Source organism: Pteronotus mesoamericanus, unplaced genomic scaffold, assembly GCF_021234165.1.
Source record: "Pteronotus mesoamericanus isolate MK-2021 breed Mesoamerican mustached bat unplaced genomic scaffold, CSHL_Meso_final contig_105, whole genome shotgun sequence".
NCBI lineage: Eukaryota > Metazoa > Chordata > Mammalia > Chiroptera > Mormoopidae > Pteronotus > Pteronotus mesoamericanus.
Genome location: NW_026555006.1, coordinates 3,293,056 through 3,354,003, shown reverse-complemented (window position 1 = coordinate 3,354,003; position 60,948 = coordinate 3,293,056). Strand labels below are relative to the sequence as shown.

Sequence of the window (60,948 nt, the reverse complement as noted above, 5' to 3'; positions counted from 1 at the left end):
ACACCAAACTGTACACATTTCTGATTTATGCCAAAGAAACTTACCTTCTATTTTACTGTTATTCCTTTTTAAAAATGCATGCTTCCTTACGAAGAAGCTTTGTACGTAGAGAATCTGCTACTTCAATGTTCATTGTATTCTGTAAAATCATACTGTTTTAATATCACAAGGTATACTTATAGTAGGGAGAGTCTTATAATATCTGATTTAAGAGGTTCTCTAGAAAGAGCACTCATTGAATTGAAAAGGTTTGTGTGAACCAAACTACAAGTATCTGAAAGTATTTCAATTTGTTGGGTTTATACTGAAAAGAATAAGATTCTTTTGTTTTTTCCCCATTAGGCTTTTCAGGCATTTAAAATGCTACAGCGAAGCACGAACACATCTTGTTCAAATATAAATATGCTGAGTCTATGCATATCATCTGGCTTTAGAAAACTGAAGTTATCAAGCTTCTAAATTTATCATTAGATGGTATTAAATGCCAAGCCACAAAAAATACTTTCCCAAAAATATATATACCTGGAGATTTAAAAGTAATTAATTAAATCCATACATAAGTATTTTAAAAAGAGGATTAGACAACTTGTGGAATATTGTCATGCAATCAACTCTAACTTTAGCCCTTTACAACTGTATTGTAACTTTATTTAACTTAGCAAAAGCCAAAATTGATGGTTCTTAACATGGTATGTGAAGATCAAAATCAAAGAATACAAAGTACCTTAAAAAAAAAAAGCATTCAGCTCAATACTGGTTCCTTCAATATTACTGCCAAACTTCTGTGAAGGAAGCCTTGTATAAAGACAAGACTAACAGCAACATAGAAAATGATTTTTTTTAAAAAAGTTCATTTACCAAATTTAACGATCTAGGAAAGAAAAGTCTATTATACCTGATGACACAGACATCATATTTAAGCAGAAAATACAAGGATAAAAAAGGAATGTCACTAAAAATACTACACAATTTTGGGTGTTTCCTCCAAATTTGCTTTATGTAATTGGGTGGATATAAGTTAATGAACAAAAACTTTAAGCAAGATACATGTAACAATTTAACAGAATCTGACAATCTAAATTTCTTTCATTTTTTTCCCTCAAATTCGTCTTGAACTCTTTCCATCATGGGGCTCATAAGAAAACAAACCAATACAGGGATACTAGTGTCAAATGTCAAATCTTTAAGAAGTACTTATGACATACTAAATTCCTCTATAATGCAGTTATGAAGAACCTTTAAGATACTTGTGTTTTGTATGTAGAAAAGTGTTAGAATCAAATATTCAACACAATATAAAATAATAAGAAACATTTCTGATTTGTTAGGTTGAAATTGCTTCTCATTTTTCTAATGATTTTTTTTTTTTAGCTGTAATATCACTGAGCTGAACAAATAAATCACCTTTGAGTACATAAGGGAAAATAAACACATGCTAAGTGGATAAAACATTACAACTACATCTTTACTAGACCATCTCTACCTCTAACACTTCAGAAGCTTAGAGATTCAGTGTTCTTACATTAACTGCAAGAAAAAGATAAAGGAGAAATTCCTTCTTTTTTCATATCACAACTGTGAAGTCATGTAGTTATACAAATTCTGCATTTGTGTGCAAAACATGAAATACATTTATCTTAATTCTCCTTGCTTACTAGACTTGTCAGTCAGCTAGCAGGACTTTCCAAGAAACAGAGACTGAGATGCGTTTTTATAACTTCAATAACCTCAGCACTACAATAATAAGAGATGCAGTATCCTTTTGCTATGGTTCAAGACAACAGGGAGGGAGGTCACAAGAAAGAACAAATCAAAATTGCTAAAACCGAGAAACTTTTCTCAGTTTCACCATGGTGCCACTTTCATTTTTACATAAGCATCATGGCATAATTCAAGTTCAATAAATCAAAAATCTTAATATTTAAAATTTACCTTGACTTTTATCACCATATTAACTAAAATAATTAGACAAAACACATAGGAAAGGGTAATTATTAAACCCCACTTAATTAGAGTTGGTTTCTTGACACATTAACTCATTTTTTTAATAGAAAAGGGATAGTGCATCTCAGTTTGCTTACAAGCTAGGAGATCACTTTGAATTCTGCATTTCCTAACTGCAAACAGATATAGCACATAACAGGTTATAAATAAACTGGTTTTCAAGCATAGAGCCAGCCCCAACGATAATAATACACTATTAAAAAAGACCTAAGGCAATGGATTCCATTTCCAATGGAAAAAAAGAACTGTGCAAACAAGCTTAAAACTACTTTTTTTTTTTTTTTGTGCCAGTGTTATAAAATGTAGCTTTTAATAAAACCTTGACCCAAATGCCAGCAATCTGAGAAAAGAATTTGGGTGGGGGGAAGAAGAAAGTTATTTCATTTAGGAAAAACAATCACTATCTTTTTCCTAATCTTCAACACACACAATTTAAACATATACAGCTGCTGTAACACTTTACACAATTCCTATGTACTGGAGCAATAACAAGATCTAAATACAATTATATTTTTTTAAACACTGGGTCAAGGCTTTACATAAAAATACCATCCTACTTTTCCCCCTAAGTTTCTAAAATATGACATACTTTTCCCCAACATCTGCAGCCATTCAGAAATCTTTAGGAAACTTTTGTGCATGATCTTAATTCCTAATCCCTGGCTCTTTGGGCTCAGTGACAAAAGATCAAAACCACCAAAAATGATGGTTCACTTGAAGTCAGATGAGAGATCCTGGCTCAATTTGTCTCATAGGACGAAAGCAGTGCTGCATCAACTGGCTCCATGCAGGAGGGGCACGTGAAGGATCTCATCAACCAGTCATCTATACAGTCCAGATGATAGATATGCATGCACGGCAGAAATCGAATTGGGTCACCATAAACAAAGTCCATCATACAGATCACACACCTGTTGGGAGTGAGGGAGAGAAATCAGAAGGCATTTTTAGGGAAGTGATCTATTTAGAATGCTGTTTAAAATCCCATTACAAAGACAGTGTTAATCTGAACATATAAAAATGGTCATCCTACCACCAAAGCAAATTGAAATTTTTTCCTGTAAGTGTTAAACCATTCACAATCTTTTATTTCACTTCCCATGGAAATATGTAGAGTTTGAGAGCAAACAACAGAAAAAAGAGAAATGGACCACATGGGGATCAAGCTCATTGCTGAACTGTGCTTGCAGAATAGCAACATGTAGAAGACAGAGAAAGGAGAATGTGATGCTTTAGGCAGGAAACTACTAGCTAATAAATAAACTTTGTTTACTTGAACTCAGTTTTTAGTGTAAGTCCAGGAGTAAGATAGTTTTCATTTTAATAACTATATATAAAGACAGAACACTAATTTCAGCCTATTTATTGGGCTGCTGTAGCTGGAATTCTCTTCATTAACCCCAGTTTCAAGTTGACCGCACTTTTCTTCAGATTCAAGAAGCAACCCAATTCTGCAGCATTTCAAAAGTCAGTACTCTAGATAGGCTATGATCTTAAGTGCTAGCACCAAACGGTATTATGGATCAAACAAACATTAACACAGTAAACTACATTATGCCTGAACTGGCAAGACCACTCTCAACCTAAAAGGAGACTAGCTGTCTTCATTAGGGACTCTCACACAATAACTCTGAGGACAAAACTCCCCAGAAGTAAAAGTTTACATTCAACTCATCAGGCTTAATAAAATTATTCCACAAGTTAAGAAACTGATACAAGATTTTCCTCATGTCACCAAAAACCCTCAGTGAACAATTTACTTTATTTCTTCAGTCTGTTGTTTGTTTATTTATTTGAATAAGCCAGTTAATTATGGCTACATAACCTACCAAAGTATTCCTATACCACAATTTACTACTTAAGTATACCTCTACTGTTGCTTTTCACTAAATAAAACTATGGTGAATATCTGTATGCATAAAGCTATAGGAACTGGAGTGAAGTACACATTATAGGATCAATCTCTAGAATTAACCGTCTCAAAGAGTATAGACCTGAAGGTCCTTGACACATTGCCAAATTGCTTTCCCAGCTGACAAGGCAATGTTGGTACTAGTTCATACAAAAGTGGATCATTTTTAACTGACATCAACTTTCATCCAAATGGACACAAGCAACATATAAAATAGTCAGAATACATGCCCTCATTTAAAGCTATTTTTATATAAAAATTTTTCTTAAATTGCTACATCTAAATATTCTCTTGTATTAACTGATTATAAATGCAGGACAATATTTTTCAAAAGAAAATCTCTTAAGATAGACGTTTGAAACATGTATAAATTTATTAAAACTTACTCTCGGATCTTTTTTTCTGATCCATCTCTTCCAGGGTCATAAACTCCTTTAGGCAGATGTTGTATAAGGCCTATTCTTTGAGCTATCCTAATCTGTTCCTCTTCAGTCAGCTGAGTTGCTAGGCGAGTCTGGCTAGGTGTTGGATGATAGACTGGAACTGGAACTTGTTCCTAAATTTTAAGAAATGGAGAAAAGGATTATTTCACTAAAAACCTGTTTTCTGGGTTTTTATTTTCCCTGTTTCTTTTCTTTTTTTTTTTTGCCTGGAGGGAGGATGGGAGTTTGGGGGAGAGGTTGCCTGAGCTAGCGTGCAGTAGTATGAGATTCCGTTTTATTCTGCTTTAACTTTAGCATATCTGACCTACTTTGAAGGATATAAACACAAGCTTCCCTGAAAAACCAGCATGAAACGTTATGTGAAGTATTTCTCCATGAAGACCATAAAACCCAGATATATTCATTACTGATACACAAGTAGATAAATCAATATAATTAATTCGTCTAATAAATTGTATGCAATATTTGGAAAGTCACAATGGAGTTTTAAGGCCTCAGTATACCATTGCATTATTTACAGTAGAATTGGCCAGGGCTTCCAGTCACGATGGAGATGTAGGTAAACACAGCTCGTCTCCTTGCACAACCACATTAAAATTACAGCTAAAATATGGAATAACCATCACTCAGAACTGTCAGAAATTGAGTTGAATGGAAGCATGACCACTACAAAACTAAAACCACATCCATCCAGACTGGTAGGAGGGCCGGAGACAAGAAGCACCCTCGTCTCACATCCACATGTGGTGGATAAAAATTCAGGAGGGATATCTTCGGAGCGAGGAGTCCCAGCCCAGCACCAGGGTTCCAGTGCCAGGAATATAGGACCCCATAACTTCTAGCTACAAAAACCAGTGGGGATTGAGTCAGTAGAAGAAACTTCTAGAGACCTAAGCAGTTCCCCTTACAGAACACACACAAAAACTTATTCAGGCTCACTCCTTCTGACCTCCAGCGCTGGGGTGGCATTTTGAAAGGCACCAGTGGCATACGGGGAGGCAATGAGGTGCTGGGCATCAAGGCGAGAGCTGGGGGACAGCTTTCTCCCAGTCAGAAAGATGGGCAGAGGCCACTGTCCCTTTGATGAACCCTCCCCTTACAAAGCCACACAGCCCACAATCAGGCAGCATATCTGAGACTCCATCAACCTGGCTAACACTGTTTGCCCCACTGTGGAGCTCCCCTGAGGCTCTGGGTTGTACAATGTACTGGCCAACCCAAGCTGTTAACAGAGGTTTTTCCATGTGAATGGCTGGACTTGGTTCACCCTTCACAACTTCCTAAATCTTTTCAAACAAGCAACAACCAGCTTCAGTTAACCCCCAACTCCCACAATTCTTGCTAACTGGCCCCAGGCCTGGCATGAGCAACAGCCAGCTTAGGATCACCGCTTGAATTTGGCTGGGGATCTCCAAGCCCAGCACAAGTTGGCAGCCATTTCAGGCTGCTTTATAGCTCAGGCAGGGTGGCCCCAGGCAAAACACAGGTTGAGGCTGACCTTGGCCTGTGCTACACAGGAAACCCCAGAACCTGTGCACCAAGTGGGCAGACCATGTTGGAGCACCACCATCCTGCCCCTGCACAGCTGATCCTCAGAGGGCAGAGATTGGTGGTCAGGGCCAGTCCTTACAGCTGACTGGCCTACGTAAATCCCTCCCATTGACCTGTTAACAGCAATCAAGACTCAACTACAAAATAAGGGTATACTAAGCCCACATGAAGGGTGCACCTTGGGTACCCAGCTTGGGTGACAGGGGAGGCTGTGCCATTGGACCCCATAAAACACCTACTATATTAGGCCATGCTACCAAGACAGGGAGTCATAGCAGCCCTACCTAATACATAGAAACAAACACAGGGAGGCCGCCAAAATGAGGAGACAAAGAGACATGGCCCAAATGAAAGAACAAATCAAAACTCCTGAAAAAGAACTAAACAAAATGGAGATAAGCAATCTATCAGATGCAGAATTCAAAACATTGGTTATAAGGATGCTCAAGGAACTTAGTGAGGCCATCAACAGCATAAAAAAGATCCCGTCAGAAACAGAGGATACACTAATTAAAATAAAGAACAATTTACAGGGAAACAGTAGAGTGGATGAAGCTGAGAATCAGATCAATGATTTGGAATATAAGGAAACAAGAGACAACCAATCAGAACAACAAGAAGAAAAGAAAATCCAAAGAAAACCTGAGGATAGTGTAAACAGCTTCTGGGACTTTAAGTGTTTCAATATTGGAATCATAGGGGAGCCAGAAGGAGAAGAGAAAGAACAAGAAATTGGACCTCTATTTGAAAAACTAATGAAAGAAAGCTTCCCTAATGTGGTGAAGGAAATAGACAAGCAAGTCCAGGAAATAGAGTCCTAAACAAGATGGATGCAAAGAGGCCCACTCCAAGACACATGCCAAAGATGAAAGACAAGGAGAGAATCTTAAAAGCAGCAAGAGAAAAGCAACTAGTTACTTACATGGGAGTTCCCATAAGACTGTCAGCTGATTTCTCAAAAGAAACTTTGCAGGCCAGAAGAGATTGGCAAGAAATATTCAAAGTCATGAAAAGCAGGGACTTACAGCCAAGATTGCTCTACCCAGCAAAGATACCATTTAGAATGGAAGGGCAGATAAAGGGCTTCCATTCTAGACAAGAAAAAACTAAAGGAGTTCATCACCATCAAACTATTATTATATGAAATGTTAAAGGGACTTAAATTTAAGAAAAAGAACAATATTTAAAGCATGAACAATAAAATGTCAATAAATACATATCTGCCAACAGTTGAACCTAAAAAACAAACTAAGCAAACAAGAAGAGCAGAGACAGAATCATGGATATGCAGAGCATTTTGATGGTTGACAGATGCGAGGGCAGCTGTGGAGAATGGGTGAAGAGGTGAGGGGTAGTAACAAATAAGTAGTTACAGAATAGCCATGGGGATGTAAAGTACAGAATAGGAAATGGAGTAGCTAAAGAATTTACGTGCATGATTCATGGACATCAACAATGGTGTGGGGATTTCCAGAGGGAGTGTGGGGTGCTGGGTGTAGGTGGGCAAAGGGAGAAAAACTAGGACAACTGTAATAGTATAATCAATAACATATAATTAAAAAAATAAAAGACATGGAAAATGGAGGGGGAAAAATGCACTGGCCATTATAGACTCTTATTAGCAATCTTATTTTTTCTTTCCATATAGACAACAACCTTAAAATTAATTTATTCTTTACCTGAAAAGATTGGAATTTGTTGCAATAAACTTTTATAAAATTCCCTTTAGGTTTTTGGATATATATTTGGATATGATAACTGAGTGAGCCAAAATGAGACCACCTTTCTTCCCAAATGTAATATATAGCTTTTAGCGATGTAAATTAAATAGCCAAATATCTGCTTATAATATTTATTTACATGCATATATTACTACTTAAAATGAATTAATTTAGACATATTGCCATGTTGCTTTTTTTCTACTCACATCTGTAAAATAATTTTATTCATACATTCTTTCAAAAGATATTCACTGAGTATCTATTATGTGTCAGGTGATGGGGATTTGAGAATAAACAAAAATAAAGTTCCTAGGATGGTAGAAGTTGCTACTTTATATAGAATGCTCAGGGAAAAACCTCTCTGATGAGACAGACATTTTGAGAAGACACCTCAATGAGGTACGAGTAAGATAGTGCCTCTCTGACCTTCATTGTGGCTAGATTTGAGCTGCTTAATATATTTGCCAAAGAACATCTCTATTGAATAAACTGAGACATAACACATTGCATCCATGTATGACACTGTCACAGGAAATATGATGTCAAATCACAACTACTTACTCATATTACATTAGAAAATGCTATTTCCATTCATCTTGTAGTATCACTCATGATCTCTACAATTTAAGCACTTGTTTAAAATGACAGGCAACATTTGCAACTATAAGATTTTGCTTCCAGGAATACCTGCTAAATTTGTGTTAAGCTTTAAAAAAAATTCTGTGAAATGACCTCCATAATCATCCAGAGCTAGCATCAATTGAGGTTTGTCTTGAGCTAATGGCTTCTGTGGTTCAAAATAAAATAACTGAGAGAGTACCCACAATGAGAATTTATAAAGGTCCAAGTATACAATATAAATATCCTTTCCAGAGAGCAATTTTAGGGGAAAGTCTCAGGCAGATATAAATTAGGAGAAAAAAACTTTACCACGTCTCCTAAAGATACCGTTATGTCCCTTTAAATTAGACTTATCCTTATTAACCCCATTTCTGACAGTAGTTACTGAGTTTCTTGTTAAAGACAGTTCAACATAAGACTTTATTCCTTTTTTCTGAGATTCAGAACAAATGTAAATCTGTTATCAAACAATTAAGAGTGTATTGCTTGGTACAAGTAAAATACCAGTAGTTCAAAGTTTCATGTTTTATAAATTTCCATATAAATTCATTAATAGTTTCATACTTTAAGTACTTTCATACTTTTATCATTTAGGAAATAATAATCAAACATGTGGATGCTTATCAAAACTATTTTCTTTATCCAAATATTTATTTCATGCATATTACATGCAAAGAAGACATCATACTGTTAAGTATGGCTCTTAGATCCTGATAACCTTGGGCTTAAACTACTTCTCTGCAAATGAGCACAGTGACCACGTTTAAGCTACTTAACCTATCTGGATTAGATCCTACCTTCCTTCTAGGGTTGTTATAAGCCTTAAAGGAGAAAGCTGGTGACCCTTGGATTGCAGAAATTCAATAAATGGTAGTTATTACAACCATTAATACTGCATTCAAAGAGCAATATCTATTATTGTAGCCAAATTAGCTGTTTTCTGTAAGTTCCATGCTTCTCCACCTTACTGTCTTTGCTCTTGTTATTTCCTTTACTGTTCCCTACATGTCTATTGATACAACTTCTACCCTGTCCAGTAGGTTGTTGACATGAATGAAGCTTTCCCCAATCCTCCTCCCTGACACCCAATATTGATAGACTCTTCCTCTAGCCTCAGCTTAATTACATAGGTGTTGTCTACCTAGAAGAGAATTAGGAAGATTATACAGAATACAGGGAACTTCAGTTACATTTACAGTCATCAAGCAAGAAAATTGTCAATTGTTCCAGCTTTCACAGAGGAAGATAAGTACCAAAATGACTGCATTCCTCTGGTAGAGCTTGAAAACTTTCAGCCCTGTATATCTACAACACTATGACTACAAGTAATATTTTGCTTTATAAACAGGTATTTTTTAAAAAAGTGAGTATTTTCTTTTAGATGAGGTTTGTACATACATAAAATTTTTCAGTTTGTAGCTTGAACTCAAAGAACATTTTATATGCAACACGTACATTAAAGCCCTATGTTATGCACTAGAAAAACAACTGTTAACTAGGCCTCACAGTATATACAAAAGTGATTTTAGTTATTAATGATCATAAATATGGCCATTGCATCTCTGGTTTAGCTAGTCACCCTTTTAAGGCTTTATACCTGGTAAGCAAACTTTCAATGAAGAAAAGTTTCACGATTCAGAGTCAAAAAGACTGACCTTGCTCTGCAGCTTAACTAGCTTTAAGACCCTGACCAAGATTAACCTCTATAAGCCTTAGTTTCTTCATATATAAAGTACTAAGACCACTGTAAGAATTGAAAGAGAAACACGAGTGTCTCTGGTACAACACGAGACAAAGATATAAAACGGCTCTTTAAATAGCTATTATTATCGCAGTTCTAATATTAAATGACTATAGAGCAGTGCTCCAATATTTACTTTAAGAAATGAACTGGATTTATAATTTTTTATGTCAATCATACCTCAATGAAGCTGAAAGTCAAATAAATAAAATTTAATTTAAAAAAAGAAATGGGGCCTGGCTGGGTAGCTAAGTTGGTTAGAGCAATGTCCGGATACTCAAAGGTTGTGGGTTCAATTCCTGGTCAGGGCACATACAAGAATCAACCAATGAATGCATAAATAAGTGAAACAACAGATCGATTCCCTCTCTCTCTCTCCCCCCTAACCTCCTTTTATAAATAAGTAAATAAATAAATTGACAGAGGTAAGCAAGACTTTTCAAAAAAGAATCTTAGAGTTCATCTAAGACCAAGTCTTCCATTTTATCGACTCAAATTTGCCCACCTAGAGTCACACAATTACCGACAATGTTGGAATTAAAATTCTGATCTCCCTTTAAGCCAGTGATCTCTACTACACTATGCCTGGCTGCTGGATAGCAAGAAGATTCATAAGTTAAATGATGTGGATTTTGTCCATTAACATCACTTTGAAGAACAATGTATTGAAATGACGTTTCAAGAAAGCCATCAAAATAAGGTATTTCTAATAAATGGTTCTATAAAGGTTTTTCACCTGCAATAAAGGGTTTATAATTTCAATAACATCTAGAATTTAAGAATTTCAAAGAACATCAAATCCATCTATAAACTGCCCTTGTAAAAACAGATTCTATTACTGGTAGAAAAATAAACTCTAAAGTCTAGTCATTCATACCTTCTCTGTCTGTCCTTCGATTACAACTCCTGTGGGCTGCTTCAGATAGTTCTTACTGTAAGGTTGGGGGAAGGCCAAAACCTGCTCCTACCTAATCAAGAAAGTTGTTTCAAGACACTAGAGGACAGTGCTCTCACTTTGGGAATTTCTATTCTCCAGTGTCACTCTCATAAATTACCTGGTCTGAAAAGGTAACATAGCCTACTCATTCATTGGGTTTTTTAAGCATCAAAACTATTTTTTTCAAATGAATCCTCTTTATAATCACAGTATTTAAAACTGAGCTACTCTGGTAGAATGGGACTGGGATGGAACATCACCCAGATGGGTTGAGCATCCCCATCCCCACCCCACCCCTTACCTGAGATACCTTGGCAGAATCCTAGGACTCAAAAGAACACAATTTTATTTTATCTAAGAATACAGGATTTTCACTCTGAAAAATTAAGAATGGAATCTCTGCTATTTACTGTGGTGACTTGAGCCAAGTGGCTTCATATCTTTGAATATTAGAAATATTAGCAGCTTTTAGAGGGTGATGATATACTTGTATATAAGGTTAATGTCAGAGCTTTGTAAATATCAGCACTTGCAAGTTATTCTAACCCTTAGTTTTCTCCCCATCATCAAATGACTCTGGTTTGCAAACTTGAAGCTAACTGCTCTTGTCCCTGGCTTTGGTCCTGGCTTTTGGGCCTGTCCCTGAATATGAGAAACATTTTGGCCTCTGTTATGACCTCTGCCAGCTGTGAGTTTTGCAACCCTTGGATTACGATTTCTAGTCTAAACTACCTTCCTGACTCAGTCCCAGTCAAGCTGACCAGTCTTGATGAGCTGCCATCTGCACCAAGATATGACACATGTGAAGTCACACTGGAACAACTGGTATAGATAAGACTGGTAATAAGGGACTCCTAAATTCTTGAACACACTCACTACAAACAAAAATGCTAAACTGCTTACAAGTAGTATCTCTACGCATGTGTTTTTTAAGAGGCTAGATTTCTTTGGTCTTATGGTTCACTTTGTGTAAAGAGAACACAGAAAGCACAACAGAAAAGGAAAGCTCTAATTTATAAAGAAACATACTAATAGATATTAAAATTAAAACCCTATCTTTTAATTATTCACATTATGAATGTATTTTCTTTTTTGGTATTGTTTGTTAAACCACAGAAACCCTCTAAGTACCACTGAGATATTTTAAATGACTTAACGTTCTAATTTCAATTTACTTGCAACTTTTCAGAAAGCCATTGGGGGAAGAAAATGACTAAGAACTGATATTTTAAAGATCAATGTGGCCTCACACTTCTTACCACATATATCTCATTTTAATTGCCAGCATATGTCAAAAATGGCTTGATATATGAGTTATTTAGTAACTAGAGATCCAATGGTATTTTCTAGGTGGCAAAATGGAATCTTAGGGATATAAAAACCACAATTTTTTAAGATTTAGATTCTAGGACAGGTCTCATTATTCCCTAACTGATGGCTCACTGTGCCTAAACTCTTTGTGTAAATATGATTTATGCTGAATACCTGCTTTCCTTCTGGGAGTCGAGAATTTTGGTATGTGCTAAGCAGAGAGTGCCTAGTCACGACCTTGGGCTTCTCTGGTAGACAACTGTTCACACATATTTGGTACCATTCAATGTTGGAGGAATTAAGTGCATTCTGCTGGTTACCACTAGGAGAGGACTCTTAGAAGCCTGTGCCTGTTTCCTATGAGCACATGTACCTTTTCCCTTTGCAGATTTTGATTTGTATTATTTGCTATAATAAATCATAGCTATGATTACAATTATAGTCAAACCTCAGTTCTTGAACGCATCCCATCTCAAACAATTCAATTCTCGAACAGTCTTCTGGAACAAATTAAGTTAAAGAACTGAGGTCCGCTGTATATGCTAACTCCCACGAGTCCTTCTATGGAACTGAACATTCTAGATAATGTTCATAATGAGGAATACTGCCTGCACTGACTCCTTTGTTTTCAAATAGTTTATGTGGAGACGTTAATTAGAAATGCTCCTTTGGAAAAAGGAGTACTGCAACAACAGTAGTTACACAGAACTTGTCCTTTATTCCTTTTCTTAAAATAAATTTAAAAAGACCCTTGAAGAAACTAATATTTTGAACATTTATTATTTAGCATACAGAAAAACACTTTGGATACAGACATTTTTATGGGCTAAGTTGTCTCCCAAAATCTGAATGTTGAAGCCCTAATCCCCCTACTTCAGAATGTGACTATGTGGAGTCACAAATGTGACTGGTTTTGTCCTGGCTTCTTCTGCCTGCTATTCTTCCATGTCCATAACTATGTCCATGTTAACACCTAAAATTACCAACTAGATATAAATGATTCACAAATATGTATTCCAGTCTAAATCTCCCTTTTAAAACTCCAGGCTCTACTTGACAGTTACAATTCAGTGTCCCAAAAGTACCTAAAAAATGAACTTCCCTCCAAAATCCAGTCCTTTTTAAGGCTTCACTGTCTCAGTGAATGACAGACACTTTCTTTCTAGTTCTGTAATATGGAGACATCCTTGGCACCTCCATCTCCCTTACCCTCCCACATTCAACACACCACCAAATTCTAGTGAATTTATTTTCTATTGAAATACTGGCAGAATCAATTCTTTTCTTTCCATGTCTATTGCCAATACTCTAGTCTAAGCTCCATTTCTTCCCTAGTGTACAATATTAGCTACAAAATCTTAATTTGTTCTCTACCTAGAAGTTAGAGCAATCCTTTCAAAACAAATCCAACCCTATGCCTTTGTCACACACATGTTAAAACTCTTTCAAATAGCTTCCCATGCTGTTAGGATAGAGGCCAAAGTCCTTAACAAACCTCCACAAATCTGGTAACCTACCTGTTTACTTCTCCTTCCTCATCTAGCAATTCATTCACTGCCTGCTGTCTAGCCCCAGTGGCCTTCTTTCAGATCCTTTCAAGAACCATGGTCTTTCCTATATGAAGTGACAGCATCTGCTGTACTCTGCATGAAACACTCTCCTCGATCACCACTCTGCTTAAAGACTTCCTTTTCTTCCTTCAGAGCTCAGCTGAACAATTTTTACTTTCTCGGAAATCTTTCCTAACTAACCATTCTTCTCTATTATCGGTTCTTACACACCCAGTTAACTGTCCTTTACAGCTTTTGTCATGGATGTAATTTTATGTTTACATAGTTATAACTTGAATGTTTGTCTTCCCTACCAGGCTGTTACAATCCATGATAAGAATTGTTTGTTTTTGCTCCTTACTCAATGGATAGATGAATAAATGGTCTACTAAAAATGTCTTCTAAAAATACTAAATAGTCACCCATTAATTTACTCTAGTGTCTCTTCATTTCAGGGTTTCTTTATGCTTCCTGGAACCCCTTGGTAATTGTTAATTACTTCATAAAGTTAGTGCATACATCATAACACTGGGGTTATAGAGTTGTTTTTGTTTTGCTATTTCTATAAGAATGACTGAAAATAATGATCTCTACCTCCACCACTGCCCCCCAAACAAGAACCCTAAATACGATTTCGAAGACCTGTGCAAAATAATGTTTTGCTTTGTTTTTTTAATCCTCACCTGAGGACTTTTGTTTTCCATGGCTTTCACAGAATGAGGAAGGGATAGAGGAAGGAAGGGAGAGTGACATCAGCTGGTTGCCTCCTGTGTTGCACAGACTGGGGATCGGACATGCAACCTAGGTATGTGCCCTGACACGGAATCAAACCTGAAACACTTTGGTTATGGGAAAATGTTCCAACTGAATCACAAGGGCCAAGTCAAAATAATGTTTAAAAACTAATCATTTCCAATGTACAAGGGTACTTAGTACAAAAAGGAATACTATAAATCAGTTTATAAATGCTGAAACCTTAAAGGGTAGTTCAATTGGTTGCCCTCATCACTATGTCTATGAATATAATTCATGAGGTATTTTGTGTTTGGGTTAAAAAGGTGTGTGATTATCTGTGCAATTATTTGATTAAAGTATTTCCTTACCAGTAGACTAAAAGCTTGATAAAGGTAGGGACTATGTCTGTTTGCTTACCAATGTATACTATATACTCAGCACAGTATCTGACACATAGTAGGGACTCCATAAACATTACTGGATAACTAAATAACTTAAAGCATAGCATTTAGCATGTTCCTGTAACTCATGTCATATAGTCATATCAGGATTTTATAAATATGCTATGGAAAACTTGCTTATGTTTTGGATTAAGCCTCAATAAAACAAAGAAGGAAAACTTGATATAAATTATAACCAACATTCTGCCTCTTTCAAATTTCTGCCTATCTATCCCACAGGACCTTTAAGATGCCTAAAACCAAACTAATTACCTATTTCTACTTTCACAATCCTTCCCAAACTCAGAATATCTATGCCCACTATTTAGGTTAACGATAGAGACATTCAGTGGAAAGAGCAGAGACATTTCATGTAATTTCAGCTCTGGCATTTACCAGGTATGCAACCATAATCCTCTACACCTAAGATTCCTCATCAGAAAAATAAACAGAATACCATTCTTCAAAGAGTGTTATAATGAATAACTAAAAATATGTAAGTAAAGTACCTACCAAGATGGGGGCTCAATATCTGCACCTTCCTTTAATGACATCATTAGTCATCCAAGGTAGACATTTCATCCTTCCTGATTTCTCTTTCTTCTCCCCTTTCTTTTATTCCTAGTAACTACTTAAATGTTTTATAATCTTACCTATCATTTCCTCAGTGTTGATACAAAACACACATGAATTTGATCTGTGAATTTAAATTTTGAGAAGGGGAATTTATAATAAGAGAAATTAAATGTTTCAAATAAATTTAACATTTTTTCCTTCTTAATCCTTTAATTCTCCATGCAAACAGCAGCAAAACAAGAGAATCCATCTACCTTAAATAAAAAAACTTTAAAACTATTATAAAACATGTGTTAGGCAAAGAAATGCAGCATCACAGAAGGGAGCAGAACAATAAAGGAGCAAAGGATTACAAAATAGGCTGAGGCAAAGCAAAGGAAAAAGATAGGGTCAGTCATACAAACAAGCAAGATGTGACCTCATGAGAAAGATCTCTGAAGCATTTTAGTTGCTTGTTAATATATAACAAAGCACCTATAAAATGATGAATGTTGTGAAAAATATAATAAGCCCCAATCTTAGGGAGTTTTGAAGCTGAGAAAGAAAGATCAAAGTGTATATGTGTCTATCTGAAAGGTACTGCATTCAAAGTTGGATCAAATTTAGGGAATGAGACACAATTTCAGAAACTAAAACAATAAATTGCAGTGGGGAAGTGCCTAAATAATGTGCTGAGGCTAGAAACAGTACAAGTCTGGTTTGTGGTGAAGGAAAAATAAAGTCACTGCTAAAGAATGCAGCTTGTCACCGAAAGCTGTATCCTTTTCTCCAGTAGGAAATAAGAGTCAGCTCTTCTGATTTTCTCCTTACAGACTTACAAGCTGCTGCTGGCACCACCTCCTCCCCAGCTGCAGTCTCCCACTGGGAATGTTTTCTCTGAATTTTGCCAAACTGAAACTCAAGGCCATAAAATGGAGGAATTGGAATAGATGGTTTCAGTGCATATTCTAACTGTGGCTCAATGAATCTTGACCAAAAACCCCGCAAACCAACTAACCAAAAAAACCCAAAGATTATCATTAACGCACTTCCTGAATCATAAAGGATAACTTCTACATAAATTATACAATTGTACATACAGGAGAAAAAGTCAGCATTCCTATCTATGATAGTGATAAATGAGAGGATGTTATAATGAGAAAATGCACAAACCAGAGTGATCTGCATTGAAATAAACACTGCTTCCAGGGTGGTGGTTTGGCACTTGCTCGTTTTTTAATGAAATGAAAAAATTGGTTTCTTTCATTCATTACATAAATATTCACTGACCACTTATACAGGGTTATAAACAGTATCCTAATTGGAGGAGTCTTGGTAGGCATTATCACCACAGGCATTCGGCATTAAGCAAATCACTGGATTAGCTTATTTATCCATCTAAATCTCAAGGCTACTGAAATAAAGATCACATTTTGAGTCCAGGCACCCCAATCACATTTCAGATGCTGTTTTAGGCAAAGGAGAGAGGTGCTGACCAAAATACATAAGATCTCTGTCTTTATGAAGCCTGAATTCCCTATAGGGAAGGGATATTAAGGGATAGTACCTAAGGAGAAGGTAACTACCTCGCCCTCAGCTGCTACTATCCCTAAATTACCCATTGTTTGGCAACTTCTGGGACAGGCATACATTCTAGCTGACCCATAGGCTAGCCAACATTTGATGATTCGCACCTCCTGACTGGTGAGGAGAGGCTGAACCAATCAGATTCTTTTATAATTAGTATTGGAAAACTAAATCAACTGACCTGGAAGGTCATCAGGTAGCAAATAAGAGGCATGTGTAAATTGAGGCTATGAGGAAACTAAAAGTATTAAAAATATATTAAAAATGTTGAGTGAAGCAGACATTTGGGACCCACAAATGAAAAACCAACTCTTAAGCCCCTAAGTATGAGAGATGGATCTTCGTTCCTTGAAAGGTTTCTGATTCTAATCCTTTTGTACCAAGAAAATAAAGCACCTGGGAGTTAATTTAGTCTAAGACATGAGTCTCCTAAGCACTACTACCATTTTCTTTCTTAAGTTACACTACCTTTTCCTTCTCAGCAAGCGAGCTGGTTTCCAGATGGGAAATAGAACCTACTCAATCAAGAACTGCTTACCAGTAGGGCAGATCTCCAGGATAGTTGTAAACCAAGAGATATTCCTCTGACTTAGTGCATTAATTATGGTTGGAACTACTAATTTGCTACTTTTGGAAATTTGCTAAAATTCAAAAAAACACTGGAATTTTACTCACTTAAGCCTCCTATCTTTGAATTTTACCAGCTAAAAGAATAAGAATATGGATTTCAATCATTTGTCTTTCATCCTTAAATGGAAAATGCAAATATAATATTCTTATTTTAAAGCCAAGAGTAATAAGCCCACGAATTCTTTGCAAAACCAACCAGAGTCAGACTATGTGTAGCCTTTAAGGAGTTAAAAGATGTAAGCTTAAAAGGGGGCATTAATTCCAAAAAGAATATGGCTGTAGCAGCCAAGGGTTGGCTTTGGAGGTCAGGAAGTCTGGTATTACATTTACTGCACTAAGTTCTCTAACAGATACGACCCCTGCCTTTTAACTTATTTTTTAAAGGTGAGGGCTAACATCACCAATAAAAATTAATTTCCTCCAAAGGCCGCTGAACTTAGTTTGAAAGAATTTTGCAAAATAATGCTGTAGGAAGTATATTTCTTGGATTCTAACAGTTTTTGAGGCTAAATGGAAAATGATTTCAATCCATTAATTGTACATAGCAATTAAAACACACATCCTGATTTCAAAAAGCATTGAAAAGTTAACAAAAGTATATCTCAGCATTGAAGAAATATGATACTAAGTAAATATAAGGTAAAAGGCCTTTATTTAATATAATACCTTTATTGACATATATTTCACACAATATAATTAACACTCAATGATTTTTAGTATGTTAAAAATTATGTAACACACCAGCATACCCTGGCTGGTATGGCTCAGTGAGCTGAGCACCAGCATGAGAACTTAAAGGTTGCCAGTTTGATTCCCAGTCAAGGCACATGCCTAGGTTGCAGGCCAGGTCTCTAGTTGGGGCCATGTGAGAGGCAACCAATCAAAGTTTCTCCTGCACTATGATGTTTCTCTCCCTTTTTCTCCCTTCCTTCCTCTTTTAAAAAATAAATAAAAATAGGACTCTGACTTCAAGATGGCGGAGAGTGAGTGGAAGTCACACTGACCTCCTCCCAGGACCAATCTGGAATTACAACTAAACTGTGGAGAAATCACCTGGAAAACAACTGAACAATAGCGAGAGAGGAGCCTTAAAACCTTGACAGACAGAGAAATCAGATTTAGCGCAACCTACCTGGTAAGGAGTGTGGTAGAGGCTCGAGAAGATGGACTAGGCACCCACGGGCAGCAGCGCCAGAGGGATATTGAAACGACCAGTTGGATCTCCCTGAGAAAAGCAGGGTCTAAACCATAAACAGGGATCTCCAGCCTATAGCACCAGAGTCCAAGAAGCACACAGATTAACAGCCAGCTGTGAAAAGTAGCAGGATGCTCTAGGCCAAAGATAGGCAGCTAGAGATACAAAGAGCTGTTTATAGGGCCAATGCAAAAATCTGTAGTAGCAGCCACTTACCCTGGGCTCCAGCAAAGGCTGGTGCAGAGTGAGCTGGAGCTGTCTGAGGAGAGACTGGGGAGGGAGGTTTTGGGGAAAGAACTGAGAAAGTGGACATTGGGGTCTCGGTGCTAACTCACTCCCCATTCCGCAGCTGCCAATTCTCTGAGCCGCAGCAGTGTGAAAGGACACACGAGCCCTGCCCCCAGGAGGTTCTGCCCGGGCCCAGTGTTGGGCAAGCCTGACTGCTGAGTACTCAGAGTGGCAGTCACAGAGAGTAGATCCCTGATTAAAGGGGACACAGAGTGGTCTAAAGTCGCTTGAGGAGAGTCTGGATACAGAGGCTTGGGAGAGAACTGAGGGAGTAGCTGGGGGATCCAGGTGCTGACTCCTCTCCCATACGGCAACAGCCATCTTGCTCAGGAAGACTACTCTCCTGAATGGCAGCAGCATGAAAGGACACAATAGCCACATCCACAAGAGGGACTCTGCCCGTCCCTGACTGCTGAGGGCAGAGTGATTAGATTAACAACTGGAGGAGACAGACACAGACAGTAGATTCCTGGAAGGCTCTTAAAGACTGCCTAAGGTCAGACATGGTCAACAGCTGACATCATCAGAGGCAGATCCAGAAACAAAGGAAAAAAAAAAGCGGTCTCCTACCATAGAATTTCACACCACAAAATGAGGAAGTCAAGACAGATGAATTTAAGAAGCAGAAGCAAAAAAGAAGAGTCTCGCAAATAATGGGAAGATAAAGAAACACCCCCCAATAGAAAGAAAAGAAGAAATCCCCATAAAGAGAACTAAATGAAATAGAGGCAAGTAAACTATCAGATACTGAGTTCAAAACAATGGTTCTAAGGAAGCTCAGTGAGCTCAAAGACAATTACCAAAAACTACAGGGAAACTATGAGGAACTTATTGCAAACCACATCAGTATGAAAAATGGCATAGGAACTATCAATAAGGGGCAAAAGGAAATGAAGAATACAACTTCTGAATTGAAGAACACAGTACAAGGCATCAAAAACAGGCTAGATGAAGCAGAGAATGGAATCGGTGAGCTGGAGGATAAGCTAGAAAAAAGCTCCCAGAAAGAGCAAGAAAATGAAAAAAGCCTCAAAAAGAATGAAGAGGTGTTTAGGGAAATGCAGGGCAACCTGAAATGTAATAATATCTGTATAATAGGGATTTCAGAAGAAAAAGAAGAGGAGCACCCTTGCTCCTGTAGAGAACCTGTTAGAAAAACTCATGATGGAAAACTTCCCTAATTGGAGGAGACAAAAAAGTCACACAAGTCCAGGAAGCACAGTGTCCCACTAGTAGTAGTTTTTTACTACTCAACCTAATAAGTGAATTTGGCAAAACAGCAGGATACAAAGTCAATATTGAGAAATCAAAGGCATTTTTGTATACCAAAAATGAAATATCAGAATCAGAAATCAGGGAAAAAATCCCCTTTAGTATAGCAACAAGAAAAGTAAAGTACCTAGGAATAAACTTAACTAAGGAGGTAAAAGACCTGTACACAGAAAACTATACAACACTGAAGAAAGAAATTAAGGAAAACACAAATAAATGGAAGTATATACTGTGTTCATGAGTTGGAAAAATTAACATCATCAGAATGTCCATACTACCCAAAGCAATTTACAGATTCATGGCAATCCCTATTAAAATACCAATGATGTATTTCACAGATATAGAACAAACATTTAAAAAATTTACATGGAACCATAAACGACCCTGAATATCTGCAGCACTTTTAAGAAAGAAAAACAAAGTAGGAGGGATCACAATACCTGATATCAAACTATATTACAAGCCCACGGTAATCAAAACAGTCTGGTACTGGCGTAAGAACAGGCACATAGAGCAATGGAACAGAATAGAGAGCCCAGAAATAAACCCGTGTCTCCATGGTCAATTAATATTTGACAAAGGGTGCAGAAGCATAAAATGGAGTAAAAACAGCCTCTTCAACAAATGTTATTGGGAGAGCTAGACAGCTACTTGCAAAAAATTGAAATTTGACCACCAACTTACTCCATACACAAAAATAAACTCAAGATGGATAAAAGACTTAAATATAAGTCACGACACCATAAAAGTCCTATAGGAGAACATAAGCAGGAAACTGTTAGATATCCCACGCAGCAATATTTTCACCAATATGTCCTCTAGAGCAAGGGACATAAAGGAAAAAATTAACAAATGGGAACTTATCAAAATAAGAAGCTTCTGTACGGCTAAAGAAAACATCAACAAAATGAAAAGGGAACCAACTGTATGGGAAAATATATTGCCAATGATACCTCAGAAAGGGGTTTGATCTCCAAAATATATAAGGAACTCACACAACTCCACTCCAGGAAAACAATCTAATTAAAAAATGGGCAAAGGACCTGAACAGACACTTTTCCAAGGAGGACATACACAGGGCCCAGAGACATATGAAAGGTTGCTCATCATCACTAAAGAAATGCAAATTAAAACCGCAATGAAATACCACTTCACACCAGTCAGAATGGCCATCATAAATAAATCAACAACCAACAAGTGCTGGCGAGATTGTGGAGAAAAGGGAACCCTAGTACACTGTTGGTGGGAATACAGACTGGTGCAGCCACTGTGGAAAACAGTTTGGAATTGCCTCAAAAAGCTAAAAATGGAAATGCCTTTTGACCCAGCGATTCCACTGCTGGGATTATACCCTAAGAATCCCAAACACCAATTCAAAAGAACTCCAATGTTCATTGCAGCACAATTTACAATAGCCAAGTGCTGGAAGCAACCTCAGTGCCCATCAGTAAAATGAGTGGATCAAAAAACTATGGTACATTCACACAGTGGAATGCTATGCAGCAGAAAGAAAGAGCTACTACCCTTCGCTACAGCATGGATGGAACTAGAGAGCATTATGCTAAGTAAAATAACCCAGGCAGTGAAAGACAAATACCATGTCATCTCTCCTATAAGTGGAACCTAATCAGCAAAGCAAGCAGGCAAAAAAAATATGACCAGCAACATTGAAAGAAAGAAGAAATTGACAGGGATGAGAGGGAAGGAGGAGAGTAGTGGAGAGGGAAGAGGAAGGGTCAGATTAAGGAACATGTATGAAGGACACATGGACAAAGCCAAGATGGGGAAGGATTGAGGAGGGGATGTGGGGGTGGGTGGGGCATGGTAAAGTTGTGGTGGGTAAATGGAGACAAATGTATTTGAAAAATTAAAAAATGATAAATTAAAAAAAAAAAATCTTTAAAAAAAATTATGTACCCATTATCACAATTTCAAAACATTCTCATCATCCCCCAAAAGAAACCCCATATACCTATTAGCAGTCATTCCCCAATTCCTCCCAAATTCCCCACCCTTAAGCAACCATTAATTTGCTGTCTGTATAGATTTGTCTATTTTTGATACTTCATATAAATGGAATCATGTTTTCAAACTTCACCCATGTTGTAGCATGTATCAGAATTTCATTCCTTTTTATTGCTGAATAATATTGTGTTGTGTGTATATACCATACTTTGTTTAACCATTCGTCAGTTGATGGACACGTGGATTGTTCCTACTTTATGGCTATTATGAATATACTCCTATAAACATTAATGGACACATTTCTGTGTGGATATGTATTCGTTTCTCTTGGATATATAGCTAGGAGCAGAACTGCAAGGTCATACGGTAACTATATTCAATCTTTTGAAGAACTAACAAAATTTTTCCAAAGCACATTCCTACCAACAGTGAACAAGGGTTCCTTCCAATTTCTCTAAATCCCTGCCAAATCCCAATGGTTTTGATCTACATTTCCTGAAAACAAATGATGTTAGGCATCTTTTCACAGGCTGATTGGCCATTTATATCTTCTTTGCAGAAATATCTATTTATATCATCTTACCCTTTTTAAAAATTGGGTTTTGTCTTTATTGAGTTTTAAGAGTTATTTATAAATTCTAGACATCAGTCCCTTATCAGATAAATGATTTGCAATTATTTTCTTGCATTCCATGAGGCATCTTTTCACTCTCTTGACAAAGCACTCTTCTACTGAAGCACGAATTTTTAATTCTGATGATGTCCACTCTTATTTATTTTTTAGTTACCTGTGCTTTTGGCATCATCTCTAAGAAGGCATTGCCTAATCTAAGGTCATAAAAACTCACTCCTGTATATCGTAAGAGTTTTAGCTCTTACATTTAGGGATATAAAACCACTTGAGTTAATTTTTGTATGTGGTGTGAAAAAGGGGTCTTTGTACTATGTGGATAGTAGGTGTTCCAGTACCATTTGTTGAAAAGTGTTTTGCAAAAGCCTACACTTTAACATGAGATTTTTCATAGAAGCCTAATGAAATACACCTATTTTAGTTGGAGGTGAAAGGAGTAAGGATCTTGTAAGATTGGTTCTCTGAAACAAGCAGGGTCTTTTGAGGAGGCCTAAAATTAGTATGACCAAGTAAGTTTTCTACATCCTCTAGTCAGATCAGTTGTTGCAGTTTCTACATAGGTGGTTCCCTTTTTGTTTTTAATGCACTATTCCTTTAATATCATATCCCTAATACTTGCCTTCTAATTGTTCATGTTGTTTCATGTGACATATCCTAACACAGGTTAGAAAACAGTTATTTCATGATGATGCTCTTTAAGACAGATACCAAGAATGCCCTGTACTAAATAAATGGTGAGATGTTGATATTCGTCTACTAGACTACTCAGTTGTGTCGCGTATCAGTATCTATACGCCTGGAAGTAGAAAATCAGGTTTAGTCTTTAGATTATTCCTCAAGCTCAATTCCAGGGCCAGGTGGTCAGGAAACTGTTTAGTAAGAGAAATGGAAACTACAGAAAAGGGAATACAGTGTGCTTAAGTCCTTTTGCTAATGCACTTTAAAAAGAAAAAAAAAAAGCTTCCTAAACTGACCTCAAAAGTACAAACGTAAGTAAAGCAAAAGGTAAAATGACTAGAGAGTAATTAACCTTAGAACCCACATATAAAGTTGTTCTATACAAGGCTATCTACCCATCAGCCTAGCTATTTACAAGTTATTTTTAAACTGAAACTGTGAGCACACTACTTTTTCATAAAATGGCCCCTGGCACAATTTCTAGATGATAAATACATTGCACTATCTGCTCTACCTCTACCACTATCAGGAATCAAGAAATTTACCTTGGATTACTAAAAAATACCCTAAATAGAAATACAGGAGAATAATACAGCCTTAATGGGATATTTACAGCTTTTAAAAATTAAGAGCTCTAAAGACTGCAGTAACACAGGAAAATACTTATAACATGACATTAAATGACAATTAAAAGGATGCAAAATATTATAGAGTACTACTGCACACATATTTAAAAGTATTTACATTTGGGTCTAAAATCCACCTCAAGAGATCCAAGATGGCTGCAAAGTAGCTGGCAGCTTCATATATCTGCTCTCAGACACAGACAGGACTTCGAGTAAGAACAAAGAGAGGAGAATGAGCGAAAGCGTATGTGAGTGAACACATACGTGACATGGATGAGAACATGAGGATTACGAAAAGAGTATGCAGGAATGGGCCCACCTGTGGGGTGCCCTGGAGTCAATGGTCAGGGCTTTCTAGGTGGACCACCACTGCTGCCCTGCCCAGCCTAGCATTCCTGGCTGCAGAGCTGAGGTGGCTATAGATGGGCTCAGGACCTGTGAGCTACTGGGGCGGCGAAAGAAGGCCTGGGAGGTGCGGGCCCCAGAAACAGCATGGCCGGAGCAGCCCTTCCCTTCTCAAGGCTGACGATCTCTGGAGAGAGCAGGGTCAGCATGACGCCACTGCCCTCTGTTATAGCATAGCTGTGGGGCTGTTTCCAACACCAACCAGGAAAGATTCAGAGAGAAACTTTACCTAAAAAACTGTTGGAGTCTCTGAAAGGTGGCGTCCAGCCTTGATCATGAGACTGTTTTTTGGGGAGAGGGGCATGTGGAGAGCAGGACCCCAGGGACCGATGCTACAGTGTGGGGGACATACAGAAACTTTTAAAAGGGGAGCTGAGGCAAGACTCGAGGCCCAGCAGGGACTGGGGGCTCGCACCCTTGTGCATGCAGGCAGCTTTCCTAACCAAAAACTCAGAGGCAGAGAATACGTGGGAGAAACAGGAGGACCCAACCCAGCAGAGTTCACAAGCAGAAGGCAGCTCAGAGTGGAGAATTTGGCCAAACCTCCTGTGAGAGAGCAGCATGCTCTGGTCTGAAGGCAGGAGCCTAATGCCTGAGATTTGCTGCTGTCAGCCAGAGCCTTTGACAGACAGGCAACCCCAATCCCCACCTGCGGGATTACAGGCTCTGCAGATCCATCAGACCAGGCTCAGGAGTTTCCTGCTGCATACATTTTCTCAGCAGAAAGAAGAAAAAGCACAGATAGGGACCTTTGCCAGACACCATGTGCTACACAGCTCCTCGGGCCCCCATCTACTAAACCCAGATGAGCAGAGAAAATAGAGACAGGTGCAACAAAGCACTATCTTCTCTCCTGCACAGCTGTTTAACATTCACTTCATATCCTTCAAGTTTGGGTATAATATGGCACCAGGTTTCATAATATAGTTTATTTTAAATCTCGTATTTGCTCTTCCCTTCTCTTATCCCATCCTACCTCCTTCCTCCCTCTTCATATTTTTGTTTTAAGCTCTATTTTCTCTTGCTATGACTTTTTTTTTTGTTCCACACTCTTAATATTGCTCCCCATTCCAGCCTCTCAAAACCATTTGTGATTGTCATTAGTTATCTCACATTCCTTTTCTCATTCTTAAAATATCCTTACTCTCTCCCTATCTTTATCAATCTTTCTTTGTAGGAAGAGGATAAGGTGGTTGTTGCAGTTCTTCAATCTTATTTCTAGATAGTCACTATCTGTGTATTTCAAACCTCAGATTTTACCATTCTCCTCGCCAATTCCATTTTGCTTTCCTCCTGCCCTTTCCTATTTTTGTTTTAAACGTTAATCTTTCCCTGTCTTAGCAGGGTTTTCATTCTGCACTCTTAGTAGTCTTTCTCCCTCTATTCTCTCAAAATAACTTCTCTTTCCTCTAGATATCTCTTAAACTCGTCTTTCTTTCCCTTTTCCCTCTTATTCTCATCCCACCTATATAAATCTTAGCTCACTGGTTGCTGATATTGCTGTGGTGGAGCTTTTTCTACAGTTAGGTCCATATAATTTTATATGTATGTATTTTTTTTTGAGGTTGTCTGTTTTTTCCCTCACTAGATACACACACATACACACACACACACACACACATATTTTCTTTATATTTTGGTTTTAACCTAATACTATATGCTTCCCTTCTGTTACTCCACTCTACCTTCCTTCTTCCTTTTGTTATTTATGAAGTAAATTTTATTTTCCTTCCCTTGTCTCTATTCTCTACTCTTAGTAGTGCCCCTCCCTCTACCCTCGCAAAATTCCTTTTCTTTCAGTTAGTCACTTCATATTCGTTTTCCTTTTTTATAAGTCTTAATCTCTTTATACCTTTTAAAAATTGGCTCATTTGCTGTTGATAGTGCGATTGGGGGTGGCAGTTATTTTTGTGGGTATGGGTCTGTTTCCTAGGCTGTTTGGTTTTTGTTCTGGCAACACCTGTACAATAGTATACAAGATGTGGTGGGCACAATAACTCTCTGTCAGTCAGCTGGAGGGAAGAACCCACCAAAGAATGACCCAACTACAACCAAACAGCCCACATGAACAGCATAAAGGACAGCCCAAGAGCATTAAGCTCAGGTGATCAAGGAGACTGCACCACCAAGTCCCACGGGTCTCCTACCAAAGAAGATCATATCACGAAGAAAGGGAGTCAAAGCAGATCAATCTAAAGCACAGAAACAAACAAGAGTCACCTAAAATGGGGAAACACAGAAACAACCCACAGTTCAAAGGAAAGGAGGAATCCCCAGAAAGACTGTTAAATGAAATTGAGACAACCAAACTATCAGATACTGAGTTCAAAATAATGGTAATAAGAACGCTCAAGGAGCTCAATGAGAACTTCAAAGAACTCCTGGGAGGCTTCAAGAAACTTACTGCAAACTACACCACCACGAAAAAGGACACAGAAACTATCGGTAAGAGCCAGGAGGAAATTAAAAATACAGTATCCAGAAATGAAGAACACAATAGAAGGAATTAAGAGCAGGTTAGATGACAGCAGAAGATCAAACCAGAGAACTGGATGACAAAGTAGAAAAAAATTCCCAGAGCATCAAAACAAAAAAAGGACTCCAAAAAAAAAAAAAAAAAATCAAGAGGAGTTAGGGGAGCTACAGGACAACATGAAACAAAATAATATCCATGTAAAGCAATACTAGAAAAAGAAGACCAAGGGATAGAAAACCTGTTTGAATGAGTAATGAGAGAAAACTTCCTTAACCTGATGGGAGAAAAAGTCACACAAGTCCAGGGAGCACAGAGGGTACCATTCAAGAGGAACCCAATGAGGCCCACTCCAAGACACATCATCATTACAATAGCAAAATTCAAAGACAAAGAGAGAATCTGAAAGCAAGCAAGAGAGAAACAGCTACTAACAAACAAGGGAGCTCCAATAAAGCTAGCAGCTGATTTTTCAATAGAAACACTACAAGCCAGAAGGGAATGGCAAGAAATATTCCAAAAATGAAAAGCAAAGGCCTGCAACCAAGGCTACTCTACCCAGCAAGGCTGTCATTTAAAATGGAAGGTGAAGTAAGGAGTTTCCCAGACAAAAGAAGGCTAAAAGAATACACCTCCACCAAACCAGCACTGCCAGACATGCTAAAGGGACTGCTTTAAGAAGATCAAGGAAAAGAGTGAGAAAGAGGAACACAGGTACAAAAGGTAAAAAATGGCAATGAATAAGTACCTATTAATAACAACCTTAAATATAAACAGATTAAATGCTCCAATCAAAAGACATAGGGTGAAAAGATAAGAAAACATGACTTGCACATATGCTGCCTCCAAGAGACCCACCTGAGAACAAAAGACCTAAACAGACTGAAAGGGTTGGAAAAAATATTATAAGTAAATGGACAGGAAAAAGAAGCTGGGGTAGTAATACTTATATCAGACAAAATAGATTTCAAAACAAAGGTCATAAAATGAGATAAAGAAGGACACTTCATAATACTTAAGGGTAGAATCCATCAGGCAGATATAAACATTGTAAACATATATGCACCCAACATAGATCCATATATATGAGGAAAATCTTGCAGGACCTCAAGAAAGATATAGATAGTGACATACGTATAGTAGGGGATTTTTAACACCTCACTGTCAACAATGGATAGATCTACCAAACAAAATATCAACAAGGATATTGTGGCACTGAATAACACTCTGAATCAAATGGACTTAACTGATATACACAGACCCTTTCACCCCGAAGCAGCAAAATATACATTATTTTCAAATCCACATGGAACACTTTCAGAGATAGGCCACAAAACAAGCCTCGAAAAATTCAAGAAAACTGAAATCATATCAGTCATTTTGTCGGATCACGATGGCTTCAAACTAGAAATCAATCTCAAGGGGAAAAACTCAAAAACAGTCAAATTCATGGAGAATAAACATATTATTAAACAATGAACGGGTTAACAACAAGATCAAGGAAGAAATCAACAAGTTTCTGGAAACAAATGGAAATGAACACACAACAGCCCAGAACCTATGGGACACAGTGAAGGCAGTCCTGAGAGGGAAGTCATAGCAACATAGGCCAACCTAAAATACATAGAAAAATGTCAAATAAACAACCTAACCCTACATCTACAAGAACTAGAGGAACAACAAACAACAAAGCCTAGAATGAGTTAAAGGGAGGAAATAATTAAGATGAGAGCAGAATTAAATGACATAGAGACTAAAAGAACCATTCAGAGAATCAATAAATCCAGGAGCTGGTTCCTTGAAAAGATAAACAAATTGGACAAGCCTTTAATAAGACTTATCAAGACAAAAAAGAGAGGAGTTTCCCAGACAAAACAAGGCTAAATAAGTAAAATCAGAAATGTAAGAGGAGAAATGACAACCAATTCTACAGAAACACAAAGGACTGTAAGAAATCACTACGAACAAGTATATGCCACGAAATCTGAAAACCTCGATGAAATGGACAAATTTCTAGAAACATATAATCCTCCAAAACTGAGTCAAGAAGAAACAAAAAGCCTGAATAGACCAATAACAGCTAATGAAATTGAAGCAGTGATCAAAAAACTTCCGGCACACAAAAGCCCTGGATTGGACAGCTTCACAGGAGAATTTTACCAAACAATTAGGGAAGAGTTAAGCCCTGTCCTTTGCAAACTATTTCAAAAATTCAATAAGAGGGAAGACTCCCAAACTCTTTTTTATGAGGCCAGCATTATCCTAATTCCAAAACCAGATATAGACACAAGAAAGAAAGAAAACTACGGGCCAGTATCTCTGATAAACACAGATGCTAAAATCCTCAAAAAATATATTGGCAAACTGAATCCTGCAATATATTAAAAAGATCATCCACCATGATCAAGTGGGACTGACCCCAGGGATGGAAGGATGGTACAATATTTGCAAATCAATAAATGTAATACATCACATAAACAAAATGAAAGATAAAAATCACAAGATCATATCAGTAGGTGGTGAAAAAGCATTTGATAAAGTACAGCACTCATTTATGATAAAAACACCCACCAAAGTGGGAGGAGAGGGAGCATACCTCAATGTAATAAAGGCCATATACGAGAAACCTACAGCCAACATCATACTCAATGGGCCAAAACTAAAAGCTTTCCCCTTAATATCAGGAACCAGACAAGGGTGTCCACTTTCACCATTTCTATTCAACATAGTACTGGGAGTTCTAGCCACAGCGATCAAACATGAAAAAGAAATAAAAGGCATCCAAATTGGAAAGGAGGAAGTAAAACTGTCATTGTTTGCAGATGACATGATAGTGTACACAGAAAACCCTCCAGTCTCCACAAAAAAACTACTCGACTTAATAAGTGAATTTGGCAAGCCAGTGGGATACAAAATCAACATTTAAAAACCGAAGGCATTTTTGTACACCAATAATGAAATATCAGAAACAGAAATTAGGAGAAAAAAATCCCATTTACTATAGCAGGAAAAAAAACAACAACCTAGTAATAAACTTAACCAAGAAGATAAAAGATCTGTACTCAGAAAACTACAGAACACTGAAGAAGACAAAAATAAATAGAGTAAATACTGTGTTCATGGATTGGAAGAATTTACAGATATAGAACAAATATTTCAAAAATTTATATGAAACCATAAATGACACTGAATAAGACTCTATTTTGAGAAAGAACAACAAAGTAGGAGGGATTACAATACCTGATATCAAACTATATTACAAGGCCACTGTAATCAAAACAATCTGGTACTGGCATAAGAAGACACAGATCAATGGAACAGAATAGAGAGCCCAGAAATAAACCCATGACTCTATGGTCAATTAGTTTGACAAAGGGGGTTAAAAATAGTCTTTGCAATAAATGGTGTTGGGAGATCTGAAAAGGTACATACAAAAAAATGATACTGAACCACCAACTTACACCACATATCAAAATAAACTCAAGATGGATAAAAGACTTAAATAGAAATCATGACACCATAAAATTTCTAGAAGAGAACTTAGGCAGGAAACTGTCAGATATCCCACGTGGCAATATTTTCACCAATATGTCTCCTAAGGCAAAATATATAAAGGAAAAAATAAACAAATGGGGCTACATCAAATTAAAAAGCTTCTGCACGGCTAAAGAAAACATCAACAAAATGAAAAAATAACCTACTATATGGAGAAACACATTTGCAGCAGAAAGAAAGAACTCCTACCCTTCCCAACAGCATAAATGTAACTGGAGAGTATTATGCTAAGTGAAATAAGCCAGGCAGTAAAAGACAAATACTATACAATCTCATCTATAAATGGAACCTAATCAACAAAACAAATGAGCAAAACAGAACCAGAGATATGGAAATAAAGAACTGACAGTGACCAGAGGGGATGGGCAGGGGGATAACAGGGGAAAGAATGGGAAGGGTCAAGTTAAGGAACATGTATAAAGGACCCAAGGACATGGACAATGGGGTGGGGACTGACTGTAGGCGTGGGGGGGCAGGGGAGGGTGTTAGCTTGGGCAGGGGAGAGCAACAGGGGAAAAATATTGGGGTAACTGTAGTTGAGCAACAATAAAATTTTTAAATAAAAGCATTTGCATCTGGGGAAAAAAATGAAATGTTAACTCTAGTTGCATTAGTGCATTGAGAAGATGAGTTATAGTTATTTCCATGCAATTGTATTTAATTTGCAACTTATAAAAAAAGAGAGCCTTGTAAAGTTGGTGTCACTAAGTAAAATAAATATATAAAAATTAAAAAAATTAAAAAAATCCAATTTCTAAGCTGAACAGAAAATGAAAGCAAAATAGAGGCAAGTCACATTGTATATTTAATTCAGCCAAGAATATGACTTTTACTGCTGACATTAACTCCACCCTTTCAATTGAGATGAAATTCACATAATATAAAATTAACCTATTTAAAAAAGAACAATTCAGTGCACTTTAGTACATTCATAATGTTGACAACCTCAATCTCTATCTACTTCCAAACACTTTCAACACTCCCAAATAAAATTCTGTACCTATTAGTTGAAACTAATATAATGTATGTTAACTGTAACTGAAAAATTTAAAAATGATTAAAAAAAGAAAAATATGAAAATGCTACATGCCTGTCACAACAAAACATTCTTAGAAGGTTAAAAAAAAAATCTGTAGCCATTAGGTAGTTACCACCCATTTCCCCATTTCCCCATTCCCCCAGCCACTGGCCACCAATCTGTTCTTATTCTGGATATTTCACATAAATCAAATCATTTTGTTTCTGGCTTCTTCCATTTAGCCTAATGTATTCAAGGTTCATCCACACTGTAGCATGTATTAACTCCATGTTTAAGATATAGAGAATCAGTCATACATATATGGGGCAAAAATAGGTTTAAACTTGTAATACAAATAAATAATATAATTAATAAACAATAATACATGAATAAATGGTGCTTTGTGTACTCACAACTATAAACCTATTTTTGCTCACTCTTGTGTTTTATATACACACGCGCACACATTTTAGTCCAATGTTCTTTTACAAAAGATATTTATTTATTTACTTATTTTTAAAAAGAGAGGAAGGGAAGGAGAAAGAGATGGAAAGAAACATTGATGTGACAGAGGAACATCAATGGTTGTGCCCAGATAGGACTGAACCCATAACCCAGGCATGTGCTCTGACCAGGAGTCAAACCAGCAACCTTTCACTTTGCAGCATGACACACAACCAACTGAACCACACCAGTCAGGGCTGTTCAATATTCTTTTGAGAGGTCCTTGCGTGTAGGGTACTACTTATTAGCTAAGCAATATATTTGGTTTCAACAACGAAATCTGGAGTGAAAAGTTATACAAATCAGTAAATAATTAACTTTGTCTTTATACTTCAATGTTTATAACTACAAAAAAAAGAGACAGACTGTTAATAAATATCTTCTGTTTAATTGATTTTAGAGAGTAAAGGAAGGGAGAAAGAGAAAGATCAATTTGTTATTCCATTTATTTATGCATTCATTGGTTGATTCTTCTATGTGCCCTGACTGGGGATCAAACTGGCAACCTTGGCATATTGCAATGATGCTCTAACCAACTGAACTATCCAGCTCGGGCCATCAAAATATCTTTTTAAAGACCACAAATTACTCTTGATTTAGAAATATGTAATGCAATCCAATGGTCAAACATGCTATGAACCATAAGCCAGGAGTATTTGGTTCAGTCTGGTGTTACAAAACAGCTGTGTGACCTTGTCACATCCATTCAGTCAAATTTCCAAGAGTAGAGGGCATCAAATGTTCTTAAATATTTGGCCTTTATATTAAGTAGCAGGCACTGAGGAACCATTGAAGTGTTGTAACATAAAGGCTGTATTTTAACAGGTTACCTGGCAGTGGCAGACAAGATATATTGAAGAAGACAATGAAAGATGGTAGAAACAAGTTTGATATAAAAAACCAGGGATTGTTAACCTGAGGTCCAGGGCTTAAGGGAGTACATGAATTTTTTAAAATTCCATGCAAAATTCTGTATATCTCTCTAGAAGAGAATTTATGGTTTTCATCTTCTCAAGAGTTAAATTTTAAAAAAAATGTTAAGAGACACTTATGTGAACCTAGATGGTTGTCAGAGAAACAGAAAAACCATCTGAAGGAATATATGGAAAAAGTTCAAACAAGGTGACAAAGGAAGCCTTGTTTTTTTTGATACTCAAAAAGCCCTCTCAAACAACTCTAATAAAAAATTAGCTCTCCCACCTCAAGCTTCCTCTAGCACCTGTACACTGTTTCATAATTTGTATCTTATACTTGGCCCACAGTACCCAGCAGTGTGAGCAACAAAACACACTAAAGTTGTTGAAAAAAATTATAACCACTAGAAAGTGCCTTAAGTCACTCTGCAGACAGATTTATAACTTAACTAATTTTTCTATTTTAAATTAAAATGACAAGTTCTACAACTGAAAAACAATGGTAGAAAACAGAAATCCTTTGGAAATTAGGCAGTAATGTCTTCTTACAGAGTTTCTGAACCTAAACAGTCTTTTCCCTTAAAAAGGGCTTCTTGCCCTCCAGATCGACTAGATCCACTTAACCTTGAATGAAGGGTCCCAATTTGAGGCTACCAAAAATAGTCCTAATTCTTCTGTATTAAAAGGGTCTTCTGAAAGTGACTTTCAAATGACAAAAACATGTAGTTTCAGGAATTTTCCTGGCTGTTGTCTCTGACTCTGGTTCACTGACTCCTCTTCTCCATCTGTTTAGTGCCTGGCCTGACTTCCTTAGGTGAAGTATAATTACTGTTCATTTTGATAGGAGCACTCAAGAGTTAAAGATTTTAGCCTTAGTTGATACGCTTAAGTGACTAATGCAAATGGAAAGCTGTTATTCCAGGAACTGGAATGTATCACCGTGTGACTCCAGGAGCAATTCAACCTTCGTTCCTGAAGGGGTCTGCAAGCCAAGAGACTGTATGTGAGCCATTGTGTTCCAGGGAGTCATCGCTGGTGCTGCAGATAAAGAACTGTTGATCAACAGATAAACAAGTACTAAGAAAATCACTGCTGGACTGCAGCTGTTGTCCAATTAACCTTTCTTTCCAAACCTCTCACCTACCCTTCTATCCAGTCAACCTTTTAACAAACCCCTCACCCACCCTTTCTTCTCCTTATAAAAAGTTCAGGTTGAAAAGAGATGTTAAGATGGTTTTTGAGGGTACATAAACTGCTGTCATCTCAGACCACCGGCCATCTGAAGAAAGTGCCCACCAAGATTCAATCCTTGTCTCTACTTACTCGTCTGGTAGTGACAGACAGCACAAATGCCAACTGTTGTGGTTTCAATTTGATCAATCACGTTTCCACATATCAACTCTTTTAACCTAAATATTCAGGTTGATTGTTCTGTATTTTAGTTGTAATTCCAGTTTGGTCCTGGGAGAAGGTCTAACCTAAATATTCAATTTCCATTGGCTGGTCCCCATATGGGCCATCTAGCTTTCTAAACCCAGATCATCTGGGCACCTTAACTTCCTCTACTGTCAAACATACAGCCTTACCTACCTTTCTCTAGTTAGTTTTTCATCTTATTAAGATATAGGCACTATCAAGAGAATGGTAACAGCCTAAGTGTCCATCAAATAGGGAACTGGTTAAATAAAACTGGTACATACAAGAAATACTATGTACAGCCCTAGAGAGGAATTAAGCTTTTTTGTGCTGTTTGGGAAACAACTTCAAAATATAGTAAGTGGGGGAAAAAAAGGTCCAGAATTGTGGATATAATGGGCTGTTTTGTGTAAAGGGGTATTTTGTTTGCATGTGTGTACAAATCTCTTGAAGGATCCACAAATACATTAACATTAGTTGTCTATGGGATATGGAACTCAGTGGCTGGGGAACAGAAGATGCCTCATCCTGTGCTCTTGTAGAATCTGATAATATGAATGTACTATTACTTAATACTTAATTATTAAAAAATAATTTTAAAGATTTTGTTTTCTTTTATGTAGGCCAATCTTACTAAGTCTGGATACCATCAGTTGCCACCTTTTCGGAAGTCTTATACTGTAGAGTTTTGCTGCTGGCCCATTCGACCTCTTCTTATCACTGGATCCTTCCCATCCGTTTATAAATGTGATCAAGTTTTTTTTTTTCATTAAAACAAACTAACCCACTTTCAATTCCACATCCTGTTACTGACCTTATTCTTATACCCCTTCACAGCCAGCCAATCTCCTCCCCAAACAATCTGTCCTTGAGGTTTTCGTATCCTAATCTCCTGGACACCTTCTTTCTATATAACCCATTACTACATTCTGCTGTTTTTCTCTCTTAAATATCAACAGAATTCATCCATAACTCTTACTCTCTATTGCCAACAACACCCTAGCTAACATGTTATAGCTAATGTGGTGTCTTTCTAACTAGTCTTACCATAACCACTATTCCCTTCCAATCTGTTCTAAAGTATCTCTTTTTAAAATGCAAATCTAATTTATATAACTACTCCTTGCCCCCCAATCCTTTAAGAGCTAGCTTTGTACTGCTCTAGGATAAAGTCCAAAATCCTTAATAAACAAATGTAAAGGACCTGGCATAAGCATCTTAATGACTATCCTCCGGGTAAAAGAACATACCCATTTCTCTAAAATGTTTTTATAAAGTGGCAAACTTGGATTCCTGAGAGACCTTGCTTGAAGTGAGGGACATACAACTCTTTTAAATATATTTTACAATCTTATCTTTCTGGCTCTGTATCATGAAGTGTTTTCTAAGCTGCAAGCAATGAACCTACTACTGTGGGTTGTGAAATCACTTTTAGAAGGTCACAGCTAGGAACTTTTAAAAAATAAAATAGAATATACAGACTACATAATAAAGGTCAATACTGTTATATGAAACTTTTTCCATTTTTATAGACTGAAGCATGGGTAAATGTATTTTTTATTTTGAGTTTCAAAAAATGTTTGAAAGTCTTAGCAACTTTTTTGAGAATGTGATACAAAATTTTTCAACTCTAACTAAGAAATTATACTTCAAATTTATTTTCTCAATAGATTTCAGAATTTCAGCCACTTAAAAATGACCCCATTTCATGCTACCTAATCTTAAATGAGGTCTGACAATTTACCTAATAGTGTTGCAACAGCAAAATTTAACTGAATTCTTGTACCACACACCTTCATCAGAACTCTGTGGCTCAAACCCCAAAGGCTTTGTGGTTTCTGGCAGCAATGATATTAGCTCATGACCTGCAACTCAGAGACTGCCTCTGAGGGATTCTTAACCTTCACTGTGGCACAGAAACCTTTGGCAATCTGATGAAAGTTATGGACCCCTTCTTGGATATTGTTTTTGAATGAATACATAAGATTACCAAGGAAATTGGTTATATTGAAATTTAGTTCCACCCCCGACCCTATAAGGATCTGTGGACCCAAAGGTTAAGTATTCATCAACCTAAAGATTACATTGAACTTAAGAACTTAGATCTTTATAAGGAGTCCTAGCTAATTAAAGCATGTTTTAAGGAATAAATAAAAGGCTTCTTGAGCCTTTTGCAGGTCAGTGAGTTGGGTGTTGTCCTACAAACCTAAAGGTCACTGGTTCATTCCCTGGTCACGGTACATGCCTGGGTTTGGGGTGTCTAAGAGGCAACCAATCAGTGTTTCTCTCACACATTGATGTTTCTCTCCCTTTCTTTCTTCCTCCCTTCCCCTATGAATGAATGAATGAATGAATGAATGAATAAATAAATCCAGATAAGGAAACACAGTGGGGGAGGGGAGGGGTATGTGAAAAATGAAGCACCGATAACCTTACCTCCATGTTAGAGAGGGTTCCTTTCCTTTATCTTTTTCTACTCTCACATGCATGTGGATTTCCTGCTAAGACTGACTTTGTTTACTTAAGCAAATCTGTGCCAAGGAAACTTTAAAAATAATTTTTTTAGACTTAAAAAGTAAATCAAGATGTCCGTGTATGAAATCCCAAAATAGTTTACTCACAAATAAAAGTATTTCTTTACTCACAGGTATTGCCTTTGGGATCTCTATTGGCAGCTGGTAGAATATATTATGACAGGCTTCATTATTTGACTGTCCAATATGCAGAATTTTAGAAGAGGTACTGCAAAGGCAGACACATTAATAGCAGATGAAGAACCATCTGACAGTGAGAAAAGACAATGAGTAAGATTGAAACCAGGTACAAGAATTAAAAGCATAAAAGACTTCTCCCAATACCACAAAGAGTCCTACATAATCCAAGACTCTATTACTTCCACAGCATAATTTTGAAACAATAAAACTGGATAAAAATATGCTCAGTAGTCAATATTTCACTGATTTACAGGAGAAGTGAGAATAAAGAGTGTTTTGAAGTTTGAAAAAGGGTCCAGTTAAGAATTAGTCTTAGTGTAAGACACTGTTACCAAAAGTAGCATATTGGAACCAAAAATGTTGTCAAAGGTGTCAAAATTTAGATTTTAGATTTTTAATCCTTCAACTGGAAATTTTCACTTAAGTCTAATTATAGTTGTACTTTCTATAATTAGATCCATTAGATTCTCTGTGATTTTAATACCCCTTCCTCCTTTTTTATCTTTACTTAAGAGTCCTGATTTTTTTGGACATTCTTGCTCCTCCATTACCCTGAGTGGACTACTTATCAGTATCTATGGCTTCAGGGATCTCTTAGCTCTAAATCTACTGATGTTACTTTCTACCTTTTAAAAAGTATCACAGTAAGAGGCAAGAAATCAGGATACAAATGACCAGTGGCAATAATGCAAAATAAAATACATGCACACCATGATGTTGCCAACAGGTTCTGGGAAACTGCAACTTCAAATGAAAGTAGTATAAAAAAAAAACAATTTTACCATAGTCAAATTGATATAAACAAGAATTAAGTTCCTACGGCATATTTTTGGTCACAAAAACATTCCCACACTTCTAAATAAAGACCCAAAACACCTCTAATATTAAACATTGAATAAATGTGAGCTATCCATACATTTAAAAAAGATTAATTAAAACAAGTAAGATCATTCTTTTCCAATCCACTTATTCTGGTTCCAGGTCGAGGGTGGACAGAGCCCATCTCAGCAGTTCAGGACATAAGGAGGGAACCTACCCTGGGCCAGATGCCCTTTCATCACAGGGCACATTCACACTCACTCACACTCACTCAGGCTGGGACAACTGAGACACAGCAATTCATCCAACGTGCACATCTTTGGTTTTGGGAGGAAACTGGAGTACCTGGAGAAAACCACATGGAAGTGAGAAGATTCCAACTCTACACAGACAGTGGCTCCAGCCAGGGATCCTTTTTCCTCCCTCATTAATGATATTATGAAACCACGTTGAAGGAAACAATGTTATTCAAGGACCTGCTGTACCACAATTAACCTTAATTAATAGACAGAAATTAGGACCTTAATGATAAATATACCATATTTTATTTTTATTTGGGAGAAAAAGGTTAGACAGGGAGCCCTGCTAACAAAAGGGAGGAAAAAAAAGGTGTAAGGGGAATGAATCACCAACTGAGAACAGAAGGAAGGACACAGGAACACCAAAAACACACTTTGCTAACTTCAGCATTTTGTTGAGTGGCAGCTCTGTTTATCTTCAAACGACAAAATAGATGTTATATACAGGAGTATTTTTGTCAGTTTAGCAGAACATTGTTGTGTAATATGAAACCTATGATTATATGATGTATGAATTTTTTAGACGATGTACTTCATTATAAAGGAGTCTCATTACCTCAATTAGCACTGTATAAACCACTTAATTCCAATACCCAATATTTTTATTATTTATTTATTTATTTTTACAGATTCACTCTACTAGAAATGGACTCCCAGGTTCCCATGACTGCCTTTGAGCCAAACCTAGTGTATCATATCTACTTTCATTTTTCTACAATTCCTCTGCCACACTGTACAATTACCTTTACTGTGTTAAACTCAATTCTCATAAGATGCACAATTCTACCGCAAAGCCTATTTCTCCATCTATGAGTAGAAATAACAATAAGTACTTTCACAGAATTATTATGAAAATTAAGAACTAGTTTCTGATCTGACCCATAAGGAATTTGTAAGTCACCATTTCACCACAAACATTTTTTTAAAAGCTGAACAAACTGAAAAATCAACTCTTCTTAGATAAGTCAGAAGTGAGGTCAAAATGCAGACTACTGATCCAAAAATTAAAGAGAAAGACAGGTGGATAAAGAAAATCACAACTTACCAGAGCAGAAACCATGAGCAGACCCAGTGCTAGGGTAGGAAAGCTTGAACAGTAATTGATGGACTGCTAGGGGCTCAGAGAGGACAAATCTGAGTTAAAAACTCCAGGGGGACCTTACACTTTTGTAAATTTTATCTCTAAGAGCTTTACCAGGATCTCAGTGAATTCCAGTGAAAAATCCCCTTGTGCTTCCAAAGTCGAGGGAAGAGAAAAGGAACCATTTTGATACATACCAAGAGCATTCTGTTCTAATAAGGCCTGCCCTCATGAGAAACTATTTTACCAGAGCTAGCCAGCTGTGGTTTTATCAGCCCCTAACCTGAGGAAAGGGTTACACTCAAATCCAGCTGGCTCTAGCCTTCTATGTTGGGGGAATGGAAATGTCCAACCCCATTCACCTCTTGCCATTCTGTCCCACCAAAAGGAGGGGGAGTGGTTGTCACACTTAGAAACACTGGGAATTATAAATTAAAACAAACATAAAAATATACCACTCTATACACCTACTGGAAAGGCAAAAAATCCAAAACACTGACAACATCAAATTCTACTTAGGATGTGGGAACAACAGGAACTCTCACTCCCTGCCTTTGGGAATGCAAAATGACACAGCCACTGTGGAAGACAGTTTGGTGGTTTCTTACAGAACTAAACATACTCTTACCAAATATGGTTCAGCAACTGTGTTCTTGCTATATACCCAAAGTAGTTAACAACTTATGTCGACCCAAAAGCCTGCACATGGATGTTTTCAGCAGCTTTGTAATTGTCAAAATGTTCTCTATTAGGTGAATAGATAAATAAACTGTGGTATAGCCAGACAAAGAAATACTATTTGGTGCTAAAAAAGAAATGAGCTATTAAGCCATGAAAACACATGCAGTAAACTCAAGTACATATTACTAAAGGAAATTTAAATGCACATAATTGTACTAAGTCAAAGAGGCCATCTGAAAAAACTACATACTGTATGATTCTATATGACATTCTGATAGAGGCAAAATTATGGAGGCTGTAAAAGGATCATTGGCTGCCAGGGATGAGAGGGAAGAATAAATAGGGAATTTTCAGGGCAGGGAAACTGTTCTATATACTATTATGGTGGAACCATGTCATTATACATTGTCCAAACTCACAGAGTATATACAATACCAAGAGTAAACTGTAATGTAAACTATCAACTTTGGATGATAATGATGTTTCAATGTGGGTTGATTAAAAAAATTCAAGCCCTAACTGGTGTGGCTCAGTAGGCTGGGTGTCGTCCCGCAAACTGAAAGATCGCTGGTTCAATTCCTGCTCAGGGCACATGCCTGGGTTAAGGGCTAGGCCCACAGTTGGGGTATACAAAAGGCAGCCAACTGATGTTTCTCAACCTTTCTTTCTCCCTCCCTTCTCCTTGCTCTAAAAATAAATAAATAAAACCTTTAAGAAATAAAACATTAAAAAATTCAATTATGACCCTATCAAAATCCCAGCTGGCTTATTTACATAAATTGACAACTGATCCTAAAATTCATTTGGAATTACAAAAAACTAAGAGTAGTGGAAACAATGTTGAATAATAAGAACAAAGTTGGGAATTCACACTGTATACAAAACTTACTACAAAGATAGTATAGTGCTAGCATTAAGGATAAATATACAGATCAATGGAACATAACTGAAGTGTCCAGAAATAAACCCTTACGCTAACAGGCAATTGATTTTTGGCAGGAATGCCAACACAATGGGGAAAGAATACCCTCTGCAGAATATGGTGCTGTAAGGACTTCTGGTCAAAATGGCAGCATAGGTAAACATGGCTTGCCTCTTTGTACAACCACATCAAAATTACAAGACTATAGAACCATCACTCAGAACTGTCAGAAATCAAGCTGAATGGAAATCTGTCAACTATGGAATTAAAAGAATCTATATCCATCCAGACTGGTAGGAGGGGCAGAGACACAGAATGGGCTGGTCTCACAACCACATGTGGTGGATAAAAATTCGGGAGGTGTATCTCAGGAGCAAGAAGTCTCAGCCCCATACGAGGCCCCCCAGCCTAAGGTCCCAGTTGTAGGAAGATAAGTCTCAATAACTCTGGCTGCAAAATGAGCAGGGAATGAGTCGGTACAAGAAACTTCTGGAGCCCCAAGCAGTTCCTCTTAAAGAACACACATAAAAACTTACTCAGACTCACTCTTTCTGACCTCTAGCACCAGGTGGCAGCTTGAAAGGCTCCAGTAGCATATAGGGAAGAAAGGAACTATATGGCATCAAGGCGAGTGTAGGAACAGCTTTCTCCCAAATAGAAAGGCAGGCAGAGGCCATTTGTCCCTTTTCTGATCCTTCCCCCATACAGAGCCACAGAGCCAGAGATAGGTGCCATACCTGAGATTCCATCAACCTGGCTAACACAGTTTGTCCCACCCAGGAGATCCCCTCAGACTCCCTCCCACCCAATTTACAGGCCTACCCAAGCTGTAAATAATTAATTTCCATATGAATGGCTGGTCTGGGCTCAAACTTCACAACTCTCTAAATCCTCACCAACAAACAATAGCCAGCATCAGCCATACCTCTTGCTAACTGGCCCCAGGCCCAGTACTAGCAGCAGCCAGCCTAGGTTCACAGCTTGGCTTCACCTGGGAATTTCCAAGCTGAACACAAGTAGCAGCCATCTCAGATTGCTTTACAGCTCAGGCAGGGTGGCCCCAGGCATAGCACTGGTATGAACTAACCTTGGCCTGCACCACCAGGGAAACCCCAGTGTCTGCGCACCTAGTGGACAGTTATAGACCACATCAGAGCACCACCACCTTGTTCCTGCACAGCTTATCCTCCACAGAGGGTAGAGGTTGGTGGTCGGTGGTCAGAGTCAGTCCTAGCAGCTGACGGGCCTGGCTAAATCCTTCCCGTTGACCTGTTAACAGCTATCAAGGCTCAACTACTGGAGGAGGATATACTCAAAACATGTGAAGGGTGCACCCTGAGTACCCAGCTTGGGTGATAGGGGAGGCTGTGCTACTGGACCCCACAATACACCTATTATATTAGGCCATGCTACCAAGAAAGGGAGTCATAGCAGCTCTACCTAATATATAGAAACAAACACAGGGAGGCTGCCAAAATGAGGAGAAAAACATGACCCAAATGAAAGAACAGATCAAAACTCCAAAAAATGAGCTAAACGAAATGGAGGTAGGCAATCTATCAGATGCAGAGTTGAAAACACTGGTTATAAGGATGCTCAAGGAACTTAATGAGGACCTCAACAGCATAAAAAAGATTCCATCAGAAATGAAGGATGTATTAAGTGAAATAATAAACAATTTACAGGGAAACAGTAGAGTGGATGAAGCTGAGAATCAAACTAATGATTTGGAACATAAGGAAGCAAAAAACAACCAATCAGAACAACAAGAAGAATAAAAATTAAAAAAATGAGGCTAGCATAAGCAGCCTCTGGGACAAGTTCAAATGTTCCATCCAACATTTGCATCATAGTGGTCGAGATATAGAAGAGGACAGAACAATAAACTGGAACTCTATTTGAAAAAATAATGAAAGAAAACTAGGAAATACACATGCAAGTCCAGGAAGCACCGAGAATCTCAAACAAGATGGATACAAAGAGACCCACTCCAAGACACATCATAATTAAAATGACGAAGGCTAATGATAAAGAGAGAATCTTAAAAGCAGCAAGAGAAAAGCAGTTAGTTACCTACAGGGGAGTTCCTATAAGACTGTCAGCTGACTTCTCAAAAGGAACTTTGCAGGTTACAAGGGATTGGCAAAAAATATCCAAATCATGAAAAGCAAGGATCTAGAGCCAAGATTACTCTACCCAGCAAAGATATCATTTAGAACTGAAGGGCAGATGAAGAGCTTCCCATAGAAGAAAAAAACTGAAGGAGTCCATCATCACCAAGCCATTATTATAAGAAATGTTAAAGGGACTTATTTAAGAAAAAGAAGATCAAAACTATGAACAATAAAATAGAAAAATATCGCCAATCTATCAATAATTGAATCTACAAAACAAATTAAGCAAACAAGAAGAACAGAGATAGAATCATGGATACAGTGAGTGTTTTGATGGTTGCCAGATGGTTGGATGTGGGGAATGGCTGAGGAGGTGAGGGGATTAAGAAGTAAAAATTGGTAGTTAAAGAACAGCCATGGGAATGTAAAGTATAGTACAGGAAATGAAATAGCCAAAGAATTTATAGGCATGACCCATGGAATGAATAATGGTGTGGGAATTGCCTGAGAGTGTGGGGCACTGGGTGGAGGGGGCCAAAGGTGGAAAAAATGGGACAACTGTAATAGCATAATCAATAAAATACAATCGAAAGCTATTTTAACAAAGAAAAAAACAAATGGTGCTGTAACAACAGGATAGGCACACACAAAAGATTAAATTTGAGGCTTCCCACAGTATACACAAAAATTAACTCCAAATGGATCATATACCTAACTGTACAAGCTAAAAATAACTTAGAAACAAAATAGGAGTAAATCTGTGTGTGATCTTAGGCAAAACTTAGACTCTACACCAAAAGCTAAAGCAGCAAAAAGAGGATGTAAGGGCAATCTGGCTGTGATATTTTCAACTCTTTGATTGCTAGGGTTGATTTGGCAGATATGGCTAGCTAGGCAGGTGTCCCCTTCTCTCATTGCTCTCTCTGCATCCCTCCCAATACTGTGCACTCAGTCAAAGAGGATGATCTTCCTGCCTAGAGGAGAGGACCAGTCTTCAGTGAAGGATGTACTAGTAGTTGTGTTCCCCTGCTAGAACCTCCAAACAAGCTCTCAAGGTACATTTGTAGGGGAATGTATGGTAGTTAAGGTTCCAAGACTCCAGACATATCCAGATGAGACGAGGCACATGTCAGTATGCCTTTCTTTAAAATAAAAAATAAAGTGACAGAAAAAAATAAATTGGATTTTATCAGAATTAATAACTTCTGTGCTTCAAATAATAGCACCAAGAAAAAGACAACTGACAAGATAGTAGAAAACTTTTGCAAATCATGAATCTGACAAGGGACTAGAATATATAAAGAACTCTTACAGCTCAACAATAGACAACCTGATTAAAAATGGGCAAAGGATCTGAATATACTTCTCCAAAGAAGATACATAAATGGCCAAGAAGCTCATGAAAAGATGCTGAAAATTATTAGCCTTTAGTGAAATGCCGTCAAAATCACAATGAGATACTTTATAGTCATTAGGATGGTTATAATAAAAAAAAAAAAGATGGTAAGTTTTGGTAGCAACATGCAGAAACTGGAACCCTTGAGCTCTGCTGGTGGGTATGTAAAATGGTACAAGTGCTTTAGAAACAGTTTGGTACACCCTCAGAAGGTTAAACATAGAATTATATGACACAGCAATTCCACTAGTAGGTATATAAACCAAGAAAAATAAAAATACATCTGTATAAAAACTTGTATACAAATGTTCATAGCAGCATTCATAAGAGCCAAAAAGCATAAACTCTATGTTCACCAACTGATGAATGGCTAAATAAAATGAGGCAGATCCATACGACAGCATATTTCACAAAAAAAAAAAAAAAAAAAAAAGGAATTAAGTCCTGATAGATGCTACGACATAGACGAATCTTGAAAATGTTATGCTAAGGGAAAGAGGCCAGCCACAAAAAACACATATTAATATACATGTTGGGATGAATTTCTCATTGGGGAAATGCAAATTAAAACCACAATAAAATACTTCTACACACTTAACAAAATGTCTAAAATAAGACTAATAGTATCGGGTGCTGGTAAGGATGTAGTGCAAATAAAACTCACACACATTGCTGATAGAAGTGTTAACTGGTGAAACCACTTTGGAAACCTATTTGGCAACTTATTTTGAAATGCATCAAAAAAGAGAATGGACTGATAGAAAGGTGTCTATGTGTTAAAACAAATATGGCAAAAATGTTAACTGTAGAACCTAAGTGGTGGGAATATGGGTATCCAAACAATTCTGTCAACTTCCCTGTATTTTTGCAAATTACTGTCATAAAATGTTGTAGGAAAAACTAAATATATACCTGCTATTGAATACTGTACAGCAATGAAAAAATATGAACTATCACATACATATAAGAACACAAATGAATTTCACTATGCTGAACAAATTATTCTATTTAACTTCAAAGTTAGGCAAAACAGAACCATGGTTATAAGAAGTCAAAATAGTGGTTACCTTTGGGGAAAAGGTACTGACTGTTGGATGGGGTAGGAGGGAGTCTTTTGGTGGCATGGAAATAAGTTATGTCTTGATAGGGGTTCTACTATGTAGAAGTTTCATTAGGCTATATAGTTAAGATAGTTACGCTTCAAAGATATACTGTTTATTGCATACAAACAATAAAAAGGTTTACACGCACATATACGGGGTTGGCAAAAGGTTTACAGTTGTGGGTCCGCAAAACAGTTTATTCTTGTATTATTATTTATTATAGTATTTACTTGTATTACAACTGTAAACCTGCTTTGCCCACCCCTGCATATTACACTTTAACTGTCTGAGATTATGTAACTCCCTCTAAATTCATGCTCACAACCTTCTCATTATTCTTTTGGCTCTGAGCTCCCCAACTCATAGTTTAATAAGGACAGCTTTTTTGTTTTTAGTCATTTTTCACACTGATGTTCACATAAACTTCATTTGAAGTTTTCAGAACCTAAAAAGTAAATCTGTGAGTCACTGTCTTACCACAACTTGATCCCCCAACTTCAAAGTCTACATCAAACAATGTAATACTTGATTAAATACTATTTTAAACTAAACTAAAAAATGCTTTGTGTATATACATTAATCTTGTCCCCTTAGCGAAAATGGCAGCTCCTCATGGATGAAAGGTTCATTTCTTCTTTCCCCTTGGTGCCTAACACATACTTCCTGATGACAGAAAATAGGTTACCAGGTGTCCTGTTTTTTAACCTTAGAGCCTTGGTACTCAGTTCATGGTAAACTGCTTCTCTTATGCCCCACAAATAATATAATTTAATGATACAAAATTATAATTTTAAATAGTTGGGTCAGTTACAAAGTTCTCACTCTTCTTAAAGCCATTCCACTTCATAAGAAATTCAGAAAATTTTAATAAATTCAGAAACAAACATATCTGGACAATTGGTTTCTTTTCCACACTTTCAGATCCCTTAGTTACCTTACCGTATGTTCTCTGGGTTAAGTAACAAGATAATTACTCAGATGGCCCCTGGGAGCACACTCAAGGTTGACTATTTAATTAAAAGATAGGTATACGATGAGGTCTGTCCAGAAGGTATCTAGCCATGTAATACGAAAAAGAGAGACATTTATCAAAGAAGATACAAGAAACATTGCATACAGTATGATGATATCTCAAATCCTTCAAAGTAGGCACCTTGGGACCTCACATAGTTCTTCCAGTCACCATCAGCTGCCCTGTCATGTTTTCCTGAGTCTCATCAATGGTCTGAAATCTCTTGCCTTTCAAAGGTGACTTTAGTTTTGGGAAGAGCCAGAAGTCCCATGGCACCAAACTGGGGCTATAGAAAGGGTGAGTCACCTGGGTGATTTGATGTTTCACCAAAAAACTGTACAAGATGTGAGGCATAAGGAGGTGTGCTGTTGTGATGAAGCTGCCAATCATCAGTTGCCCATAGCTGTGACCTTCTGAATCATCCGAATAGTTTCCACAGAGGAATGTTTAAGCTTAATGAAAATCTGATGCAGATTCATTGCTCTACTCACTCAGTCATTTTGAATGCCACAGGCACAGAGTATACCTGTTCACTCAATGGCATCTACAGCACCCACTGACTAGTACAGTGAAGTTGTCATTGTTCATGAACATGCATTCCAGGCCACTCTCCTTGGCTGCCAGGTAACACTGATGTCATGCAAACCTTTCTCTTCATATTAACAATGGCTGGACTTTTTTTCTGGACAGACCTCATAAGTACATTCACATTCAATTGAACTCAAAGTATTCTTTTCTTTTATATATTGATTTTTTTAGAAAGAGAGGAAGAGGAAGAAGAAGAGATAAACACTGATTTGTTTTCCACTAATTTATGCATTCATTGGTTGATTCTTGTATGTGCCTTCACCAAAGATGGGATATTTTGCGTATTGGGATGTTGCTCTAACCAACTGAGCTACCTGGCCAGGGGAGGTTATTCTTAATTAGTTAAAATAAAGGAACTCTAAGACTTCGAAAGTAACATACCATAAAGCCAAACTGAACGTCAAAATCAAAAGGGCAGGCAGCTTCTCCAAGAGCAGAAAATATATTTAGTTCTCCCTTATCACTTTACTTCTTGATTGCACGTAACATATCTTCTGTCATTAAAAACACACACTTTGGCTGTCTACTACCAGCTTTTCCTTATATCTTTCACTCGTTTTCTACTTCCTGTGTCTTTAGGATCTTTACCATCTCACTCTTAATTTAATTTTTATCACAATTGCAAAAATCCTGAATTCAGAGCTTGTTAGCATTATCATAAGTGTTTGTTAAATTCACTATTAGACTTCTGGCCAAGACAGAGGCATAGGTAGATATGCTTTCCTTCCTTGTACAACCAAAAGAGGGATAACAACCAATTTAAAAACAAACAAACAAAAAAACCCCACCCAGAACTGCCAGAAAATCGAACTGTGTGGAAGGAAGTCAGATCACCAAGGAGATAAAGAAAAACATTCATCCAGACTTGTAGAACGGGTGGAGACAGGTAGCCAGGGCAGAGAGGACACATAGCAAGACTGCGGCTGGCAGACTGGGTGGTATCACATTTGCCTGTGGACAAAATGGATAAAAACTGGGAGGAACAAATGGAGAGTGAGCAATCCCAGCCCAGGACAGACTGCACAACCCGGGGTTCCAGTGCTGGGCAAATAAAGCCTCCTAACCCCAGCTGCAAAAACAACTGCGGATTACAGCAGTGGACGAAACTGCCAGTCTCTCAGGAGAGTCTGTTTGAGGGGGTCAGGGAGCCCTAGAATGTACACAAATCAAACCATTATGGAATGAGCACCAGGGAAGCTCCTGGAAGGGCATCATGCACTTGCAGGAAGTGGGGGAAGTGACTTAAAGCGGGGTGAAAGCCAAGCAAGCAGCATTGTTCCTTCTCTGACCCCTCCCCCACTAACAACGTAAGAAGTGTATACAAATTGAGGAGACAAAGAAATATGGCCCAGCTGAAAAAACAGATTAAAACTCCAGAAAAAGAACTAAGCAATAAGGAGATGGCCAGCCTATCAGATGCAGAGTTCAAAACACTGGTAATCAGGATGCTCACAGGAATGACTGAGTACAGCCACAAAAGAAAGAAGTGAAGGCTATACAAACTGAAATAAAGAAAAATACACAAGGAACCAACAATGAAGGGAAGGAAACTGGGACTCAAACCAACAATTTGGAACAAAAGGAAAAAATAAACATTTAACTGGAACAAAAAGAAGAAAAAAGAATTCAAAAAAATGAGGAGAGGCTGAGGAACTTCTGGGACAACTTTAAATGTACAAATGTCTGAATCATAGGGGTGCCAAAAGAAGAAGAGGAAGAGCAAGAAATTGAAAACTTATTTGAAAAAATAATGAAAGAAAATTTCCCCAATATGGTGAAGGAAATAGATATACAAGTCCAGGAATCTCAGAGAGTCCCAAACAAGTTGTACCCAGAGAGGGCCACACCAAGACACATCATCATTAAAACGCCAAAGGTTAAAGATAAGAGAGAATCTTAAAAGCAGCAAGAGAAAAGAAGAAAGTTACCTACAAAGGAGTTCCCATAAGACTATCAGCTGATTTCTCAAAAGAAACCTTGCAGGCAAGAAGGGGCTGGAAAGAAGTATTTAAAGTCATGAAAATCAAAGACCTATACCCAAAGATAACTCTATCCAACAAAGCTATCATTTAGAATGGAAGGACAAGTAAAGTGCTTCCCAGACAAAGTAAATTTAAAGGAGTTCATCATCACCAAGCTCTTATTATATGAAAGATAGAAGGGACTAATCTAAGAAAAAGAAGATCAAAGCTATGGTAAGTAAAATGACAACAAACTTACAACTGTCAACAACTGAACATAAAAAACAAACAAATAAATAAATAAACTAGGCAAACAATTAGAACACGAACAGAATCACAGAAATGGAGACAACCTGGAGGGTAATCAGCAGGAAGGGGAAAGGGGGAGAATGGGAGAAAAGGTACAGGGAATAAGCAGCATAATTGGTAGGTACAAAATAGACAGGGGGAGGTTAAGAATAGTATGGAAAACGGAGAAGCCAAAGAACTCACATGTACAACCTGTGGACATGAACTAAGGGGGCAGGAGGATTGCTGGAGGGAATGGGGGCACTGGGCTGAGGAGGGCAGAGGAGGAAAAAAAATGGGACAACTATAAGAGCATAGTCAAATATACTTAACAAATTCATTATTAAAAGTTACCGGTAAGGAATCAACTTCTAGAAATTTGTTAGAGCCTATTTTTTAAATAATCTACTTGAATAAATGATAGAAATAACTTTTTGTTTGAAGGAAGATAATACACAGAATGTAATTATAGTCAAAAAGGGCCTGAGGCAAGATAATAGAGTAACAGAACATTTAACTCCAATTGTATTTACAATCATCCTCTTTTCACTCCCCTCCTCCTTTCCATATTTTAATTTGGCAGAGATATAATAAAGACAGAAATCAGAAAGAAGGGATGCAAGTTGAATTAAAAAAAAAAGTCACGGAGAACTTATAGCAGCCATTCTGTGACAATTTTACTGTTTTGAAGAAACCAAATAAAATTAAGATCTTTAAAAAAAGGATCCATTCTAAAGTATTATATTAAGATTGCAAAAGACCTGAATTTTACAATAACATGTAACAGTTTCTAGAAAGTATTAATTAAAAAATATTTTAAGAAAGTCAAGTTTTTGGATCTTATGTTCCAAGTAACTCATTACCCCATCTTCTCAAGTTACCCTATAATTAGCTTCTAGAATTAAGGTGACACAGACTGCCCTAGCCTTAAAGGTGCATACATTCTTAATGGCAAAGAATCAGCCTTAATTAAAGGATGTCTGGAGTGGGAGATTGGGTGTAAACAAACAAAACCCCTGCAACAAAAATTATGAGTAAATAAGCAAATAAATAATCTTTGCTTAAAAAAAGAAAAAAAAGAAAAAAGAAAAAGGCCAGGCAAGCTGAACTACATAGAATGCAAACCAAACTCAAATGAAAAAGGTGTAGAAAGATTAACTTTCTCAAACCTCATGCACTTTATAATTTAGAAGCGACAGGACAAAACTGAATCCAGTCAGATAAAAATAGTTAATGTGGGAGAGAAAAATAGCAGAACTCTTTAAAGTACAAAGGCCAAACATTAAAGCACATGATTCTGGGAACAATTTATACAGAAGCAAACAAGCATAAAACTTTACACTTAAAGAAAAACAATAATTGACTTTTTCACTTACTCAAGTATTTGAGTACCTGCTATGTGAAAAGCATAGTTCTAGCAATGCAAAAATGAATCATCAGACTTGGATTTCAGTAGAAGAAATGTACCACTGTTATAATTAAAATCAAATAGGAAGGATAAAGGAAGTATCCTAAGAATGGTAAATGAACCTGTAAAGGAGTTCAGATTAAGAAGTTATTCATGTTAGGGGAGATCAAAAAGATTCATCGCATACGAGCTAGACTTTGAAAACTAGGATTTACATTGGAAATTAAGAGACAAGCATCCTGGACATGGGAACAGAATGAGTGAAGGCAGTGGATAGAAAGCAGAAGGCATATAAAGATTACAGCAAACAGTTCAGTCTCACTACAGTCAGACTCAAAAAGATGAAAAGAATATAAAAAGCCAGATTATGACTTTGACAGAGATCTAAAACAGAGATCTTCAATGATGAGTCATGAAGAATCATTACAGATTAAGAGGCAAGGGATCTGATCTGGATAGAATTTGTCTAGCAGCAAGGAATGAAATAAATGGGGAGAAGTCAGTTAGGTTACTGTGAGAGGTAATGAGGACCTCAATTACGGTGGTGACAGTGTAAGATGGAGATGGCACAGTTCTAAGTTAGTCACTGGGTGTCTACAATGTGTGAGGTACCACTCCACTCTACTTAGAAAATTTAAAATCTTAAATCATTCTAATTTTTAAGGAAACTGTAATCTGAAGAAATAATAATTGTTATAAGGTACTATGTGATTTCCAAATAAATAATACCAATAAAATCAGGAGTGAGAGGGGAAAAAATGGTCAGGGAAGACTTTATTAAAGAGGTTGGAGTTATTCTGAACCTCAATGAAAAGGCAGAACTTCAAGAGGGGAAGGATAAAACGTCATACATAGGGCATTTTTTAAAAGTTAAATAATTTATTCATTAAGACTAAGATATGTTAAATATATCTTGAGTGCTGAGCTACCATTTCCACCAAAGTGATAAACAAAATGCTAAAACATAAAAAATCTTCAATTACTTGAATTCGACTTCATAAAGGTATCAGAAAAACAAGATATTAATATATTACAGCTCTGAATGCTTAAAACAATAAGCACTTTATTATATTATAGTCTAGATTTTTTAAAGGAGGGGGTTACTTTTAATGAGTTCTATTGGAGACGAAGCCTTTTTTTAAAAAAGTTATCCTGAAGAAAGCTTTATTCAGCCAGTTTGAAATATCCAAAATGTTATTTGTTACTTGTGAAAGAAGCTCCTCAAAATACATGACCTAATAAACTCTCTTCATATTTTATGTGTAAATGATAACCAGAATTTGAATTCAGATCCATCAGACTCTAAAACCAGAGCTACATTTACATTCACCGCTATATTCACAATAATTGATTTTATTTGATTTAAAAATCTCAAATGTATTTAAAAAAATTTTTTTATTCTCACCTGAGGACATCTTTTTACTCATTGCTTCTAGAGAGAGAATAAGGGAGAGAGAATCAATGTGAGGAAGAAACATTGATTGGGTGTCTCCCTTCCCCACCCTGACTAGGGATCATTGTCCAACAACCTTTTGGTTTTCAGGACCATGATGCTTGATTGAGCTACCTGACCAAGGCAGTGTTAGGCTCTTTTAATAGAATGCCACTCCTGAGTTAACATATGACAAAGAAGGTCTTAGAGTAACAGTGGTACCCCAACGAGCTCACATCTTTGGGCCCTGGGCTACCTACCAGGTTTTTTCCTCTTAAAGACCTTCATTCCCTACTCTTCCATGACTTAACCACTCTCTCACCACCCTGGATGGGCCGATTTCCTTTGTACTAAACACACAGGAAGGAGAGAATAGAGAGCATGTCAAATTTCTTTGTTTTTACCTTCTAATTCAAGAAAAGCTGTAACTTCTTCCCTCCTATTTTTAAGAACAAGGATTCAAGTACTTTCTCATAAAATAAACGTCTTGTTATGGTATACAGGGCGAAGAAAAGCCCTATGCTATTTTATCTATAATTATTTTAAACCAATTCTTATATTTAATATTGAGATTTGATTTTTTAGAATTGATTCCTTAAAAATGATACATAATAAAAGGAAAAAGTCACTACAAATATACATAATTCTTATAAGACATTCAAATGCACATGACTCAAAATAAACACATTAATTCATTTGAAAGAAATACATTCATTCAACCAATAATTGAGTGCCTAATGTTTGCCAGGTACTGTTCTAGGTAACTGTAAAATAATTTTTTATAAAATCCCCTTTCCTCAGGAAGCTTACCACTTAGTGGGAGGAGACAGATAGTAAATAAACAATAAACAAACATAAGTAAAGATAGTGTATTAGAAAGTGGTAAGTGCTATGGGGACAAAACAGAACAGAATAGGGAAGAATTCCAGAATGTTGTGGCAGGTTCCAAGTTTAAATACGGTGGTCAGAGAAGTTTTAAATGTTCTTTGAGTAAAGACTTAAAGGAGGTGAGGGAGTTAGGCATGGGATATCTGGGGTAAGAGCACTCCAGGCACAGAAACCAGGGCAAAGGTCCTGGAATATCCTAGGAACTAGGAAAGCAGAAAAGCATGGGGAAGAGCAGTACAGGTGTCAAGAGGGGTATGTGTGGGGTAGAGGGTATAGATTATATAGGGTTTATGAGACACTGTAAGGAATTTGGCTTTTATGTTGAACGAAATGGGGATCCACAGAAGGTTGAGCAGGGTGTCATGCATGACGTGCTTTACTAGAATCACTCTGGCTGCTGAGTTAAGAACAGACTACTGGGAAGGCAAAAGAGACCAGTTTAGGAGGCTAACTAAAGAAACCCAGGAGAGAAAGTACTTCCTATAAATTTTGACTGTAATGGTGCAGTGCTTACTTTTAAGCTAAATAAAAAATCTGTCAGATCCTGCTAACAGGAAATAACTGGAACTTATAAAAAAACTTACTATATTGGGTTCTTGGCATATATTTACATTGTGCAACACAAACACAAAATTCTCTTAACTACTCACTACAGAAAAATTCCAAAGTGTTCCTTTATAATCAGCTGTTTCCTTCACGGAAAAAAAATTTTTTGAATCTTATTGCAGCAAAGACTATTCTTTAAAGAAATTAGCCAATCTTTTGTAACTCTGTTAATTATATACTATTTAAGGAAAAAAATAAGTTACTTCTGTCCACTGAAAATATAAATCATTTACCTTGGATTGGTGTTTCTCAGGTCGCCTAAATAAATCATTCCTAAGAATCTTATTTCCTTCAGGGGAGACAACTTTTTTTCTAACCAAGTTTCTCTTTTTATGCTCCCATTTTTCAAAGAAATTATTTCCTTTCAACTGCCACAAAATTTGCATACGAGCATCTGGGCTATTCATTTCAAGAACAACCACAAAAATCTTCTACTGTCACAAATAATATGTTTCAAAAAAATGTTCCTCCGTGATACAAAAAAAAAAAAAAAAAGAAAGAAATCCTCTCATTATTATCTAGTCCTCCTGGAAAAGGCAAATACAATTCTCAACACTATGTTATCATAAGGATAAGAGAAAAAGGGTAATAAGTCAAAGATACTTGATTTGCCTGGAACGGAGCTAGGGAACATGAAAGATTCTGAAATAAAAATTCATACCTCTACAAAAATTTGCTCCTGTAACTCAAATAAGCATATACATAGTCTTACATATTTTGACAGAAACAAAAAGTAAAATATAAATAATTTATTCGCTTTAAAGATTCAGAAAGACATCCAGATTTAGCTTGGATTTTTTTAAAGAGACTTCCCCTGTGACATTCTTTGGAAGAAACGGGTGTAAACTTACAAAACATAACACTGAATTCATTAATTCATTCAATATTTAAGTACTTTTTTTGTGCCAGAAATTGCACAAAGCATCAGGGACATATATCATGTTCTCAAGGCTCATAGTCTTCCTTTATCCCAGTTACTGAGTATCTACTCTGAGCCAGATGCTGGGGGATACAAGACCAAACAGGAGACAGAAACAGGGTCCCTACTTGCATGCAGTTTACACTGTGGGAGGAGGGAAATGCCTCAAGGATGAGACATACATCTAACTAAACAAAGATATTAACACTCAAGTGTTCTATGTGCTGTTTATGGAAATGTAGAGGGTACAGGGGGGCACAAACAAGGGACTGATGGATTCAGGATGGGAGGGAAGGGAATGAGGTGACAGGAGAGCTGAGTCCTCAAAGAGGATTATATCTTCACCTGGCCGACCTTGGGGGAAGGGCTCCAAGCTGAAGGAGCAGCTGGAGCAAAGACAGAGAGGTATGAACAGGCTGGCGTACGTGGTAAACCTGGAATACAGAACTGAGATAAGTCATGGAGGCTTCTGTGTGTCAAAATTAAGATTAGACTTTACTGGTATTTATGAAAGGCCCCTGAAGGGTTTTATTCAGAAAACCAGCTTGCGTGATCAGGTTTTTCTGGTGTCATGAGACACTGGTTTACACAGGAATGAGAAAAGAATAACACTAGATAATGATGTCACCATGAAACAACAAAGGAGACTGCCCAATTAGAAAACTGAACCCCTTCAGGAAAAAAAATGAAGCCACTTAACTATGCAAGCCCTTCTGGAAAGAAAGTTTTTAACCAACATCATTTAAAACTGAAGAAGTAGAGGAAAGGTTTGTGTACATTATGGATTATAACATCCACATTTCTTGAGTTTTCTCAAGAGGGCTTAGCTCCATATTAATTGTGTAAACACATCTGGGAATGCTGATTGCTGTACAAAAAGCAATGAAACTTACTCAGGAAAAACTCTGATACAAAGGGAGAAACACGAGTAACAGAAGGTATTTCTTAAGTCAGGCTTATAGGTTTCCAAAGTTCAAGACAATCAAGTTTTATTAAGTCAGAGCGTTTAAAAGGTGTGTCATGGGGTGGAGTAAAGAAGGAGGGGTTTAAAAACTGATATATAAATATATAAACAAGTAACTCTTTTTTAAAACTAACTCTTGACATGATGGAACTAAAATCACCACTTTAAGATCTCCTAAGTAGAAAAACTGAACACCTGCCACGTTCACTTAATACAAACAGGGAAGGGGGAGAGGTGGGAGGTAGGAGGATGATCACACATGAAAATATAAATGGGGTGGGGGCAACCACCCATCCAGAACGCATAATCCAGCTGGTTGTGAGATAAGAAAATCATCCAAACCTTACAGCTCAGACTCCACGATTCAGACAGAAAGGCAGGAAAATGTCACTCCCAACTCCACTAGCGAAGCACCAGCCGCTGGCCATGAGGATATGACCACATACTCAGATCCCAGAACTCAAGGACGGAGTACCATCCCCACACCGTGTTTAAGAGGTGAAGGATGCCCCCAATTCTGGGAGTGGGGAAGCACTCACCCTCAGGTCCAGCCCTAAGGGGGTCAACGCCCCCCCGGCCACCCCGCAGGCCAGGCCTTGCAGAGGCCAGGGATAGTGACAGCCTCGAAGCCCCCTCAATCTCGGCCGGAGTGCCTCTACTAGCACCCCGTCTTCTCCAACATACACCCTCCCCTACCTGATATGGCGGCGGAGGCTCCTGATCCGGCTCCGTCCCCTCGCCAAAACTAGCCCGGTCGGACTGAGACTCGTGAAGCAGGGAGATGTCATCCGAAGTGGGGGATTTGAGGCAGTTCCCCATCTTCCAGGGCTAGGGTGTGTGATCTGCGGGGTAGGGGGAGAAAGCAGTGGCGGGGTCTTTCGTAAGCTCCGCGGTCAGCCTCGGTCAGCGAGGTGGGGTCGGGCGGCAGGCCGGGGCTCAGGCGGCGGCGGCTCCCCCGCCCCCGGGCGCCGCCGAAGGGCCGCTCATGCCAGCCCCCGGGGGTGGGGGCTCAAGGCTGGGCCGCGGGCTCCGCCGGGGTCGCGGCAGTAGCCTCCAGCCAGGCGGCGAGGTGGTGGGGGGGGCGGGCGGGGAGACGAAACACTTCCCCACCCCGCCCCCCCGCGGGGCGGCGGCGGCCACGGAGCTGCTGGGTCTAATCCAGGTCAGGAGGGGGGGGGCGCGGCCGTCGCGGCTGCTTCAGCTGCTGCCTCAGCTGCTGCCGCCCTTGCAGACGCCGGAGCCGCGGCCGCGGGCCTCATCCTACTCCGCCTCAAAGCGGCGGCGGCGGCCAAAACGAGGCCAGCTGCGGCTCCGCGTCATGCCGCCGTGCGTGCTTTGGTCCCGCCCCCGGCGCCGGGAGGCGTGAGCAGCTCAGGCTGCGCCCCCCGCCCCCACCCACCCCCCACCACGCCTCGGTCAGCTGCTCCAGGGGCTACGTCTGTTTCTGCTTAGTCTGTTGGTTCGGTACCTGCCTCCGAAACCTCTCTAAAGTTTCTGGTGCTTCCCCTCAGCCACTTCTCTCTCCCCGGTTGTGTCAGCTCTTGCTTCTGCACTGCTCTGACAGTCTTCTTACAATCTTCTGCCAAGAGATCTATTTATAAACCTACATCTGAATGTATCACTCCCATGGTTAAAGTATTAAATGGCTTCCCTTTTATCCCTTAAAGATAAAGTCTAAGCTCGCTAATGAACCTTCGCAGTCTATCCAGTCACTTCCTTATCCTACTACATCACAGCCAGAGAGATTCTTCCTCCAGTTGTGTATGTTAGATTGTTCTGTTTTTTCAAGTTCCCACCACCACAGCCCAAGCCACCAGCATTTCTCATCCACACTCTTGAGCCACTCAAAACCGTTCTCTCTGCATTCACCCTTGCCCGGTCAGAAGGAGACCGTGAACAATTGACTTATCTTTTTGAATTGTAAGTCTGATCATGCAGTTCTGTTTAAAACTTTCAATATCTTCCCAATATTGTTATGACTAAGTATTAATTCTTAGTTTAAGAATCTGCCTACCTCCCTAATCTCATTAGTAGCACTGTCTCCTCACATATTCTAAACTCTGGGCTGTCTTAATACTTTGGTTATCTAGAAAACTGTTCCCTCTGGTCGGGGCCTTTACCCATATTGTTTCTTTAAAACAATATGTTTCTTTAAAAGAAATTGACTCCAGACCTTCTACTTCCCTCAGGCTGACCATTATCCCCACTCGGACTTCCTTGACTCAACTTCATTCTCCTGGGGAGCCTCTCTGACCTTCCAGTCTGGGTTAGTCACCTCCTCTGTGTTTTCAGTCTCAGGGCTTTTCTCTGTCACAGTCTGATCAGGCTGAATCATCTGTCTCTCCTCCATGCAAGGCCTGGCCCATTGCCTGTGGCAGAGTAGGCTCTCCTTGGTGGAATGAACAACAACCCAAAAAAGCAATGTATACAAAGGAAAGCAACAAGAAAGATTAGAATGGTCCTAATATTCACCCAATACGAAGGCAAGAAGTGAGTCTTGTCTTCTTTTTTTGTCCACCATTTACTGATTTAACTTACTTATTTTTAAATTATTTATTTAGGCTCCAGATCCTATGTTAAGCACTAGAAAAACTGATTTACCAGATCTGGCTTGTTCCCGATAGAGCCCAAAGTCCAGCTGGGATGACAAACAGATGAGTCCTCTGCCTCACCCACCAGAGATTTTTAGAGGACCCAGAGGATCTGAAAGGATTCTTGGAGTCCCTATTTTATGAAATCACTGTATTATTTAAATGCACTCATGTCTCATATTAAATATAACTTTAAAAAAATTTTTTTTTGCTGTATGTCTTCTTCTCCAAGACTTGCCTTCCTTCCCATTAGTAAGCTCCCACTTAAATAGGTGTATAACTTACGCCATATTTGTAACAGAATCATTCATACGCCCCACAACGTGATTTTTTAATTCTCTCTGGTTTGGAAAAGTGAAATTATTGGATCCTTTGGGGAGAAAATTTCAAGCATATGCCTCTTCCTCCCTCCCCCCTTGCCATTTTCCTTGTATCCTCTAATTGCAACAGCTTCTTAAAGAAGCCCTTGCCTCTGAATCATCAGTCTCTTCTCCACACTACTGCCATGAAAATAATGTGATCAGAGAGCATTCATAGACTTGTGGTTCAGAGATTTTGCATGGCATTAAGGCCTTGCACCATTGGGTCCCGTCCTTATCTCCAGCTCCAACTAGACACCCTTATACTCCAGTCACATCACAGTACTTGTCATGCCCTCAATTTTCACTATGGTTTTCCACCTCTAACTTTTTAATAGCTATCTATCCCTTCTGTTGAAATTCAGACATCTTTTAAGACCACTTTTTTTACATAGCTGTCCTTGATTTCACTTAGTTGGGATATATGTAAGAATGTAAAATAAATGGGATCTAGTATTGTATTATATTGTGTATATCTGTATATCATATATAAATATTTCAATGTAGTTTTTAACATATATAATCATAACTGCCATTTGTTAGCCTGAGCCAGATGCATGAGAGCCCTGAAAGATATATATTGATATTCTTGTTTTGTAGGAACAGAAACATGGCTTCATATTGAGACAGGCCAGGAAGCCAGGAAAAGTGGAGTAGGAAAACTAAGGCAGATAGTTAAACAACAGAGCAGTTTACAGCCATTCAGAAAATTGCAAAATCCTACCTTCCCTAACCAAAATCACTGAGGAGAAAATGGTTTAAACTTCTCCCCAGACAGAGGGTAAAGAGCTTATATCACCCTATTCAGGGATGCAGATAGCAGAAATCCAATTATAGTCATACCTCTGTACCCTTTGGCTTCAGAACCCTGTACTCGTTGCATTTTGATGAGAAAATAATGTTTCAGCACTTGGCGCTTGCTAGGGACTTGTCACACTTGCTAGAACTTGTATGAGTCACACCACCACCCCACAAGAGAAAATGCTTCATCGTTCTGATCGGTACTTGTTGGTTTTGGCATTCACCACGAGTTCTGGATTGAATTAACGACGACTACCGACTACCGACCGAGGTACCACTGTGGTGCCATTTGTGTCAACCACACCCAAGGACAAATGAAGTCAAGGGAATAAATCTCATTTTGGTGCAGCAGCATAAAGCTGATGAATATTCTATTGAGATCCTCCCCTAAGACATCCCTAGCCTTTAAATGCTCTCAAAGCCGAAGGACTCAGTGCTTGCTTTCCTTATCGGGAGCATGCCTACACCTTTCTTCCCTCTCCGGTGTGCATCTTTACTTTTTTCTCCTAAAGTTGAAGGGACCCCATGAGACCTGCAACCAAGGGGGCAATGAGCAGTGGCAGCTTGTCCCAGCCTAACCCCCCAAACCTGTCCCCAAGGCCCCCTTTTCTCTCACTTTTCAGTGAGCCCAAAGAAGACCCACCTTGGCTCACTTCTTTACTATGATGTCTCTAGAGAGCCAAAGCAGCCCTGCCTAGGCTCTGTCCTGCTGCTTCTTCGACCCAAAGCCCTTCCTTGTTTCACTGTCCCCAGTTTTAACAAATGTACTCTAAAAATCCCCTGGACTCGTGTTGTGAAATATGTCCTGCATGAAGTCAAGAACCACACACTAAAGGCAGGCAGACCCATTCCAGGCCTGGTTCTTGTTCTGTACCAACATGGCTATTCAGAGATAAAGCCAGGATTTGACTCATATACCAGTTGCCTTTATCAGCTGCATAAGAACTGCAGGAAAGGACTACGTATTTTTTCATCATGGTATTCCTCCTTCAGTGTGAAAAAACAAAGTAATAGGGAAAGACTTATTTTGAATGCTTTTAGCATCCACATGCACCTTTGTAAGGAGGTAGCTTATACAATGATCACTCTTCCTAACCCTCTTTATAAAGGAGCCCTTGAGAAGTGGCCTGTAGATCAGAGTGTGACCTAATCACAAAACATAACTTAAAATTGGAAATAGTAACCAGGACTATCGCAGTGACAGACTCTCCTTGACCTAACTCTGCTAGGCTCCTCTAACCCTTAAAGGCCCTAACCTTGGGCTCTGCACTTGGCTCAATTATTCCAGTTTCAGCAAGAATCTTGGTGAGTCAGGATAGCCAGA

The 60,948-nt window shown here is 38.0% G+C and overlaps 1 protein-coding gene across 1 annotated transcript; it reads right to left on the bottom strand.

The window, feature by feature from the left end:
• Positions 1–969: 969 nt before the first annotated feature.
• Positions 970–56,973, bottom strand: RNF11 (ring finger protein 11). The gene is made up of 3 exons (XM_054572882.1): positions 56,570–56,973; positions 4,303–4,472; positions 970–2,915 (listed from the first exon to the last, which is right to left on the bottom strand). The coding sequence occupies exons 1-3, from the start codon at positions 56,690–56,692 to the stop codon at positions 2,744–2,746; spliced, it is 465 nt and encodes a 154-aa protein (XP_054428857.1). The 5' UTR covers positions 56,693–56,973; the 3' UTR covers positions 970–2,743.
• Between the last annotated feature and the right edge of the window lie 3,975 nt (positions 56,974–60,948).

What these genes read in the sequence shown, in the direction of transcription:
- RNF11 (XM_054572882.1), bottom strand. Translation starts at nt 56,692, where the DNA reads ATGGGGAACTGCCTCAAATCCCCCACTTCGGATGACATCTCCCTGCTT. An exon ending in AGCCTCCGCCGCCATATCAG is followed by an intron (nt 4,473 to 56,569) that starts GTAGGGGAGGGT and finishes CTTAAAATTTAG; the next exon opens with GAACAAGTTCCAGTTCCAGT. An exon ending in TCAGAAAAAAAGATCCGAGA is followed by an intron (nt 2,916 to 4,302) that starts GTAAGTTTTAAT and finishes CACTCCCAACAG; the next exon opens with GTGTGTGATCTGTATGATGG.